Source organism: Peromyscus californicus, unplaced genomic scaffold (genome assembly GCF_007827085.1).
Source record: "Peromyscus californicus insignis strain IS unplaced genomic scaffold, ASM782708v3 Scaffold_3__1_contigs__length_106647218, whole genome shotgun sequence".
In the NCBI taxonomy this organism is placed as follows: domain Eukaryota; kingdom Metazoa; phylum Chordata; class Mammalia; order Rodentia; family Cricetidae; genus Peromyscus; species Peromyscus californicus.
The window spans coordinates 25642610-25703557 of NW_026294551.1; the positions used below are offsets into that span (position 1 = coordinate 25642610).

Sequence of the window (60948 nt, forward strand, 5' to 3'; positions counted from 1 at the left end):
GTGACTGTGGCCTTCATACTGCTTTAACAGAAGTAGTGGGGTTATAGGCATGAACTAACTTACACCCAATAATAACTGCCAAACTCAATTCACTGGGTGGGGCTGAGAGGATGCCTCTGTGTGTGTGTGTGTGTGTGTGTGTGTGTGTCTAAGGTTGACTTTCTTCCTACTTGAAGTTTAAGCCAAACCATCTCCACTTCTGCTCCATTTCCCCCCTGAGCCAGAAGCTTCTTGAAATGGTCTATGTGCCTGGTAGGCAGAAAGGCCCCAGGGTTGCTGAATAAGCAGCACATCTGAACTACCCCAGCCCTACCTGCTGATTCCGCACAGTGCAGCCCAGGCAGGAAACCTGTGAGGCCTGGGTTACCTTCCTTTCCCGGGTGCTCCTTGGCCACAAGTTCCCAACAGCTGAGCTGTCTTCTGAGTGAAATGGCATTTAAACTTACCATGCAGGCCTGAGGTCAGTATGCAGAGGGGTAACCTGTTACCATCCTGAGGATGATACAGTTGTGGACTGTCTGGTACATTCTCCATAGCAATGACAGTCACTGTTCTTTACAGAGTACTGCCCTCCAGCAATACAGTCAATTAACCCTTTTTAGCCCTCACTGTCCTCATTTGTAAAATGAATTCCAGTGAAAGATAGGGCATAGGAATTTCGTAGTACAAGGCTTGGGACATAAATTAGATAACCATTCAATCAAATAACTACCAGACATTGAAGGCACTGGAGATACAATAAGCTGAACTAAACACCAAACCCATTTCCTGTGGGGCTTTTATTCATGGGTAATGAATACAAGGTATTCAATAACTAATAAAACTTGTTTTCCCTACTTTTCCGTGATAGGGTTTCTCTGTGTAGCCTTACCTGTCCTGAACTCACTGTGTATACCAGCCTGGCCTCGAACTCACAGAGATCAACCTGCCTCTGCCTCCCAAGTGCTGGAATTAAAGGTATGAACTACCACTGCCTGACTTTAAACTTTCTTTTTAAAAAATTGAAGTATGGGGCTGGAGAGATGGCTCAGAAGTTAAGAAAGCTGGCTGTTCTTCCAGAGGCCCTGAGTTCAATTCCCAGCACCCACATGGTGGCTCACAACCATCTGTAATGAGATCTGGCTCCCTCTTCTGGCCTGCAGGGATACATGCAAACAGAACACTGTATACATAATAAATAAATAAATCAAAAAAAAAATTGAAGTATTTTTTATCTTAAATGTGTTCATGTTTTGCCTGCATGTATGCATGTGCACTACATCCTTTCCTGGTGCAAGGGAGCATCCGATTCCCTGGAACTGGAGTTACAGATGTTTGTGAGCCACTGGGTGGGTGCTACAAATCAAACCTGGGTCCTATGGAAGAGCAACAAATGCTCTTAACTACTGATCCATCTCTCCAGCCCTGCCTTTTATTTTTAAAGATTTCTTTTATTTTGTGCACTATATGTGTGGCTGGTGCTGGAAGAAGCCAGAAGAGGGTGTTGGATTCCCTGGAACTGAAGTTAGAGGCAGGTGTGAGCCACCATGTGGGTGTTCGAAACTGAGTCTGGTCCTCTGCAAGAACAGCCAGTCCTCTTAATGGATGAGCCAACTTCCAGCCCCTACCTTTGCCTTTAATTTTTTTTTTTTTTATTTAATAAGCTTGGACTCGTTGAAACTTGATGTGTAAACCAGGCAGGTTTTAAACTCTGTTCTTGCCTCCTGAGTGCTGGACTATAGATATAAGCTACTTCGCCCAGATTTAATTTTTTGCTGTTTCTGAGGTAGCAGGTCCAAGTTGCCCGGGTTGGGCTTGAATTCACAATGCTTCAGTCTTGGCCTCCCAATTAGCTGGGAGGTGGGTCAGTATCATTTTTGTAATTTTGTTTGCCAGCTGGGGATGTCCTCCGTGGTCAAGCAGTTGCCTAGCATGCACAAAACCCAGGCTTGTCCCCAACACCACCTACATAAATAATCTTGACTTTGGATAAAAATAAACACCCTTTTTGAGAAAATGAAACAGAATTGTAAAATAATACCATAACATATCCCATCTTCCCCAAGCCCTGCTCCCGGAGATCCTGGTTTCTCTGAGGTGCCTTGTGATCTCTGAAAGAATTGGGAAGTCAGGGCAGGGATGGCTTTACCCCACTGCCTTCTCCTCTGTCCACAGAGGAGACCACCCGCTCCCCGTGATAGCCCATGATGGTTCCGCAGTGCCCCTAACTTCCTGAGTTCTGGAAGTGAAGCATCGGAGGTGGCACAGGATCCTGTGCTGTCACATGGATCTAATCAATTTTGCCCGCCAGCTATTTGAGTCATCTGGTTTTGATTCAGCCTAATGCCACTTCCTCCTACTCTTTTTTCAGGCAAGAACGGGACAGGAAAGACCAAGTCTTTCTCTAGAGCGAGAGTCATGGGAGTGGGAGACAGGCTCTCCCTGGTGGCTTCCAGGAAGGATGCTCCCAGGCTCCTAGCTTTAGCACTCTTGCCTTGAGGACAGCAGTGGGTCCTCCCTCACCATACCTGGGAAGGTCAGTTAGGAACGTCAGTCTGACCAGCGCCCAGCACGTCTCCCTCATCTATCTAGCTTAGCTCCTTCCTCCGTTCCCCTTGCATTCCCCTGGTGTTCCCCTTCTGTCCCCTCCATGATAGGAGCCCAGGTGCTTTCAGGGTTCTTAGAAGGACTTACACCAAGCCCAGCTTTCTCAGTCATAGGGGTTTCATTCCCTTATTAACAATGCAGAACATGCCTTCTAATCCTCCAGAGTTTATCTCTAAGGCTGTGTCATCTGTCACTCTTCCTAGACAACCTGAAGCCACGCCTGCCTTCCTTCTCTGTGACTGCTACTACGGGTTCCTTCCTCCCCTGGGCCCCAGTCCTGGAGCAAGCCCAGCACCTTCCTTGCAGATACTAGGCAAGAGCTCTGCCACTGATTCCACGCCAGCCTATTGGGTAGATAGGAAGGCAGGCAGACTGGAACATAGTGGAACATAGGCCAGCCCATTCACAAGAACCAAGGGCACGGTAGTGTTCTTTTCCTGCAGGCTCCACAATTGCTCTTGTGAAGTAGGAGCCATGCAAAACTGGAGATTTTTTGAGACTTTACAACTAGCCCATGATGGTGTCCACATCCCAACCCTCCCTCTGCCTCTCAAGTATTGAACTTACAGATGGAGGCCATCATGCCCAACTTTTCTTCGTCTGGCTGCTTCTGCTTCCCAAGGGCCGGGACTAAAAGCTAGCACTACCATGCCCGGCTTCCAACTTTTTTTAAATTACCGATTCCTATTTTTATTTTTCTGACTCTTCTACCAGAATGTAAATTCCATGAGAGCAAAAAAGGCATACTTTTTACTGTATCCTCAGCATCCAGTGCATCATGGGTGTTTGAGATTTTTTTTGGGGGGGAGGGGGTAGGGGTTTTCAAGACAGGGTTTCTCTGTGTAGTTTTGGAGTCTGTCCTGGATCTCGCTCTGTAGACCAGGCTGGCCTTGAACTCACAGAGATCTGCCTGACTCTGCCTCCCAAGTGCTGGGATTAAAGGTTCGCGCCACCACCGCCCAGCAAGAAATTTTTCTGAAGTCAGGCATGTGGTTCGCTCCTGCAATCCTCTCCCTGAAGAGGTGTGCCGAAGCAGGAAGACTGCTTTGAGTTTGATGTCACAGGGGGAGACCATGTCTCAAAACAGCCCCCCAAATAATTTTTGAATATTTTTATTAAATAAATGTAATGACCATGGACTGAGGTGCGTTCTTGTCCTTAGAATTGTCTGACATGAAAAAGCTAGAAATAGAATGTACTGAAATCAGGGCCAAACTAAGGGGCAGGTTTTCAGGCATCTAAGTCTGTTGGGCTTTTGCCAAGAGCCACATAGAGCCCAGGATAGAACCACCTGGCTCTAGGGCACCAGGTGACTCACTTAGGCCTCCACTGTGAGCAGCCAGCAGCTGCAAGGCTGACTCATCCTGGAGAGTACTCAGAGGGTACCTCGACCCACTGTCTTTTCCAACAAGAGAGGGCCTGCTATGGCCAACTCTGCTCACTGAGGACCGTGGAAACAGCTGCTGTATGCCTGGCCTCCAGTCTTCCATACCTCCTACTTCACAAGAGACACTGTGGAGCCTGAAGGGGAAGGACACCTACCTTGCCCTTGGGTCTAGGGAGTGGGGTAACCCATGTTCCAGTCAGCTTGCCTTCTTATCTCCCGGATAGGTGGGTCAACTACATGCTCAGAGAAAGTTACTGCTTGCTTGGCCAGCAAGTAGCTGACCTGCCTTTGTGTTCTGAACTATAAAAGGGAGCAGGCCAGCAGGAGGAGGCCAAGCCAGTGAGAATCCCCTCCTTTGAAGAGAGTCCAAGACCGGGGCTGGCCATCCTGGGAGGAGCAACTGACCCTAGCCTAGCGTTTTTCTCTACAGTGGAGAAAAGGACAACTGCCCTTGTTTCTCAAAGCTCCGGCAGAACGAGAGACCTTTTCTTTCATCTTCCCCTCCTCAGAGGCACTTCTGCTAGAAGCCAGAAAGCTGGGCTCAGGTTCCAGGGAGTCTTCCTAGCTAAACACTGACCCCTTCCAAAAGCCCCCTTCCCTAGCCTTTGCCCTGCCTGCAGGGTTTGCCTCTATCCAGCTCAGAAGGCAAGGGCCCTCAGCTTTCCTCTGGCGATCCCCCAGCGGCAGTCAGGCTGGCTTTGCCTCTGTCCACGGTTCTTAATCCACCAGGGAACGAAAATGACTCATTAACATCTCCCAGGCATTCTCAGGGCACCTTGGCGTCTGATCCCTATTCTTTCCCCATTAGGGTAGCCTGTCGGGAATGATCTCCAGTGTAAGTCAGAGGTGAAGTAACTTGCCCAAGGTCACACAGTGGGAACGTAGCAAAAAGATTCGTCTTCTGCCTGGCAGTTTGGCAGATGCTCAAATCTTTGTGGAAAGGGTGAGATATGTTTCTACATCTCTCCAGCCTCTGGGAGCGTCTTTAATGAGGGTGGGAGGGCTGTCCGTCTTCCCAAACGAACATTTCATCTCCTTAGTTCACTCTCACTTTCAAAGTTAGATTTAACTCTAATGTCTCTGTGTTCAAGTGGAGAGATCAGACCGATGCCCCCTCCTCCGAGAGCACAAAGTACATAGCCCGGTGATCTTTCTTCTCCAAAGACCAATAAATAAACAAAAATATTTCCCCCCAAATAAACAGCTCTACTTCTTCGCAAAATGTGCAGCCCCAAGTCCAGCCCGAGGCGCCCCAGCACCCAGTCCGCAGACACTGCGCCGGTCGGCGGGGAGGGGAGGCCGCGCGGCGGGGAGCGGGTGGGCGCCAGGCGCGCTGCCAACCTCCGCCCGGCCGCACCGCGGGGGCCGCCGCCCCTCGCCACGTGGTGGTGGTGGCAGCCGCGGGGTCCCGGGCGCCGGCCCAGCTGGAGAGACCCGGAGCAGCCGGGGAGGAGGAGGCGGAGGAGACGGCGGCGGCGGCGGCGGCGGCGGCGGAGGAGGAGCGGGGCGGGCGAGCGGGAGGGAGGGGGCCGGGAGGGGAGGGGAGGGGGTGGGGAGAGACCCGGCGGCGGCGGCAGGGCGCGGAGCGGCGCGCGGTGCCAGGGGGTGGGGGCGCCGGGGCCGGGTCAGGGGAGGGAGCCGGCGGAGGGGTGCGCTGCGACTGCGAGCAGGAGCCCGCGGCGGCCGTGAGTGCGGGCCGGGCCGGGGGGGGGGGGAGGGGCGCGGCGGGCGCCGGGGGGGGGGGGGCGGGAGGCCGGGGCCCGGGGCGCAGGGGGGGGCGAGCGCCTGGGCCCCGGGGCGGCGCGGGGAGGGGTCGTGCGCCGCCGCCCGCCGCCTGCCGCCAGCCCGACCGCCGCCGCTCAGCAGCCCGCCCCGGGGCCCGGCCGCGGTGGGGGAGGGGGCTGCGCGGTCTCGGCCCCCGGGAGGGGAGGGGCGGCCGTTTCTGTCGGCCGATCCCGACGGCGGCAAAGAGCAGCTCTTTAAGGGGCCGCGGGAGGGGCCCGGCCGGTACGGGCGCCCCCTCCCCGGTCGCCTGCGCGGGCGCTGGGCGCGCGGCCCCAGGATGCGGAGGAAGGAAGGCAGCTTGGGTCTCACGGCAGGGGTGTGTGGGGACACCGAGTCCTCGAGTGGGGGCCGGCCCGAGGTCGTGGGCAGGGGTCGAGGGTGTGTGTGTGTGTGTGTGTGTGTGTGTGTGTGTGTGTGTGTGTGATGAGCGCGGGCCAGCGGAGTAGGGGGAGGGGGTGGCGTGGGCAAGAGAGGGTTAAAGGTGGGGCCAGCCCTACAAACCCGCGCACACGCTCCTTACTCAGACCTGTCACACGCGTCTCGCCCGCACTTAGCCCGGGCTGGGGGAGGGGACCGGGGCCTGCACGGTCGGAACCCGCGCCTCCGGGCCGAGCCCCCTGGCCGAGGCGCACACACGCTCCAGCGCGCGCACACACCTCGGACATTCCCATAGTGCCTCACGTGACACTCGGCCCGAACGTGCCCACCCTGCCCACACGCTCACGCACGCGTGCTCACACGCGCGCACACAACCTCTGGCCGCTTCCGAACTCCCGCACTGACCCCCGTCCTCCGCCCCGCAAAGGCGCTCATTGACGGCGGCACACCTCCACTCATTCACAGACACACACTACCCCCACATGCCAGCCACAGCCACACATTCATAAACAGGGCAGGGAGAAGTACACACGCACCCCCTCGCTGCCTACTCGTTTGGGAGCCCTGAGTCATTCCTGCCCCCTCTCAGGGCTCCCCATGTCCCTGAGTGCAGGCACGACGGGACAGGCTGGAGTCTCCTTTAGGGGTCCCCGTCCCCCTAGGCCCCCTTGCCCGGTTTGCTGCCCCTGACACTCAGCCAAGGACTTCCTGTAGGTCCCAGGTCAGGGGCTGGCTGCGCCTGGACGGTTGCCACAGCCCCGGTGCAGTTAGGGAGGCACTTCCTTTTCCTGAACTCTGGGATCCTGCGAGAGGAAGTTGGGCGGGGGCCGCAGAGGCCAGGCTGACCGGTGGGACTGGCCCTCCAGAAGCACTGGCCTTTCTTAGGAGCAAGCGACAGAGGCCTGGGATGGGAATCTTGGCGGCTGTCGAGGTATTTGGGAAAACAGAGGTCTGGGGAGGAGACCAAGCTGAGCCGTCCAGCCAGGTTCTAGGTTGTGCCAGTGTTGGGACAGCAGGCCTCCCATCTGGTCTCTCTGGGTTCTGGAAAGAGTCCTTCCCTGCCACTGTGGCTTCCTTGACCCTCTATCAGTTGTCCCCAGACTGCGCTCATGCGGTCCATCTGGTTCCATCTCCTTCCCCTACAAGCAGTGACAGCAGAGGACAGATGTAACCTTCTGAGGGAGAGTGTGTTGTGGAATCTGGTCTCCCAGCTACCACAGGGTCCTCAGCCCAGCATGGGGGAGCTGGGGACAAGCACCGGGTGTTCCTCTTCATGCTCTTCCTGCTCTCTCAGGAGGCCCAGTGTGGGCTGAAGCCCTTACCATGGAGTCCATGTTTGAAGATGACATCAGCATCCTGACCCAAGAAGCTTTAGGGCCCAGTGAGGTGTGGCTGGATGGTCCTGGAGACGCCTCGCTCGGAGGCGACATGTGTTCTGCCTCCCACTTTGCGCTCATCACAGCCTATGGAGATATCAAGGAGCGGCTAGGGGGCCTGGAGAGAGAGAATGCCACCCTCCGCCGGCGCCTCAAAGTCTACGAGATCAAGGTCAGAACCTGGATGGGCTGGGGAGTTGTATAGTAATGTTGCAAGGGCGGGAGGCATTCCACCAAGAGATTCCAAGGATGACAAAGAAGTCTTTAGAACTGGAGGCTCACCCTCGAAGAAGTGGCTACTCTGGTGTGTGAGCTCCACTAATCCTGCAGCCAACGGGGCGGGGGTGGGGAGCTCAGCTTTGGAGTGGCAGGTTCCACTGGAGAGGGCAGGGGTAGAAGTCTCTGAAGTGGGTTGTAGGGTTGGGGCAGAGTGGTGATTGGGTGGGAGCCAGGCTTCTCTGAGGACTGCCCTCCCACAGTACCCGCTGATCACTGACTTTGGAGAGGAGCATGGCTTCCCTCTGTATGAAATCAAGGATGGCTCCCTGCTGGAGGTAGAGAAGGTCAGTCTGCAGCAGCGGCTTAACCAGTTCCAACACGAGGTAAGCCCCTGGCCTTAGCTTCCCAGCCAGCCCAGCTCCCTAAGCTTCCTCCTTCCATCTGTTTCTGACTCCTGTCACCCTGCCTCATCCCCATCATGGCCTTGGATTAGAGGTGGCCCCTGCCCTCCCTAAATCAGATTCGGCTCTCCCTTATTCTATTGGGAATGGGGTTGGGGAGGTCCGTGGAGCCCCTCTGCTCCCTGTCAAGGGTGGCCCTGACCCTGGCACACCTCTCTGGGCCTACCCAGTTGCAGAAGAATAAGGAGCAGGAAGAACAGCTCGGGGAGATGATCCAGGCTTACGAGAAACTCTGTGTGGAGAAAAACGACTTGGAGACAGAGCTGGGGGAGATGGTGAGGCCCAGAGAGTGGGGGCGGGGTATTCCTGCACCTGATAGTGTGTGTATGAGCGTTCCAACCCTGTGACTGTGTGGTCCTGTGTGTCATACACACCCTGCTTGTGTGCATACCTCCTCTATCCACGTGTATCTATCTGGGAATGCCTGCTTTGCTTTGTGAGTGAGAGAGTGTCATCCAGGTCAGGGGTGGCTCTGTTCTTGGCTCTGCGGTGACCCTGTAGGATACTGGGCATTTGGCTCTCACACTGCATCGAACCTGTGCCTGGAGTGCTGTGCCTGGGAGAGGGTGTGAGTGACAGGAGGGGCCCAGAACTCTAGAGACAGATCTTGCCGTGAGTGTGGTGACAGTTAGCACGTGGCCATTTGTGTGAGTGTGTGGGCAGGTGGCAGGATCAGGAGACATGGCCTCTGTCAGCTCCTCACTGTGACCCTGGTCCAATTATTTGGCTTCCAGCCCTCATCTGAAAAGCAGGGTAAATGGTAACCCTCTCACTGAGCTGCTGTGAGGGTACTGGGACATTTGTGTAAAAGCGTTTTCCTTTTATAGTCGGAAGCATTTGTGAGGCACTTGCTGCATGCCAGGCACTGTTCTTATCCCTCTACGCACACTTACTCATTTTAGCTCTCACAACAATCAAAAGAGGTAGGCGTGGTACTGCTATCCCCATTTTATACATGAGGTAGACGAAGCCCAGAAGTGGTTAAGTACATATGCAAATGGAAGTTATGTTCGCAAGGGGGTGGGGTGGCTGGACCTAGAGCTGAATGTTTGTATAAATGTCCCTGTGTGATCGTGACAGAGAGGAGGCCTGGCGCTGACCTTGCCAGCCACAGTAGCCAGAAACATCTGCATTGCAGGTGCTGGGAGAGAAGGCCTCCCACCTGTGGCCACTTGGAGTGTGAGCGTGGGACACTCCAGCAGTCTCTGCTCTGGTTTGGGGAGTGCTGACTACCCAGCCTGGGGGACTCTTGGGTCTGGGAGTCCATGGGGCTCCCTGGTCCTGCATAGACTCTGAACCCTCCGTCTTTCCCTGCAGCGGGCCCTGGTAGAGACCCACTTGCGGCAGATCTGTGGTCTGGAGCAGCAGCTGCAGCAGCAGCAAGGTCTCCCGGATGCAGCCTTCCCCAGCCTGAGCCCCCCACCTGCCCCTGCCACACCCTGTCCTGACCTGGACCTGCACTATCTGGCTTTGAGAGGACCTGCCTTGGGTCATGGTGAGATCTCAGTGACCTCTGCCTTCCTGATCTCCAAATCTCCAGCTGTGACTCCCATTTCAGTATCACTGGGCACCTCTGCCTTGCCTAAAGTCTCAATACAATTTGTTTATTTGTTTGTTTGTTTGCTTGCTTGCTTGAGATAGGGTCTTACTGTATAGCCCTAGTTGGTCTGGAATTTACTATGTACACCAGGCTATCCTTGAACTTGGAATGATACTCCTTATTCTGCCTCCCTGGTGCTGAGATTACAATCATGTGACACTACACCTGACTCCTTCCAATAGCTTAAATCTGTTCAAAATTATTCCATTCTCCTCTCCAACTGTTCTTGCGCCTCAACCACCCCTTCACAAATTCTCCCACTGACATCCCTTTGCTATTCAGATCATACAGTTCTTGGGTGTGCCAGCAGAGGGCGTCCCCACTCAGCGTCCCCTTAGGCTGTGGTTAGAAGAGGCCCCTGAGGATGCTGGAGACTTCTGGTTCTAGCCTGAGCTACCTTCCAGAGGACATGTTCTCTGCCCCACCCCCAACCCCCTGGCCCACAGGAGGTCTGAATCTGCGTCTACCCTATCCTTATTTCTCTTGTAATGGTATCTCTCATCGTTGGGTGTTTGGCTTTCTGGCTCCTCTCAGTACCTGGGGCTGAGTCCCTACCCTACCTGTTTCACTTTGTGTGGGTCTGGGAGTCAACAGAGGCAGCCAGAGCCTACCTGACATGGTCTTGTCCCCTGACAGCAGGTTGGCCTGGCCCTACTAGCGTAAATGTGAGCGAGCTGGAGCGAAGGCAGCTGGAAGAGGCCTTGGAGGCTGCGCAGGGGGAGGCTCGGGGGGCTCAGCTTCGGGAAGAGCAGCTCCAGGCGGAATGTGAGAGGCTGCAGGGAGAGCTGAAGCAGCTGCAGGAGACGCGGGCCCAGGTAAAGGGGCTTTGGAGCTGCCCTTGGATGGGAAGAGCTAGACGAGCAGGGGAGGGGTGAGGCCGGAGGGGAGGCTGGGCTCTGACCGCTACTTTTCTCCTCAGGATCTGGCCTCCAACCAGTCGGAATGTGACATGGCTTGGGTAAAGAGAGTTGGGGACGATCAGTAAGTCATATCTGTAACCCTTGCCCTCTCAACCCCATACTCAGGGGACTGCCTCGGGTCCCCATCGTTTGCTTTCCATCCGTCCACATTATTTGAGTGGCCTCTTATCCTAGGTCTTGGGGTGTGGTGTCTGGGTTGCTTACACTTTAGCCCTGTTACAGGAAGTAGGGAGGGGCTCTGGAGTATTCAGGTTCTGGGACCAGGCCCATCTTTTCTCAAGGTTTGGGTTGGGGTGCACTCAGTAGCTCTGTCACCCTGTTCTGTGTTCCCTCGTGAGTTTTCTATACCAGAGACAAAACTCAGAGGTGAGTACGTCCACTGTCACCTGTGAGGAGGGAGATGGCCTCCCTCGTTTAGGATTTGACCTGCCTTGTCTGTTTATTTAAAGGGAGCGGTCGGTCCTTGAGATGGGTAGAGAGTAGAATCCCAAAGGAGAGAGGACCTAAAAAGTAGGGAAGAAGCTGTGTCGGGCGGGACAGGGGAGGTGCATGACAGGGGGGTCTTGGGATGTGCTGGGCAGCAAGGGTGGTGGGCAGTAGCAATGGAGGCCGGCGTCTTTCACAGCTTATCCTCACCCACTTCTGAGAAACAGTGCCTCAAGCTCCTTTTGCTTCATTCCTCTCTCATGTGAGATGAGGCTAGTTAGTGGTACAAGCTTTGTACATTCCTTACCAGAGAAGACGGGCCTGAGAGGGGCAGGAATTAACCTTCCCTCACAGGGCATACCCGGGTCCCAGGATCCCAGGGGTCCTCCCTCTCAACAGGTTTCCTTGGCATCCTACCCGCTTCTGGCCAGTTAGGGGTACCCCTTGCTTCCTTCCCCACCCCGGGGTGAGGGCCTGGGTGGAGCTGTGACAGCTGAGAGGGTGAGAACCTAGTTTGTGGGACTGATGGGGGAGACCCCTCCCTCAGCTAGGCTTCTGTGGGGGATGGGAGGGAGCTCTGCGGAAAGGGTCCACCCTAGCTTGTGGCTGGGGCTCTGGGACCACTGTAGCCATGTGTTCAAACCTGGAACGCACACATACCCACATAGAGTAGATCCTTGCTCAGTCCCGAAGGTCCCCTTAGGGGTCAGTGATTCCAACCTCTTCTGATAGCGAAAGTTCCTGCACTTAGTGTAGACTTCGGCAGGGCTGGATCCCAGAACTCTTCCTGTCCTGGGGAAAGGCCTTGCGTTCTTGACTTGGCCTTTGCCCCTCTGGACCCTGGGTTCCCCTCCTGGGCTCAGGAGTCAGTCACTGCTGCAGGATGAGAGGGAGGTGAGGAAAAACACGGGAAGGGGCAGAGAGAGTGGTAGATCCTCCAGGGCCAGGGCTGCAGGTGCCCAGTGACAGAGAAAACCATCTCAGAAAGCGTTTGGGAGGCTGTATCAGCCCTATCGCTTGTTCTGGCCAAACCAGCTCCTTCCCTCCCAACCGGAGGGAGCTGGCTGAGGAAATTCTCCCACGGTGCTACCCAAGTCTGTGACTTCTGGAGGCTTCCAGGATCTGTGTCAGCCTGCAGGCCTGCCTGCTCTTTCCTTTCTTGTAGCCAAAATGCTCCGGGACAGCCCCAGTGTGGCAGGATCAATTCTCAGAGGAAGTCCTCACTCCCCTGGTAGTTTTATTTTCTTATAAATTCAGCCTTTTTGGTAGTAGGCAATTCCCTGGGGCTTCCTCCCACCCCGCCCCCCACCTAAGGATGGCTCAGTCACCTCCTTTCATCTCCCAGGATCAACAACCCCCTCTTCTATCTACTTCTGCTGACTCCCTATCAAGTGGGAATTTTATTGATGGGCTTTCCCGGGAATGAAACACTGTCACTAAATGATCTGGGGGAAGAGGGCAGTTCCTGAACCCAGTCTGCCTCTAGGAATTAATCGTCTCATCTTGAAAGGTGCCTTCAGTCTCTCTTGTTCGCCGGGGCAGCCAATTGATCTCAGGGACCCTCCATTAAAGCATCTCCTTACCCCAGTCTCTCCTGTATGAACCCACCCTGGTACGATCTGTGCCTCGGAGCAGGCCTTGGAGGCTACAGTCCCTCGTTCTCAGCTCCGGGCCCACAAACTCTAGCCACCAGTGATTCACAGCAGCCAGGACTGACACCAAGCCAGACAGACTGGCTGCCATTCTCCGGGTCTGACCTGTGCTCGGGGTCTCTTGGGTAGCTTGCTTCCTGGTGGTCATAGCTCAGGGGCCAGCTGGCCCCAGAGGAAGAAGAATGGTGAGGGAGAGGAGGTTGGAGGTGGCAGTGGAGTTCACCGAGTTTGTGAGGAGGATGTTCAGGAAGGCCAGGACCCAGGAAGGTCCCAGCCAAGGCGACACGTGTAGGAACCCCACAGTCCCCTCCCCTGGCCTGTGGATTCCTGGGTGGGACAGTATGGCCAGTGCTGGGAGCCAGAGAAATCTTAGAGTCACTGCTTGAGGGAGAGAGGGTTCCAAGCAGATAGCGGCTCTGGAAGGTAGATGGGGTCTTATTGATGAGGGGATCCAGTGAAAAGATGGGGTACACATGGGTGGTGAGGGGGGAAACCATAAGTTATAGACCTTTCTTTTTTCCTAGTGTGGGGGGCTCAGGGTTGCAACCTGGGACCTTTTCCGCCCACCCCTCCCACCCCCTCTCTCCACCCACAAGCCTCTGCGTGGGCTGTGGTTAGTGGTGGGGAAGTGTGAACTCAGAAGAGAGAGGATGGAAACTCTGCACAGAGGTCAAGGGCAGTGTGGGGTGGGTCAGGACGGAAGTCGGAGACCCCCTGTACCCTGAGCCTAGCCTCCTGCCCCCAGAACCAGCAGGCCCGGGGCCTCCTCCTTCAGGCTTCTCACCCTCCCTACTTCCTTCCCTCAAGTCTCCTTCAGCCTGATACCCAGAGCACAAAAAAATTAACCCTGAGCACTTGTGGCTGCGGGGCGCCCTGAGGGTGGGCAGGGGTTCGGCTGGCCTCGGGGACCGCGGGTTTTGAAGGCATTTCCAGCCTTGTGCCTGCCGGTTGGGCCCAGAGCTAAGAACCGCTCTGGTTGTCATTCTCCCCACAGAAGACAAGCGCATCCCCCTCCCCCTCCTCACCGAGTGGTTTTTGTTGTTCTTTGTCTGAGCTTTGGTTTGGTTTTTGTTTTTTAAGACAGAGCACATAGCCCAGGCCGACTTGCTGTGTAGCCGAGGATGACTTTAAATCCCGTTCTGCCTCTCCCTCCATGTGCAGACATTCCAGCACGGGCCGCCAACTGGGTGTTTTTGCTTTTCTTTTTGAGACAGGGTCACACCATGTATCTCTGACTGTCCTGAAACTTGCTATGTAGACCAGGCTGGACTAGAACTCACAGAGTGCTATATAGCCCAGGCTGGCCTTTAATTTATGGTGGTCCTCCTGCCTCTCCTTCCCAAGTGCTAGGATTATAGACATGAGCCACCACATCCAGCATGCTAAATAAATCTTAAACCAGTATCTTTTTTTTCTTTTCTTATTTTATTTATTTCTCTTCTCTCTCTCTCTCTCTCTCTCTCTCTCTCTCTCTCTCTCTCTCTCTCTCTTTCTCTCTCTCTCTCTCTCTCTTTCTTTTTTTTTTCTTTTCCTGGAGCTGAGGACTGAACCCAGGGCCTTGCACTTGCTAGGCAAGCACTCTACCACTGAGCTAAATCCCCAACCCCATCTCTTCTCTCTTTTTATCTACAGGTCCTTTAATATATATTATGGCTTCCATTGTTGTGTCTTTATGCTTTATGGAACTTCTTAGTGTGTGAACAAGTAGTTCTCTGTTTCTTTTAAGCCAGTATTTAAAAAAAAAAAAAAAAAAAAAAAAGCCCCAAAGTGGGCTTTCTCATGATGTCCACTTCACTCTCATAAACATGAGGCATAAAAAGTTCAGGAACTAGGGAAGGGCAGTCCAGGCAGGTCCTAGCAAGCAGGGTGATGAGGCTCACTGTTTGCCTGTTCAGGTGGTTCTGCAGGTAGGAGGCCTTTTATACAAGGGTGACCATGTGATTTGTTGACCAAATTGCATCACTTTTGAAAGTGAAAGGGGACACTATTAATTATGCAACTCGTGTGAGCAAGGGCAGGCCTGGGCAGACAAGGGCCCCTGGTTCCTGTCCAACTGTGGGCTGCTCAGTCCCGCTGTGTCTGGGGAAGCTTCTGGACCCATAGCTGTCTGGTGCTGCCTGGTAGAGGCTGCCATGAAGAGCTCAGGTCTGGGGACCACAAGTCATAGCTGGTCGAGGAGCATGAAGGGCTCAAGGCTCCGGAAAGGAAGTGGTAGATCACTGGCTTGTTGCAAAGCGACTTCCTCCTCCGCCAGCCCGCAACCTCAAGTCCGCTCCACGGCCTGGTGCCTGTGGTCCCCTCCCTGAGGGTCTGGCAGGCGGGAAGACTGATGTTGGGTGTGCCCGTGGGTGGGTGGAAAGTTTGGCCCCTAAATTCCCCTGCTGGGTGGGGTGGCTGGGGCAGCTAGGGGCAGCCAGGGGTAAGGATGGACAGGCTGGGAATGCTGGGTTTCTGGTTTTTCCCCCGGTCTGCATCAGATGATGGCTCTGACCACAGGACAGCTATAGTCTTATTCTTTCCCCAGCCTTTACACTGCACAGGACCTGACTTTACCCCTGTCCCTAATCCTGACCCCCAACTGTGTCCATAATCATGGCCACAGAAGAACTACCAGCCCTGTACCTATCCCAGTTTTCATCCTGACTTGAAGCTAGTCTCCAAGTCTCACCCCGTCCCTCCGGGCTGGCCGGAGTCCTGAATTCTCCCTGCGCTAATGCAGCGGGGCCTGGGTTGGGGTGTGTGTGTGTGGGGGGGGTGTCTGTGTGGCTCCCAAGCTCCTTTGAGTCAGAAAGAGACTTTGGAGAGGATGTTCAGGTCTTTGACCTTCCTGGATTGCAGTTGCTTTATTAGTGACCGTGGGGACAGTTGCTTTTGGGAGGGACTTTGAGATTCCTGGATTACTGGTGGGAAGGATGAATGACAGGTTAAGTCAAGGAAGAGTAGAAGCCCTCTCCCCTGCCAGCTCTGCCATTTGTGCTCCGGCGTCTCCACAGATGCCAACCCAGTGGGCTGAGGCGCTGAGAGCAAGTGTGTTGAATCACTGCTCCACGCCGCCGCCGCCGCTCCACAGCCTCGCACCAGCTCTTAACTGCTCTGATCTTCCGCTCCCTTGCATGTCTGTCTCCCTCTTCACTCCCCCCGGGGCAGGAGTGGTGGCTCTCGAAACACCTGGGCTTCCTCAAAGACCCTCAGCCTCTTCTTCCTCCTCATTCTCTTCTGCTCTCCCACTGTATTTCTCCTGCTTTCTTGAGGTTTGGGGTGTGTGTGTGTGTGTGTGTGTGTGTGTGTGTGTGTGTGTGTGTGTGTAAAATGCTGTGTGTGTAATGCTTAGTAGCTGGAACTTTGGAATCTCGGAGGCTGGTGCTCTTCTCCAGCTTTAGGACATGGCCAAGTGGCTTTACCTCTGTGGACCCATCTTCTTACCTGTGAGGTAGATTGGCATAGGGCAGTCATGAAGCCAAATGAAGTTCGCAGCACTGTGCCTGACCCATGACCAGCATTCATATAGACCCAGGGCAGCATGTGCCGCTTGCTGCTCACTTGACCTGTTCCTCCTCAAGTCATGATGGTGGAAAAACCTCTCAGGTGTGGCCAGGAAGTCAGGAAGCAGGGTGTCTATTTAGATGCACATGTGAGGCTCTGGGTTGTGTTGTCAAGTTGAGATTTTTTTTTCCACTGAATTGGCAGTGTTTTCAGTGAGTCATTCTGATGGCGTAGCATCTTCAACCATCAGTGTGTGAGGAGAGAGATGCCCAGAGAAATGGCATGTCCCACAGGACTGTGAGGTGTCAGGAGGAGGTCAGAGCTCTTCATTCTGTCTAGGGTCTCAGAGGTCTTTGTGAGGGTGGCCTGGGGCTCTTGGAGGGCTGGAGCTTGCTGCAAGACCCCAGTGTCAGCTTGGAGAGAGGCTGAGCACGCTGAGGTAGGGGCTTCTTCCTTCTGTTTCTTGAAGCGCCGTCTTTTTCACTCCAAGGAGAGTGCCAGGCACTGGGCTGTGGAAACTAGGGTGGCTCCTGACAAGGGAGCCAGCAGGGGAGAAAGGGGCCCGGGGAACTGAACTGACAGGTGAGATCTCCCAGGCAGAGTGTGAAAGAGACGACCTGTATCTGTCACCTGAGATACAGCAGGGACAGTGGATGGGAAAAACAACTGTGCTCTGTGGACAGAGGTGACACTCCACAACTGCCCCTTCCAGAGTTCCTTCTGGCTCCCGCTGCTAAGTGGACAGCATGATCCCGTCCCCCAGAAGTCCCCATTCTGACTAGGAACACGCAGCTCCTACTCTCAGACGGCTTTCAGTCTAAAAGCTGAAGCCTCCCTGGAGAGTCCCCGGTTTGGTGTGGGACATTCCTGGACTTCCCACTCTCACAGGAAGATGCCATTTCTTCCCACAGACTTGTGGGATGAAGGTGGCGGGGCAGAGGATGCACTTCACAGACATGAGGCCTGAGATATGGTGGCATGGTAGCCATGGAGCCCAAGTCAGGGTTCCCTGGACGACTCCTGTCTTGGAAGATGGGTGATAAGGCCTGGCTATCCCTAAGAAGTAGGTTTAGCTCCCGGGTGCCTTATTGTAATTGGATTAGAAGTAGTGTTGCACCGTGACCCCAGATTGGTAAGAGTGCCAGCCCCTAAGCCAGAGTGGGGGGCACAGGCATTGCCTGTTCTCAGAAGCTCCGGCCTCCGTGCCTCTGCTCTCCTCAGAGACACACTCCCTGCCTCACACTCCTCACACTCGCCTCATGTATCTCCAGCCACCTGCCCTTACTGGTCCCTCTGGGTGCATCATTGCAGGAGCTCTCGCCCTGGGAGGAGATTCACCCTCCAAAGCGTCTGTTACTCTCCCACCACCCAGCTTCTGAAGTTTCAGGGCCCCTTCTGGAGTTGTAGAGGCGGGAGAGCTAAGGAGAGCCGCACCCTTGCCTTCAGAACATAGATGCTGGCAGGTCCAAAGGCCTTGGTAGAACTCCTGTGAGGTCAGAATTGCTCCTGGGACAGGGCAGCAGCTCACAGGGAGGAAGTGGGCAGTGCTAGGGTGAAAACTTTCACGGCTCTGTGTTTGGGGTGCCCAGAGGAAGAAAAGGGTCCTTTGCTGAACTTAGGAGTGAGTCTGCCCCAGCTCCATGGGAGTGGGTGTTGAAGAGGCTGCAGGAAGTGAACAGGAGAAAAGAACTGGATGGAAGCCGTTTCTGAACCTGTACCGAGTAACAAGCCTGAACAAAGAGCCGGGAATAGAAATACGACGATACGGTTCCCAATGAAAGCCCACAGCAAGGCAGCCTTTGAGAAATGCTCAGTTTGGGTGGCACACCCTGCCAGGTGGGCAGTGCCCAGCAGCTTCTCATAAGGATCTGAATGGAAAGGGCAGGATGAGTGTGTATAGTGAGGTCCTGAGAGGTCTGAGACTAGGAGCACCAGGCAGCTTTTAGGTAGAGACAAGAGCAGTGGGCCTGGAATGGGGACACCTTGGAGGGGAGCCGGGTGTTGCCTAAGGAATGGCTTCATCACAGACTGTGCAGAAGTGGTCCCCAGTGTTTTCAAGGTTGAGGGTATTTTTTTAACACTTTTTTTTTTGAGACAGGGTTTCTCTGTGTAGTTTTTGGTGCCTGTCCTGGATCTCACTCTGTAGACCAGGCTGGCCTCAAACTCACAGAGATCCGCCTGGCTCTGCTTCTCGAGTGCTGGGATTAAAGGCGTGTGCCACCACCGCCCGGCTGAGGGTGTTTTTTATGGGTCCCTCTCTCCCAACACACAGATCGTTTGTTTATGGTACTGGATATTGGGTATTACAATTTTGGGATTGTAGCCAGTATTGAACCCAGGACCTCCTGCTTGCTAGGCAAGTGTTCTACCATAGAGTTACATTTTGCTTTGTATTTTGAGACAGGCTCTCACCAGGCTAACCCCGAACCTGTTCTGAATCCCAGGCAGTCAGCTTCTGCATCAGCCTCCTGCGCAGCAGGGATTGTGGCCTTGGCACCGGGAGCCTGTGCTAGTGTGCACTCTGAGAAAACGTGCGCTGTCCATGTAGTACGTGGCTTTCTTAGGAATCTGTTCTGTCATGGCAGTTTCTGCACCTATTAGGAAAACATTCGCACACACCTGTATGAACTATGGTCAGCCCCTAAATGGAATTCAGGGACCCCTTGGAATCTTTCTATTCCACATCCTTGCCCTAGGCGGGGAACCTGGGCTCCAATGTGGGGAACGTCTCTGGAAGCAGAGGGAGGCTCCCCCAGAAGAGGTGGACCCTAAAGGCAGAGAGGAATCCTGCAGCTGGGGTAGGTGCTGAAGATGCAAGACAGAGCGCGTTCTTTTCTCCGGCTGGGGCAGAAGAACCACATCCCTTTTCTTCCCCACCCCTTGCCCTCTGACCTCAGGGTGAACTTGGCGCTGGCCTACACAGAACTGACGGAGGAGCTGGGTCGGCTTCGGGAGTTGAGTTCCCTGCAGGGGAGGATCTTGAGGACTTTGCTGCAAGAGCAGGCTCGAAACGCAGGTGAGACTGCCAGAGCCGGGCAGGCCCCCAGTGTGGGGAGCAGGGGCGCTGGGCCCAGGAGCCACCTCCCCATCCCTGGGTGGGCATTGTCCCCGCAAGCCCCTGGCTCGCCACTCCACCTCGCTATCTCTTTCCCAGGCCAAAGGCACTCGCCGCTGTCACAGCGCCACTCCCCGGCCCCCGCGTGCCCCTCGCCCTCCCCGCCTGCCAGACCGCCGCCCTGTGCCCCGTGCCAGTCCCCCGCCACGCAGCGCCGCTCGCCGGTGCCCCCGTGCCCTTCGCCCCAGCAGCGCCGCTCGCCCGCCTCGCCCTCCTGCCCGTCGCCGGTCCCACAGCGCCGCTCGCCGGTGCCGCCATCGTGCCAGTCACCCAGCCCGCAGCGCCGCTCGCCGGTGCCACCCAGCTGCCCGGCCCCGCAGCCCCGGCCGCCGCCGCCCCCGGGCGAGAGGACGCTGGCCGAGCGCGCCTACGCCAAGCCGCCCAGCCACCACGCCAAGGCCGGCTTCCAGGGCCGCCGCAGCTACTCGGAGCTGGCGGAGGGCGCGGCCTATGCCGGTGCCTCCCCCGCCTGGCTGCAGGCCGAGGCCGCCACGCTCCCCAAGCCCCGCGCCTACGGCGGCGAGCTCTACGGCCCCGGCAGGCCGCTCAGCCCGCGCCGCGCCTTCGAGGGCATCCGCCTGCGCTTTGAGAAGCAGCCGTCGGAGGAAGAGGAGTGGGCCATGCCCGCCAGCCCGCCCAGTCCCGAAGCGGGCACCATCCGCTGCGCCTCATTCTGTGCGGGCTTCCCCATCCCGGAGTCACCTGCGGCCACCGCCTATGCCCACGCTGAGCACGCACAGTCCTGGCCATCCATCAATGTGAGTAGTGTCCTGCTTCCCTTAGCCGGGCTACCTTGAGGTGCCCAGGTGACAGCCTGCTCTCCCTCTGGAGTCCCACCCTGTTGCTTATCTTCATGCATGGTAGGCAGGGGCGACCCGCAAACACCCCCTAGCTTAATATAGACCTCCCTTTCCCTCTCCCTCGGTTTCCAGTTGGTAAGAACAAGCCCCCACCGCCACCTGCACTATTAAAAGTATGGTCCTCAAAGTGACAGTCCTAGCTTTGATTCCGACTCCACTGCGTAGTATCTGAAGGACCTCTTTCAAATTCTATCAGTTTTCTCATCAGCAAAATGAGGACCATGATGCTATCACAACCTCAGTGAGTTTTTAGGAGGCAATGATCCTAAATCAGTTCTTGGATTGTGATGGGTGTCTCAAGCATACTATTATGTTGGGGCCAAAGGACGGGGATACTAAAAGGGGCAGAACATGGACCCACACGAGACAGGCCTGCCTATCAAGTTCAAGCCTCAGATCCTGGGCTCTTTTCTGCATGATAACCCGTTTCAGAGCCCCATCATTTCACTGAAGTAATGAGTTTCCTGAATGCCATAGCTACCCCTTGCCACCTGGAAGGACCCGAATATATTCCAAAGCCAGACAGGAAATTATTTGGGGGCTGTACCTTGTTTGCGGTTGTCCAGTGCTTTAAGTTAGCTGTGCCCCGGCGACTCTGGAGGCAGGTCAAGGTCTTGGTTTCCCTCTTTCCTGGTGTGCCCCAGCTAACTGAACAGTGACTCTCATTCACACTTTCTAAGACCTATGCCCTGGGCAAAGCACTAGGTGTTGGGCTGGTGGCTATAGTGTGTGTTGAGGATGGTGCTGGAGCAAGGATAGCCAGACCCCTTCTAAACGCTGTAACCCTCGCTGTTGCGAATCCTAGGAAAGAGCAGGCTGGGGTGTGAGGCAGACTCTAAGTGGTGTCATTCTCTTCCTGCAGCTACTGATGGAGACGGTGGGCTCTGACATCCGCAGTTGCCCCCTCTGCCAGCTGGGTTTCCCTGTTGGGTACCCAGATGATGCCCTCATCAAACACATTGACTCCCACCTGGAGAACAGCAAGATCTAGGGCGCCTCTCCCCCAGCTGGCTGTTTCTCTGCTCTCTCATCACCCCCCCCCAAACACTCACTTTGAATGCTGCATGAATCTCGTGGGGGGCCCCTGCCCCTTGCGGTCCCCAGATACCTCCACTAGCTACCGAGTCAATGTGTGTGTGCCGTCTTCCCTGGTCCAGGCACCACTCAGCTCTGGCTCTTTCCTGGAGGTTGACCAAGGCTCTCTCTATCTTCCTGGTTTCCTCTGGGGAGTGGGAATCTGGTCTGGGATGGGGAGGACAAACCCTCCACCTCTCTCTCTCTCTCTCTCTCTGCCTTTCTGTTTTTCAACAAAGTCGGATCCAAGAAGAAGTCTAGTGCTTGTGGGAGGGAGAGGAGGAGGGGTCAAGAGCTCTGGGAGCCCCTTCCCAGTATCCGTCTTTCCTGGGCAATGTTCTTCCAGGGAAGACCTCTCGAGAGGGTCTCAGAGCCTGCCCTGCACACTGATGCCGGCCCTCTCTCTCATGCTCAACCAGCCTGGGGCTCGTGGTATTGGGGAAGGAGGCATCTTTTTTTCTCACTAGTCCCTGCAGGCCAGCTCTGTTCTCCCCCTCTGCCCACCCTGGGGAACAGGGAAGGTGGCGGAGGGGTGGGAGGACCCTGCAGGCCTTCGATGATCCAGTCCAAAGGGACTGCCTTGAGGCTGGGACTCCTGGGCCATCACCCTCAGTCTGGGTGACCGTCTGGCAAGCCTCACAGGCCTGGGCCCTTCCAGAGTCCCTGGCACTAAGGTGCAGATCCTCAAGGCCGATGCCTCCATGCTCCCCCACTGCAGCTCCTGACACCATAGGTACCCTGGAGCCCAGGTGTGACTCAGCCTGTGTTTGCTGGGTGGGTGTGATCAGCCCCTCCCTCCCAGGCCAGAACCTGAGAATGGGCCCTGGGTGCTGTGGAGATCAACTTCAAAAGAGCTAATCCCCTTCCCATACCCACCCACCCACCCCTATATTCCCTCTGTGAAATCTACCTCAGAGCCGTCCCCTCAGAAAGACAGGGGAGCGGGAGGCTGGGGCCCCAGGCTGAGGTGGGAGCCTCCTGAGGGAGCCTGCTGCCCACTATGAATCCACCCCTCACGTTGAGCCTCCCTGGGGCCTTGGCCAGCCGGTGGCAGTGAAAACCACTGTCCACCGCATGTACCATTCTGATCCAAATCTTCCAGGCCCTCTCCCCACACCCCTCCTTCCTCTGTGCAGGGGGTGAGGGGTGTGTCAGCAGGGAAGGGGCCAAGGACTCCAGAGACACATCATTGTACCCTGAGTGTTCCCCAGGGAGGGGACATGGGGAAGGGGGCCTGTAGAGGGGAGAGAGGGCCCTGTGCTCTCTGAACAAGTTGAAAGTCCAAATAAAACTTACCTGTTCCATCTGCGCTCAGCCCGTGCTTCCGTGGGTGAGGGGCCTTGACCCTCACTTGGAAGGTCTTGAAAACTGTCTCGGGGACCGTAGCTACTGTGGAGCTGGCACTAGAAAGTGTGGGTGGCCCACATTCTATGATTCTGTTGATCGTACTGACAGCTGGTCACACATGGCTTCTGTCTTCATTTAGAACAGGTCTGAAGCACTGGGAAGAGGCCAGGCTCAGCTGCTGCTACCTCAAACACCCCAAACTTAGGAGGTCAGAGCAGGGTCATGAACTCACGACGTTTGCCTCAGCCTTGACTGTGCACTCTGGAGAAAAAAGAAAAAACACGTCTGAGTTATTCATTCATTGACTCTGGTTATCTTTCATTTCCACAAGACTTTTTTTTTTTTTTTTTTTTTTAGCTGAATGGTCACTTAAAAGCAGAAAAAGGGACTTGGGGAGGACTCTAAGTGTGGCTTAGTGGGAGGACTCTTGTCCAGCATACACAAAGGCCCTGGTCTGAACCCCTGGTACTGGAAAGAAAATACAGACACAGGGCATGGCAGCACACGCCTTTAATCCCAGCACTCAGGAGGCAGAGGCAGGCGGATCTCTGAGTTTGAGGCCAGCCTGGTGTACAGAGTTGTTCCAGGCCAGCCAGGGCTACACAGAGAAACCCTGTCTTGAAAACAAACAACAACAAAAGAATAAGAAAACTGCAGGACATGGAGGCCTTTGTTGGTCAGTGGTTGAGTTCAGCTCTAGAACATGGCAGCTGTCCCTCCACATGTTATAGCAAGGGCCAGCCTCCCCAACTCCTGTGTTGAAATAAGCAGCTGCTGTCTGCAGCCAAGACCTTCCTGAGGGCCAGGAAAGGTAGACCACCTTGCAGATGTGACTCATAGCCCTGAGAAAGAAGGATCCTAGAACATCTGGTATATGAGTGCTCAGTGGCCCCCATGGCTCTGGAAGCACCGACTAGTGTGACACAGAGACTAAGGGGTGTCCTGGGGACACAGAAGGCAAGGGAAACCCTGGGCCTTGAGAAGAGGCGAAGGAGGGCCTGAGTGAGCTGGCACACGGGCACAGGCAGACCGGGTAACCTGACCGTAGCCCTTGAGGGTGACCGAGGGTGGGAGGGAACCCAGGTATCCTGTCTGGACTTTCTCCCCTGTCATCAGGGTGAAGAGAACATGGGGACACAGGGAGCAGACTCTGGCAGCTTGTCTCCCTGATTTCTAGGGACCCGGGAAAGGCTCAGGTACAGGGCAGAACGTTGCTGGGGGCTGGAAGGGAAGGCGGAGGAGGGAAAGGCAGTGTGCGTCCATCTAGGTCCCCTCCACAGCTGCAGACTTCCGTCTGACACTCCTGAGAGGGCTGAGAGCAGAAGAGCTGGGGAACCTGCGACCCTCATCCCTCCCACCTCTCCAGCAGGACTGTGATCACACAGGACATTTGCTCTGAACTGTTCTCTGGAGCCCAGAGGGCAGCGGGAGGGGGGCTGAGAATTTCAGGGTTCAGAGACCAACGGGTTACCATTTCTAGGCTCCTGGGAACAAGGTGGAAGATTGGAGCAACTTCCACTTGAGTGAGGTAGAGGGGAGACCCCTGAGAGGCGAGAAGAGATCCTGTGGCCCCACTTGCTCTCCTCAGCACACACACAAAGACCACGACCACGTGTAGGGGTGAGGGCGAGAACTCAGCAGATACCAAGTTAGCCAGGGCATGTCTCTGTCCAACGTTCTCTCCAGTTCTGCCCTGCCCCACAGGATTTCCCCAACCGGAGGCCCCAGGTCGTGCAGACCCTTGCCTCTGTCCTAGGTCCGTGTATAGGCTGTGGCAGGTGATCTGCTGAGGGAGGTGACAGCTCTTTGTAAAACCTGGGGCCTCTGTTGAGAAGGAGCTGATTGATGATAAAAGGAGGGGTGTGTGCAGGAGTGAGCCATGTTAATGAGAAACACCTCACCCAGCTGATTAGGGCTGAGGAAGACAGGGGGTGGGGTTTTGACTCGGTGACATCTTTATAAGGCGCGCGCGGGGGGGGGGGGGGGGGGTGAGGGGGAGCAGGCCGTCTCTCCTTCAGCAAGAATATATAAACAGAGCAACTTTGGCCACCACAGAGAGAATTGAGATCGTGAAAGAGAAGCATTAAAGGGGAGGGAAAGGGGGGGTGCTCAATGGGAGGAGTGGGACAGGGTGACAAGCTAAGGACAGAGAGCAGGGAGATGTGAAACCCTCTGGCAATGTTCTCTTCTTGTCCTTCCTCTACATCCGTTCCTGTGACTTGGAGATTCTCACTGGTCCACAGAGCCCCCCACCCCATCCACAAGTTCCCATGAGATCTAATTCCATCCCCAGGGGTTTGCGAGCCCAGTGTTATAAAGTTGCTGGCCCTGCCCTGCCCAGGAGATGCCTGGGCAGGAAGCTCTGCTTTGAGGTCCTGGTCCACGGCACTCACCAGCATCTATGCCGTTACCAGGACACAACTCTATGTTCATGGCCTGAGGCCTGGTGGGACTGAGGGCAGGAGGGGCAGGTGCAGTGAAGGACTTGTAGACCCACCCCGTGCCTACCCTGTCCTTGAGACAAAAGCAGACGTCTCTGAGGATGCAGCCTCAACCTGCAGCTTTGGCCGCTCCAACTGCCGCCTTGGCCAAGGGCAGAGCTACTAGGCGCTTTTCATAGACGGTCCAGGCTCCTGTGTTAGTGTGGGCACAGGGGAGGACAGGGAGGAGCTGGGGGACAGGATGGGTGTCACCAGCACCTCCAGCACCCCCTCATTTGCATTGCCACCGACACCCTGCTTGACCAAGAAGATGGAGCCAGAAATAACAAGGGGAGCAAGTGGTTCCCTTGGGGGGATGACTTTGAGGGGGCTCCTTCCCTGCCTCCAACTCTCCCACGGTGCCAGGGACAGGAGGTCAGCCTCACAGCTGGCCTGGGGGAGAGGAAGTGTACCCACTGTTGCTCATCCACCCTCACACTAAGCAGATGACACCCATCCCAGCCTCTCGCTGCTCTCAACCCCACACACCCCAGCACGACTCCACATCCCTACCCCGTGAGCCCCTGTCTCTGAAACCCCTCTTGCTACTGGGAAATCCTCCCAGCTGGGAAGTGTCCCCTGTCCATGTTCCCCAGTCTGTGGCCTGTCTTCCCAGTCAGACTGAACCTTCCCCAGGTCCTGAGCCTGACTTCCGTTGGTCGGTCCGTGAGCGACGCCAGAGGACATTCCACACAGGAATCAGCTCAGCCAATATCAGCAGAGTGTATGGGTAGAGTCTACGGCCGGAGATGAATCCGAGCTCAATGTGAAGTCCCAGTCCCTAGAACTGGGTAGTCAGGGCCCAGAGCAGCCTTCCCTCCTGGGGCTCCCAGTTCTGATGGAGAGCGTCTTTATTTAAATAAGGTCTCCACATGTTGGGCCTTGCCTTCATGAGATCCTCAGAGGGACCACTCCTGTTGGCCTTGTATGTGGTAGGAAGAACTCTACCACTGGGCTGCCCGGCCATTTTTCTTTCCTTGACCAAAAGACTGTGGCTTATACCCTCACCGACACCTGTGATGTTCAATTTGTGTACATTAAATTCACTTCTTCCCCGGAGGAAGAGGGTAGAGCAAGAGGGTGGGGGCACAGGAGACAGTGGGCAGGGTGGGCCACGATCAGTAGGCTCTCTTCCTGGCAAGAGGTCCTGGGACCCAGGAGGATGAAAAGGTGGGGGTACAGGCAGAGCAGAAGGGCTGGGCAGGGAAACCAGGGCGCGAGAGACAGCAGGGAGAGCTGTGAACGCACTGTGGGAAGGAGTGAACAATGAGCTGAGAACCCCTTCGCTCCCCCTCTAGAGATGCTATTTTGGGGGGAGAGAATATATGCAGTGCAGGGCCAGTGGGGGAGGCTGCCAGCTTCCCCAGGGGTCAGCCAGCTGCTTGCTGCTTTACTCTCCCGAGCGAACGTCTTCCTTGGCCGCAGCAGTACCTTCTATTACCTCTTCCTCCCTTGGAAAAGCCTTTTTGTTCCTGAGTGAGATGCGGAGGAATGAGCCAGGAGGTTTGGAGCTGGCCTTGCCCGCCTCCCCTGATGGTCCCTGTGGCCTGATAGAGGGAAACATCTCTCGTGTCATTGAATCCTTGGTTGAAAATGTAGACGGTCCTGTGACTGGAGACAGAGCATAGCTCCTCAGGCTGCACACTCTGGGCTTCCTGAAGCTTTCCTTAGGCACTCCGGACCCTCACCCCCTCTTAGCATCAAACGTGGGCCTTGGGTGGGTGTTGAGGCAGGGCTGTGTCTAGAAAGCCTGAGGAAGCTCATCTTGCTCCTTGGCCTCCAGGGGGCCAGATGGAGTGTGCCAACAAGTAGAGCCATTGTTTGACACAAAGGGGGGCGTTCTTGCACCCCAGCTCAGCTCTCAAGGGCCCTGACTCATTTTAGGATGAAGGCTCTAATGCCCTGTGGGTTTCTGTGGTGGCTTGAGGCAGAAGGAGAAAAGGCAAGCAGAGCGTATGACTGGAGGCGAGTGGAGACTTTTATTTTCATTTTTGGAGCTTGGTCATCTGTCTCCCCAAAGGTGTGGATTCACCTGGAGAAGAAGGTTGCCTGGGGGGGGGGGGGGGAAGAAAGCCCACCTCCTAGCTCAGCACCAGTCGTAGCAGAAGGAGCTTCAGGAAGAACAAAGGACTACATAGCCCTAACCCTGCGCGGCCCGCGGTGCTCCCTTCCTCCCTCTAAGGCTAGGGAGTTTGGCCTGGCACCTGCACAATGGGGGACAGAGAGAGTCGAGTTGGGCACAGTGAGCCACGATGGGCAGGCCGTCAGAAGACTGTAGACAGGACGGTAGGTCCAGGTGTCAGAGCAGGGATGGGCCCCAAGCCATACCACACCAGGGACTTGACTTAGAAGGCCGTAGGACCAGACCTCCTGCCTTCTCAGGTCCTCCCGTGCTGGGTTCTTGTCTTCAGGCCTTTCCTCTTCCGCTTCACATACTAGGAGGGGTGGGGCAGAAAGAAAGCAGCACCCGGCCGGCCGGCGAAGGAGACAGTGGCTCCGTGGAGGGCCTGGAGCAAGAGGTCTGCAGGACTGCTTGGCAGCCAGATGCGGCCTCACAGCAGGAACTGATGATGATGATGGAGCCTAGTGGTCCAGGAGAGGAGCTGAAGGCTTCCTTTGTCAAGGCTCCCGCTCTAAGCCCACTGAGGGATAAGCACTCTCCTCCCCCTCCCTGAAGCCCTTGACCGTGGCGGGTGTGACAGAAGCCATCTCTCCTTCCCCCACAGATAGCAACTGTAGATGGGAGGTGAGGGGGAGGAGGAGATGGTGTGAAGGAGATAGCTTTCCTCAGCAAGGGTGAGGGGCAAGAGGGAGGCTCGTACCCCCTGTACTGGCCTTTGTGGCGCGTCCTGATGCATGCTCTTCCGATTCAGAGCACCCCTTGCCTGCCTCAGTACCCCATTGCCTCCCGGATGCAGAGACGAAACGCTGGTGCGTGCCACACCCCAGGAGTTCTTTGAGCTTAGAAAGTGTGTATGTCAGCTCTGTCCTTGTCCCTCATGATGGGCACAGATGGGTCTCCTCCCTTTGATGGCCGGGTAGATGCTCTAGACTCATCTGGTCACACTTCACCTGGAAGTACCCCTGAACAGACCCAGTCTCTCTCTCTCTCTCTCTCTCTCTCTCTCTCTCTCTCTCTCTCTCTCTCTCTCTCACACACACACACACACACACACACACACACACACACACACCTTCCTACTTAACAGCCTGCTAGGACAACCATATATGAGACACATTTCCTCTAGTGCATGTGGCATACACTTAGTCTCACCCCAACCAGATCACAGTGCCACATGGGTACATCTCAAGTGTCACAGGGACATCAGAAATAGTGCACACCAACGCATTTATGGCCCGCCTGGGTTTGAGGCTGCCCCCATCACCCAGTGGTGTCCTGATAAACATTTAGCAATCAGCTCTCCACTTGATCAGTGACTCGGACGGTGGGAAGAGTCACACATACCGGTTCTTGCTCTGTGTGAGAACCAGCTGCAGCTACCACCCTAGTAGCTTAATAGAAATCACGTGACTAAGGGAGATGGGAGCCCCTGGGAGGGCTGAACCCCAGCAGCAGTCACTCATGAGGTCAGCTGGGAGTTGGGGGTACCCTCTACTTCACTCATCCCCTACTCTTTTTTTTTTTTTTTTGGTTTTTTTTTTTTCTGAGACAGGGTTTCTCTATGTAGCTTTGCGCCTTTCCTGGAACTCGCTTTGGAGACCAGGCTGGCCTCGAACTCACAGAGATCCGCCTGGCTCTGCCTCCCGAGTGCTGGGATTAAAGGCGTGCGCCACCACCGCCCGGCTCATCCCCTACTCTTATGTACCTCACTTTCCTACCCTTTCCTTCTTCTCTTCCTGCATCCCTTAGGCCGTGAGGGATAGCTGACGTTCACACATACATCCTTTACCTTGCTTCCTCCTACTGTGGCACGGGCTGCCAGCAAAACCAGGCCGGCTTCCAGAGAGAAAGGCATTTTGCAGAACGGTCTGCAGCTGAGGATGAAGGCTGTACGTTCTGGAAGCCTGGCGTCACTTCTCAGGGCCCCCACTCCCAGCATGAAGCTAGGAAGAAACTGGACTAGGTGATTTCAGTCTATTTTCCGGAGCTGACATATTGGCATTACATACATATTCTGTATTACTAGATTCTTCCAAACTCTACTCAGTGAGACGTTTTCTTAGAACTCATGTGGGTTGGGAAAATTGATCATTTTTGACGAGGCGGCAGGAGAGCAGAATAAAGAGGAGACGAAAGTGAAAATGAATCAATTTGGAAGAAAAGAAGACAGGAGGAGAGGGGAGAGGAAAAGAAAGGAGAGAACGGGGAAATGTAAGGAGGAAGGAAAGGAAAATGAGAAGGGAAGGGGAAAGCGGAGAGGCAGTGGGAGTTGGCAGAGAGCTGGCCCTGCATTCAGAAGGCAAAGTTAGCAGAGGCATGGGGGAGGGGAGGAGAGGTCAGAAGTTTTGCTAGCTGTCACAACCCATCCTGTTTGTGTGATCTTGAGCTGGAGACATTCTTCCTTACTGTGCCTCAGTTGCACTAGGCCACTCCAGGTGGCCTGGTTCGGGACACAGCCCACTCCTCTGCCCAGGGCCAAGGCTTCGCTCTGCCTTCTGAAAACTGAAACCACAAAATTGGCTTGTGGTTGAGTGCATATCAGTCAACGCTATTTAGCTTGGCTTCCTAAGATGACTAAAGGGGTTAAGAACCCCTCTCCTTAGACCCCTAAACCCCCAGGTTTCCTCTGGGGGCATTTACTAGAGCCCAAGAGCGCCAATACCTCCCAGATGTTGGTAGCATCTTTCCTTTTCCTAGCTTCCTTATCCTGTGCTTGGAGTAGGGAGGGGTGTGTGGGCAGAAGATATCAGGGTCCCTGGAAGAGTTCATCTCCATCCGCCTCTCCCTGCTGGAAGAGTTCATCTCCATCCGCCTCTCCCTGCTCCACTTCCCAAGGATCAGTCCCTGATGAGGCAGGGTGGGTTCTCTGTCTAGGGCCTAAGTACCAGCCAAGTCTCTGGCATAGTGCTGGAGCTAAGGACCGACCCTTAGGGCAGAATCCCCCCTATGCCTCCGTGTGACCTGGATAGACCCTCTCTCGGAAAGTTCTGCTGATGGTCTTTCAGGCAAGAATGGTGCAGGAGACAGTAGCCAGGTTCCACATGCCCAGTCCCCACCCTGGGTTGGAGGCCTAGGAGAGGTCCTAAGCTCTGGTTTTCCAGGGTCGCCTGTCTGTCAGGTGATCCTAAGTTCAGGGGAGGTGGGCGGAGAGAGAGAGACGCTTTCTTTTTTCTCCTGGGATTCTTGGCCTCTTTTCTGGCCTCCTTGGGGTGCAATGATGGGAACATGGAGGGAGGAAGTAGCATTTCCCTTAGTATTCCGTAAAGGCATCCTTTAGCGAGTTTGCCATTTCCATTGAGCAAACGCAGCCGGAAGGCTGGTCGGGACCCCAGCCGGGATCAGGAGGCGGCTCTCCAGGCCCCGCCCACACAGTGCCTGCCTGCCCCGCCCCTGCCGAGGCTCCCTGCAGCAATTGATTCCCGCCACCGACCAGAAGCACGCGCCTGGAAGTGGGCTCCACCCAGACTCCGGGGTCCTCTTCTGGGGACTCTGAGCCAGCCTAGTTCCCATTAAGCGCTCTATATACTCTTTTTGACATGAAAAGCTTGGACTCTTACACGCGCTGAACTTTGGTGTGCCTGTCCTGCTAAGGGAGGAGAGGTGCCTGCTTTTCCCTGGCACCTAACTCCGCGGTCCCCTCCGGTGCCCCGGTGCTGCTCTCTTTCTGACTGTCCACCAATCTTTAGTTTCCCCCTCTCACTCCTCTTTCCTGTTTTCATTCTCTCTCCATCTCTCTTTCTGTTTCAGCCTCCTCACTCTAAACCTCAGGCCACTCTCTCTGCAAGACCCTGCTTCCCTTAGGAGTGGGACCCTCCAGACTCCCGTGCCCTCATCCAGGGCCCGAGGTCTGCTTCTGATGACTGGGGGTGATGTCTGGAGCCTTGGAAAGTGGAGGGTCCGCAGGACGTAGCCTGCGACTTGAATCCTTCCAATTAAGTGCTGGTGCCCCGCTTCCCGTGGCAAAGAAGAGGTAGTATTCTGATGTGGAAAGTACCCACCCCTCATAAACCTCTGAAGCCTGGCACCCGGGAGGCAGGAGAATCTGGCGTCAAGGCCAGCCTCTGCTACACAGCAAGTTCGAGGCCCGTTTGGACTACATGAGATTTGTCTCAACAAACAAAACACCTTCGGAGTGCCTCCCTCCGAAGCCAGTGGACGGACCTTTTCCCTGCAGGGGTGGAGGACATTGAACTCCCCCATACAAAGGGCAGGGGCACTCGCCGTACCGAGAGGAACTGATGGACATGGGAAGGGACCAGGAACCTATGTGTATGGACACTGGTCTTGCGTCATTCAGTGACACTCGAAGTGTGATCGCTCCCTCTTCCGCTCCGCCCTCCCTGACGGGAGCCCCTCCCCCACAGCCCAACGTGTGTTCACGGCGCAAAAGCACCCGGCTCTCTGAAGGGGGTGGGGAGCTGCGCTGAGGAGGGGGCAGGAGAGGAACAGGAAGGCAGGTAGGCCCACCCCCGCCAGTGCCCGTGCCCCCCGAGTCCCGCCTCCCCGTGGTTGACTTTTCCCAGCTTCGAGGAAACACCTCCTTTTAGCGGAAAGCGAGATGGTGTGGGGAAGCACTGACTCTCGGGCACAGGCGTGAGCCTGATTTTCCAGTTTGGGCGGGGCGGAGAGAGATGGCACTGGGGACGCCCGGGACAGGGGGCTGACTCAAAGCCAGAACCACAGGGCTCCTTCACTGCACTGTCGTCGGAGAACAAGAAGCCACCAGGTTTATAAGAAACTGCGATTCATCTCTGTCCTCTTCCACCCGTCTCTAAAGGGATTGAGGCTAGACTCGAGGAAGAACCTGTAGTCCGTGGGCATGGAAAGGACTCTGTCTCAGAAGATCTTTCTCGGAGTCTTGTTTGTTGAAGGAGAACGGCATGTTAAGGGTGCAGATCTTGAGAAGTATCTGGAGCCAGAGGGTGGGCCCCTGACCTCCCAAAATGTTGTCAAGCCCCCTGCTTATCCCCAACCCTAATAATAGTCTTTAAGTTCCAGTTTGTCCCCAGGCTACTTCTGCTGCTTCAGTGAGGACATTCAGGCCCCCCAGAATGGCAGCCAGTCCTTGGGCATGGAGAGAGACAGAGCAGCTGGTAGCTGGTTCTGCTTCCCACTTCTTCACTCCCAGGTCCCAGGATGAGAAGCAAGAGGAAGAAAGCAGTTTGGCCCGCAGGACAGGCTCAGGTGTCCCAGCCTTAGGGAGTGCAGCGCCACCCACAGGGCCCATGGGAACCACCCATTCCTAAGGGCTGCCCAGGCCTGCCCAGGACCTTTCCACTCTGATGCAAGCACATGCCTGCCCAGACGTCCGTCCGGGAGTGGGCTCAGCAGCCAACAACAGGTATCTCAGAGGGACCAGGAGCATCTCTGCTTCCCACTCCTGCTCAGGATTCCAGGGCCTTTCCCATCTGGACCTATATTCCCACGTTCTCTTCCTGTCCAGCCTGCTCTCAGCTGCACGACTGTGCCCATCTCTGACCCTTGCTGTCCCTCAGTTCATAAAGGTGATGGAGTTACTGAGTAACGGGGTCCAGTTCTGCAGGGTCAGCAGACAGAAGAGGATTGCGGGAGTGGCGGAGGAGTGGAGATGATACTCGGTGATCTAAGGAGGGTTTCCAGGCTTCCTTTCTGCAGGACTCCCGAGCCAAGGCTGAATTGGAAAAGGCTCCCGGAAACGGCTCCAGTCTCAGGACCTGGTGCCACTACGCTCCTCCCTCCTCTCTTCTCCTAACGCCTTGCTCTGTAGCCCAAAATGGCCCAGAAATCAAGGCCATCCTCCTGCCTCAGCTTCCTCAGTGCTGGGATTCCAAGCCTGTGCCACCCCCTCAGCCTGAACTTCAGTGTCTCATCTGTAGCATGGAAATAGCAGCAATGTCCCCTTCACACAGAAGAGGGAGGCCCCAGTGACAGGGTCCAGAGTCCCAGAGAGGCATATCACTGCGTCACCCACTCTGTGACCTTGAGAATCTATTAACTTCTCTGTGCCTCTGTTTCCTTTCCTCCATCTGTGAAATGGGCAGCATGGTCCCTGCCCAGTGCAGATAGAATGATATCAAGGGGTGTCAGTTGCCTGCCGCGTTCCTCTCTCATCCCTTCTCGTACACCCCAGCAGCAGTTCAAGGGTGGTGGGGGCAAGCAGAAGAACTGGGGTTTTGTTTCCGAATCCACTGAGGAAGGGAGTAAGAGGAAGCAGAAGTCAGCTGTGGTGAGACGTCCAGAGCAGCAGGTGTTCTGGAACACAAGCCATTCCAAGGCCTCAGAGCCTGGGTCAGTGTCCACATGCCCCTGAAGGGCAAGGAAATGGGTTGGCATTTCAACTGCCTCAGTTGCTAAGGACTTGCCTGACCCTGAGGCTAACCTCCGCTCCCTGGCCCACAGTGTCAGAATCCGCTGCCAGTGACAGAGAAGAAACAGACGGGCGGTGGGGGGGGGGGGGGGGGAGGCAAGAAGAAGGGGCACTGATGGGCCGCCAAGCCAGGCGCCTCCCGGCCCCCCCCCCCCCACCCTCCCGCCACCAGAGATGCCGTCCAGGCCATTTCTAGGTCCTGCACAGAGTGCCAGCTGCCCATGCCCTAGCGGGAGGAGGTTGCCAGGACTCCTTGTGACACTTGCTGGGTCGCTGAGAGGGGTGAACAGTAGACATCAGGCCCCGGGGAGATGGCAGACTTGTGTGTCAGAGCGGATCTACATCTGGGGTGGTAAGTGGGGTTAATCTCAAGGTCAGATCCAGCCAATCCATTTTCATGCCAACATGGCCCTGGGTGTCCTGCATGGTGGCAGCTGAGACTCAGGTGTCCCCTTGACTAGAGATGGCACCATGCCTGGCTTATCCCTCCACTATAATTATCTATTTTCTATCATTATCTTTAGGCCGGAACCTAGAGTTCCAAGGACCCTGGACAGCCCTTTCTGTTCCCCATTTCAGAGAGCTCAAAAAGAGAGATGGGATTGAGAGTGAAGGCTTGTGGGAAGATGGCTCAAAGGATGCCCAGCCTCAGGGAAGGGTAGAGACCTGAACTACCAGGTACTCGGCCCCTGTTTGCTCTGTTCCTGGAGATCACCCTGTGCTCCCAGGACGCAACTCATGCTCTGCCTTTCCCAGGCTACTACTGTTATGATGTTCACAGGAAGGAGGGGAACAAGGAAGCTCTCAGAATAAGCCGGAGTGCCAAGGTGAACCCCAAACAGAACGCAGAGTTGGTAAGGGATAGCGGGGAGGCAGTTTGGAGAAGCAAGAAACAGGGTGAGTCGGCTGTCTTTGCAGCAATCAACCAGAAGCTGGCCCGTGAGAAGGACTTCCACATGGGGTCTCTGGTGTTGGTGTGCAGGGAGGGTGCCGTGGATGGAGGAAGAGCTGTGGAGCCCTGCCTTTAAGAGGAAAGTAGCCAGAGGGGCCTGAAAGCAGAATTCCAACCCACCCATGAACAGAGCTGGAGAGGCAGAGGCCTGCCGGGCCAGCAGTCTTGTTGTCCGCTGCTCAGCTCCCCCCGCCCCTGGAAGTCCTCCTCGGCACCCCCGCCCCACGAAAGCCCACAGCCCTGGGGAAGCTGTGTGGCCTTCTCACCACGGACCCAGTGCCGGCTGTGGCTTCTTCCTTCTGACCTATTTTTTAATCATTTGATAAGATCCCCCCCGCCTCCCAAACCAAACCCTGGCCCCCTGGGCCCGTCAGCTCCACCGCGTGTCAAAACCGCCCCTGTCACTTTGTGTTGCTTTCTTGGTCCAGCAGCCCCTCCCCTCAGGGCCTGAGAGCGAAGGCTAATTACCCAGCTGCTGAGTGGCCCCCCCACCCCTACCACTCTACCCCCAGCCCCAAGAGAGGGGGCCCTGGAGGCCTGCTGCTGGGAGAAGCTAGGACCTCCTTACTCTCCTAGTGCAGGGCAGGACAGGGCAGGAAGTCCTTCCTGCTGTCTAACCTCCATTCTTTCCTCTGTCCTGCCCCTAGTGGTGCTGAACGGCAGATGCAAGGGCTGATGGTCTAGACTAGAAGGGACTTTGGGGCATCTCCTCTAGGGACAGGAAAGGTACCAGACTTCTGACCTGAATTTAGAGATGTCCCTCTGGCTCTCACGGGATTGTAGAGGACGGTCTCTGCCAAGTGTCTCATTTTACAGGGCAGAAAACTGAGGTACAGGGAAAGAAAGGGACAGGTCCAAGGTCATGTTGGGCTGGTGGGGGAGCTAGGATCAGAACCCAGAGCTTCCTGTCTGTCTTTCTGTCTGTTTCAGTTTCCCCCCGTGTGTGCCACAGGTCCTGTCTTCCTCGACTGTGTCTCCACATATATTTATTTGAAGATTTTATTTTGTAATGTGTGCCGGTGTTAGCCTGCATGTATGTGTGTGTACCACATGAGTGCCCGGTGCCCTTGGAGGCCAAAAGAGGGTGTCAGTTCCCCTGGAACTGGAGTTACTGATGGCTGTGAGCCGCCATGTGGGTGATGGGAACCAAACTTCCGTCCTTTGCGAGAGCAGCCAGTGCTCTTAACTGCTGAGCCGTGTCTCCAGACCCCCACTACACACACACACACACACACACACACACACACACACACACACACACACACACACTTTGATTTTTGGAGACAGGGTCTCTCACTGAATCTGGACTTTGCCAATTTGGCTACACCGCCTGGTGGTCATTGGGCCCCAGGAATTCTCCTTTCTGTCTCCTTCCCGTGCTGGGACCACAAGTGTGTGCAGCAGGGGTGAAGATTTACTCAGGTCCAACAGTCCATTTTTCATTGTTTTGATTTTTTTTGTTTGTTTGTTTTCCGTTTTTATTTTTGAGATGTAGCCCAGGCTGGCCTGGGACTCAGAATCTTTCTATCCGAGCCTCCTGAGTACTGGGATTTCAGGCATGTGACACCATACTTCCACCTTAGTTTCTATGTAACTCAGTCCTTACCCGCTGAGCCAGGCACCACCCTGTGTCCCCTGTGAGCTCCATCCTCAGGCCCTGGGGCTATGCAGCTTGTTCCACACACTGTTAGAAACTGATTGAGCAGTTTCTCGATCTCTCACCCAACTTGTACCTGCTGTCCCCTCTTCCCTCCTTCCCTGGCAGGTCACCAAATGCCCCATATCACCTTATCCTGTCATGTTAGCAAGAAGGACAAAGCCAAGGGTCTCAAAGGAGGCACCATCCCAGATGCACAGATGTGCAGTAGGGCCCTGAGAGTTGGACTGACCTTGAGACTCTGACAGAGTTGGAGATGCAGGGACAGACAGACAGGAACCCAAGACAGACAAATAGAGACCCTATGTTCAGTCCGGCAGGTGTTTTTGTTGTTTTGGTTTTAGTTATTTTTCAGATAGGGTATCATGTAGTCCAGGCTAGCCTTCTACTTGACATGTAGTTGAGGATGACCTTGATTCCTCATCATCCTGCCTCTGCCTCTCAAGTGCTGACATTATAGACAAGTACCATCAAGGCTGGCAAGATGGAGCAGTTGGATAGATCCAGAAATAGAGGTAGATGTGGCCAAGACACGCTAGGACACAAGGTCCTAGAGACATGTACAGGCTACAACCAACAAGGCGGAGAAGCACCAACTCAAAAAGCTTCAGGCATGGTGGCACACAACTTTAATCCCAGCGCTCAATAGGCAGAGGCCAGCAGATCTCTGTGAGTTCGAGGCCAGCCTGGTCTACCTAGTTCTAAGTCAACCAGTACTTCATAGTGAGACCTTGTCTCAAAAAAGAAAGGAAGGAAGGAAGAGAGGGAGGGAGGGAGGGAGGGAGGGAGGAAGGAAGGAAGGAAGGAAGGGAGGAAGGAAGGAAGGATACAGAGAAAAATACAAAGACAGCTACAGGCAGATAGGCTGTAGGGAAGCTCAGGGGCCTGGAGAAATCAGGGTCCAAGCAGGAGATGTCTGTGGCCAGAGCCCTGAAGTTAGCCCATAGGAAGCATAAGGTGGCATAGCCAGACTGTTCCAGAAGCTATGTGTAAGATGGGATAGGGACAGAGGAGCCCAGCTACACAGGAGTTAAGGCCACCTCTCCAGCCTTTGCCCTGGCTCCTCTCTCCCTCCCGGGCTCAGCTCCCTTTACCCAAGGCCCTGGCATTCCCCCACCCCCACCCCTGGTAACCAGACCCTGCTTCCTGCTGAGATTAAGGCCTGCCTGCCAGATTCCCTGGGGGGGAAGAGGCACCATCTCCCCCAGGGCCTTCCAAAGCTTGTACTTGCCCTCAGTACCCTAGCAATCCTTGTGATTACAGGCTGCTCCTGTGGTAATGTTAAGGGGACCTTCATCCCTAAGGTTGGGGTGCCGGTGGAAAGCAATGGGAAACTTAGGTGAGGGGGCACAGCAGCACAGGACTGGGGTGGTGTCTAGGACCAGAGGGTAAAAGTTACCCATCTTGAGAGGTATTCAGAGTGGCAAAGAGCGACCCCAACCCAGGAGTGAGAGCCTGGAGTCCTTGACCTTGGAGTAAGCCCTGGGTACTGGGTGCTGGGGATCCCCACCTCCTGCAGCTGTCACTGTTGGGGGTGGGGTGTGCTCTCCAGGTGCTTGTCAGGGCCCTGCCCCCTCCCTGCTAATCCGATGGTTCCGGCCATAGCGATGCTCTCTGAAGGACTGGCAGTCTGGAGGACCCAGAGCAGGGAGGGCTCCAGGGTGGGCGGATAACAGAGTGAGATGCCCAGGGAACTCTGGTAGGCTGGGTAGGTGTGGGGGTAGAGCTGGAGGTGGGGCCTGGCTTGCGGGCTGATCTTGAGTGAGACTGCATGGCATGTCCGTGCACATGGGAGTAACCGGTCCATGCAAAGCTGATGCCAGTCTGCTTCCGGGGGCCGAAGTGGGCTGAAGTGCTGGACAAGTCTGGGGCCCATGGTCATCTACCTATCTAGGAGCCTTTGGGGTCGGGGACTGATCCTGAATTGAGTCCCCAGAGTTCCCAGGGCCTAGTTTATCACAGCCCTTGGGGAATGGGGGTGGGGGGTGGGGGGGGGGTGGGAACCGGTGTATGGGGTCGGGAGGGAGGCAAGCCTATCCGTCCTGAGACCAGTCTTCTGACAGAGGAGTTCTCTTCTGGCCCAAGGCTCTAGAGGGACTGGGATGACTGTGAGGGGCCCTTTGTGGAGTGGAGCAACCACCTAAGCTAGAGGGTGGGGAAGGGAAGCAAAGGATAGGCGGACAGTTCACCACAGCCTGGGCCTCCACTCTGCTCCTGCCTTAGGCCAAGGCTCTTAGCCTTTATAGTCTAAGAGAGTCTTTTTCTCTGACAAGGAAACCAATAGATCACCTGGCTAGTGAGGTTGAAGTTGGGGGGTTCCCACCAAGCCACCTGTGGAAGATACCATTTTCCTCTGTTGGGCTTTTGGTACCCCCCAAAGCCTTTTAGCCTCTGAGGTCTTCGCTCTCAGGCCACCTCTTCCTTGCTTCCCCCCTCTGGGGCCTGAGACTTTCTCACTGAGTCACAGTTAAGTCTCTGACTTCATGGTTTCTTGACTCTGAATCTTTCATGAGCATATCCTCAGCCTGGCATTGCCTTCCTCTGCCGGCCTCACACACTGTTCTAGCCTCTGTGGTTCCAAAGGCAGAGACTTGGCTCCTGGTGCCCTGAGCTCTGAGCCACTGGCTGTACCCAACTCCCCCCTCAATCTGTTTCTTCCCTTCGCTGAACCCCTGGGATGGAGGGGTTGGCCCTGCACATGTTCAGGAGAGGACAAGGCCCGCTGGTGCATCTGAGGAGAGGAGCCATCTGGCTTCCAACGTCCTCCATCCCTTAGTCCCTGGCACTGGTACATCTGAGTTGGAGATAGCAGAGACGAAGAGGAGGGGGCCGGGAAGTGGGGTGTGAGGCATCCCTGAAGGCCATTGTCACCTCAACCCAACACGTTGACTAGTCTGTCGGGCCCCAGAATCGGCATGTCTAGGAGCAAGTCCCAGAAACCCACATGACAGCTAGCTGGACTAGGCGGTGGCCTAGAGGGATGATGGGGCTGTGTGGCCTTGCAGGAGGCCCTGGAACTCTATGTCTCAGACTGGAAAGAAGTCTTGAACACCTGGAGAACACCACAGGGTGCGGAGAGCCAGTGTCAAGTTTAGCAGCAGCCTCTCCCTGGTCCCCGATTTTCAGATCTTTTCTAGAGGACTATCAGACTTTTCCTTGTCTGTGGTGCTGGGGATGGACCTGAGGCTCTTACACATGTCCGGTACGTCGGGAATGTGCTTCGCTACTAAGTCACACCCCAGCCCTTGGTAGTTCTAGGAAGAACACTGGACTGGGAGTCTGTACCTGACCCTCAGCCCTAGCTCAGTGGCAAAGAGGCTGTGTGACTCTTGAAGCATTCTGTCTCCCATGTTACCCATCCATACTGACTTCTGCAATGGGATGCTGGCTGGATCCACCCTGGGTATCCGTCCTGTGTTTCTTCACTCCTTCCCCATCAGGGCCAGCCTGTGGGTAGCATGTGCTGGCAGAATGGGAGAGGGGCTGGGAGCAGCAGCCACAGGGAAGACAGGGGATCCCATGGGGCCTCCTCTCTTCCAGCCTCTCTTCCCACCTCTCTAACCCTGGGGACTGGGAAGGGGGTGAGGTGGCGGCAGGAAGAGGAGGTGTCACTGCTAGGGCTCTTCTTCTCACCCAAGCTGGCAGAGGGGCGGGACTGGCAGTGGTGACACCAGGGCCACTCAGCCCCCGCTTTTCACAAGCACTTTCTTTTTTGGGTGGAAGAAATTAGAGGGAGTTGGGGGGGGTGAGGATGGTGAGGAATCTAAGGCTAATAAGGCAGGTTCTATGAACCCACCGGATTATGGGGAGACCATGCTTAGGCCCCCTTTCTTCCAGCGACATGTTCCCAGGACCACCCAGCTATGACAATCATAGTCCCTTCTGTTCTGCACAGCTTTTTGGGGAGCTTAGAACATTCTGTTCTGAAGCAGGGGGATGGATCACTTGACTTGAGGATCAGCGTGGAAGAGGGGCAGGACTGAGGAATGAGACCCCATTTGGCCTTTCACTATGGGACACTTAGTAAAAATGTTCCCCCAAGGAGTGCTTGGTGTTCAAAATCTTTCCTTCCTGGGGAAATCAGTCTTTCTGATGAATCTTAGAAGCCAAATTTTCACAACAGGTAGCCAAGGGTCCCAGAGTCACTCCACCTTCTCAGGCATGGGGAGCAGGGGGAAGGGGGTGAGGAGGATGCCAGACCTCAATTCCTGGTGCTATCATGTATCCAGGCCCATTCTCAGGAGATGCGCTGGTTGTCTCTCCTCACCCTCCCTGGGTCATGTCCGTCTCCTGGGGTCCCTCGCTTCACCTTCACCTGCCAGCTTGCCTCTTGGTTCAGCTCTAGTTGAGAGGAGAGTGTCCCTCTGGGCCCCTATGGGTGAAGCCCTATTGGGCTGGGACAGAAATGTAGTGATGAGGTCACCCCCCCACCCCCAGGGAGAAGTGGGGTGGAGCAGAGGTGAGGGAAAGAAGTCACCCTTTTAACCAAATAAAACTATGTGGAAGTATTTTTCTGGATCATTCTTTAAAACGTAAATCTTTATATATATTTGACGTGTAAAGAATCCATTACACCTTGCTGATAAAAAAAAAAGAATCCATGTGACAAAACAGACTTCAATATTTATGTGAAATTAGATGATGTGTGTGTGTGTGTGTGTGTGTGTGTGTGTGTGTGTGTGTGTGTGTGCATGTGCGTGTGCAAAGACAGAAACACAGGGAGGGTCTATACAGGAGGGATATCTGGAAGGGTGGTCTTCAAAAATGTTGATACTGGCTGTTTGGGAGCTAGAACTGGGGGTAATCTGTATAACCTTGCTTTTCTGCATTGCCAGATTTCCTATACAAAGATGGCTTAGTGTTGGGGCCAGCAAGATGGCTCAGCAGGTCAAGGCACTTGCTGTCTAAGCCTGATGACCTGAGTTCGAGATCCAGCACCCACAAAAGGACAGAAGGAGAGCACTGACTGCACACTGTTGTTCTCTGAACTCCAAATATGCACACATGCACACACGCCCACACACGCCCACACATGCACACACACGCCCACACATCCACACAATAAATACATAACTTTTAAATGATGCTTTATTTTTATTTACTTATTTTTGAGATAGGATCCCACGTGACCCAGGCTGGCCCAAATTGTGGAGAATGACCTTAAACTTTTGGTCCTCTACCTCCCCTCTCAAGTGCTGGGATTACAGGGTTTGGCCCCACGCCCCATCTGTTCAATGCTGGGGATGGAACCAAAGCTTGGTGTATGCTAGGCAAGTACTCCTTCAACCGAACTACAGCCTCAGCCCCCAAGGATGTTTTTTCTTTCCTAAGAAAACTCCCAATGGGGTTCATTTTCAACTGGGAGAAGAGAGATACTTCTCAAAACGTGTGGCTTACCTTAGCAGAATAGAACAGTGGAGGAAGGACACTCCTCCATCAGAGCGTGTGCTGGGCTATCAACCAACTCTGAGTGCCTGCTAGCTTCCTCTCTCAAGAATGGAAAATGCAGCACACAGAGCCGCTGGTGTTAGGTTCACAGCCCCCCGCCCCCAATACGAATGTTTATTTCCCCCAGCCTACCCCATCAGGCCTGAGGGACTGACTTTCAGGCAAAGGAAGTGACTTACCCGGGTCCCACACACCCGAATCACAGGCAGAGTCAGCCCCGGGACTCTGAACACTGACAGCCAGAAGCGCTACTTCCCGTGTCTTTAACTGGCTGCTTCGCCACGTGAACGAGCTTTTGTGGGAGCATTTCAGCCAGCCCAGCCCACGGTGGCTGCTTTGGGTGCAATGCTTTTGGGAGCTTGTTGTCCAACAGCTTCCAAATCACCTCTTGGGCTAGAGGGACAAACATCATCGCTCCGGCTGGGGTGGTGGTGGTGGTGGTGGTGATGAGGGGGCTTTAGCCAAAAGAAAGCAGGCAAACATTTCGTGCAAAGTCACAGAGCCTGGGCATACAGGAGGCAGCAACAAATATCTGCTGAATATGTGAAGTCTAAGTAGCTCCGAGCCTGCCAGAGCGGTGAGAATGCTCAGATGGTCCCATCTGGGGAAAGGGCCTTTGCTGTACCTTCCAGGATGGGCGGAATTTCCTGGGGAGAGAACCCGCTCGAGTTTCAGGTGGCAGGTTGACTCTCCCAGATTCGGGGCGCACAGAGACTTACTGGTCTCCACTGGGGGGGGGGGCTTCAGTCCTCACCAAAAGCGAATTCGCGCTGTATTAGCCACGAGGGGGCGGGGCGAGGCGGGGCGGGGCCGAGGTGGCGGGGTGAGGGGACCCAAAGAGCTTCATAAAGCCACAGCGAAGGCCGCCGCGCCGCTAGTAACAGCGGTCCGCTGGAGAGGGAACCCCGGAGCCGCTGCGCGTCTCCCCAACGCGCGCTCGGGGGCCAGGCGTCCCAGCCCGGGTTCGAGGGGCGTTCCTCTCCTCCCCCGGACTCCACCCCCGACACCCCCCGCCCCGTCTCCCCTGCCCCCACACCCTCTGGCCTCCTCGACGGCTGCGGGAAGGCGCCCAGCCCGCCGCGGATGGGCATCGTGGAGCCGGGCTGCGGAGACATGCTGACCGGCACCGAGGCGATGCCGAGTGACGAGGGCCGGGGGCCCGGAGCGGACCAGCAGCATCGCTTCTTCTATCCGGAGCCGGGCGCACAGGACCCGACCGATCGCCGTGCAGGTGGCAGCCTGGGGACGCCCTATTCTGGGGGCGCCCTGGTGCCTGCCGCCCCGGGCCGCTTCCTCGGCGCCTACGCCTACCCGCCCCGGGCCCAGGCGGCCGGCTTCCCTGGACCGGGCGAACCCTTCCCGCCGCCCGCGGGTGCCGAGGGCTACCCGCCTGGGGATGGCTACGCGGCCCCGGACCCGCGTGCCGGGCTCTACCCAGGGCCGCGAGAGGACTACGCACTGCCCGCGGGGCTGGAGGTGTCGGGGAAGCTGAGAGTCGCGCTCAGCAACCACCTGTTGTGGTCCAAGTTCAACCAGCACCAGACAGAGATGATCATCACTAAGCAAGGACGGTGAGTGTGCGGCGCGCGCAGAGCGCGGCGAGCTCGCAGGGCGGAGCAGGCGGGGGTCTGGCCTCCGGGGCCCGCCGGAACAAGGACTTTCCTCCCCCCCCCCCCAAATTCTGAAGCTGCACGTTTCTGAGTCTTCGTGTTCGCTGTCTGAGCTTCAGTCTTAGGAGACGAGAAAGCAGGATAGCAGTGAAGACGCCGCAAGCTCTGAAGAGCCGCGGAGGCTGAGGGTATCACACCAACAGTCAGATCAAAAAAGGACAGAGCTGACGGTGTGGGCGCAATTAGAAGTTACTTTGGTGCAGAGGAAAGGGTGACTCTTGCTTCACCAAGAGTTGGCCGGAGGGTCCCAGACTTGCTCTTTGCCTGTGGTCGCAGAGGGCAGCGGGGAAGAGAGTATTCTGGGCCTGACAGATCCTGGTCACCTCTCAGTCCCTGTGTATGGGAAACCGAAGTGTTGGGGGCAGGATCTTTTGGGATCTCGGTGTCTTCTTTGCGCTGCTGTGCTCAGGGTAGCTTTGGTGTATGGGGGGTGGCGGGACAGACTGGGATTTGGTGACATGGAGAAACGGTCGCCAAGTTTCTTTTCCGGTCTTACTTTGATATCATATGTCTGGAGAGAGAGAGAGAGAGAGAGAGAGAGAGAGAGAGAGAGAGAGAGAGAGAGAGAGAGAGAGAGAGAGAGAGAGAGAGAGAGAGAGAGAGAGAGAGAGAGAGAGAGAGAGAGAGGGAGGAGTGTGTGTGTTGTGTAGAGGCAGGGACAGTAAAACTTATGAAGGCACTGAACAGGCCAAACTCAGAACCAGTGCCAGCTGGTGTCCAGTCCCGAACTGTGCCCTTTGAAGCTGGTCCCTAAAAATGTGCCCCGGTCCTAACCCAGCTATTCATCAGTCCAGCCTGGAAGAAGATGGAGGGTTCCCCTGGGCTGTTGCCTCAGCAGTCAGGTTTGCAGCTCAGACTGCTGCTTCCGGATGGAGTCTCTTTGCTGCAGAAAGAAAGAGAAACTTGAGTTTGTGAGGGGTCATTTAGCATGCAATACCTGAGTGGACCCTCTGTGTCTTCTGGGAAGAGGCAGTGGGGACCAGCCAGGGCTCTAAATGTTCTTTGCCATTAGTGGGTTAGGATGTGGGGTGTCGGGATGGAGACTCAGGAAGTAATTGAGAGATTGAAAGGGTGGGGTTCTTGCTCAGTCCCAAAGTGGCATTACTAGAGTATATTCCCTCCAGATGATGTCTGTAGCGGGTGGAGGGACCTAGCTGCTAACTTCGACTGGTTTCAAGCTGCTGACTTGTTCTTTCTCACTGGGATGAACCGAGGATAAACCATGTGTTTGTTTATGGCCCACCCTTCGTCTCCAAAGTCTTCTGATAATTCTTCTCTGCTCCCCAGACCTGTCTCTGGGTGTCACCAGCACTGGCCGGGTTTCTAGTCCTAGAGTGTCTGAACTGGAAGGATGCAGACACTCCTGCCTCTCACTGCACAGACAGGGAAACAGGCCCAGAGACAGCAAGGGACTCTTCTGAGGTTCCGCAGCTGGTAAAGCTGGGACTAGGGCTCAGATGGTACCTGTCTACTCCTCTTTCTCCAGTCTCCCCAGCCATGAGTGGAAACAGCCACCTACGCCGTCTGAAGGCCTTTTGTGGCGCACCCAGCGTGCTTTCATTATTTCACAGAGGGTCAGGCAGGCCAGGCATTCTCCCCATTTCACAGTTACGAACACTGAGAGACGCAGGATAACCAGTGGCTTACACTCTCACACAGCAGGCTAGGTGGGGCCTCCAACTCTGTGCTTTGCGGTGTGTCAGGAGCAGGAGCCTTCTGGTCCTGGGGCCTGGCCAGGTCTTCTCAATGCACTGTCAGGCCTCAGCTTCTCCAGTCTGATGGGATGGGGTGGTCAGCATCAGCCAGAACTTAGTGATGGCTGGGCTGGGCTGGGGCCTGTCTGTCTGTGAGCTGTTAGGGGAGGCATTAGGAGAGGCGCACTCTGACTGTCACTGTCTAGACTCCCATGGCCTCCTCCCCTGTGTGTTCCTACTGCAGAATTTTCACTGGACCACTTGGGATTTCTTCCTTTCCTTTTCCCTTTTTGTTTTAGGGCTGTGATTGGAACCCAGGGCCTAGTGTACACTAGACATATTTTTTAGGACAGCTGTGGTAATAATGCACAGAGGGGTGATACCCATAACTGGAAACTAGCCTGTGCTACATAGTGAGGTTTTTTTTTTCTTCTCTTTCTTTCTCTCTGCTGTGTAGCAAAGGCTTCCTTTGAACTCCAGATCTTTTTATCTCTGCCTCCCCAGTGCTAGGATTATAGGTACATGCCATCATGCCTGGTTGACATGCTGTCTCAAAGAACCAACATTAATTTACTTTTCTTTTCAATGCTAAAAATTTAGCCCAGGGCCTTGTGCAGGCTGTGCAGACACAGACACTCCAGTACTGAGCCACAACCTTAACCAGCGGTTTAACATGACAAATCCCATTATAAAAAAGTAGAAAGCCGGGCATGGTGGAACATGCTTTTGATCCTAGCACTCGGGAAGCAGAGGCAGTCTGATCTCTGTGAGTTCAGGCCAGCCTGGTCTACAGAGTGAGATCCAGGACAGGTACCAAAACTACAGAGAAACCCTGTCTTGAAAAACAAAAAAAAAAAAAAAAGGGAATGGGGTGGGGATTTAGCTCAGTGGTAGAGCGATTACCTAGCAAGTGAAAGGCCCTGGGTTTGGTCCTCAGCTCCGAAAAAAGAAAAAAAAAAGAAAAAGAAAAAGAAAAACAGCAACAACAACAACCCCCCAAAAAGACCAAAAACAAACAAACAAACCCCCAAAGCAAAAACAAAATTAAAATTAAAAGTAGAAAAATGTAGCAGTCTTAGCTTAAAAAATGTTCAGTATTGGTCTGTTTATCCCCCTGTGGTTACTTTGTTTGTTTGATTGGTTTTTGTTTGGTTTTTGAGAGAGGGTCTCACTATTCAGGCTCAGCTGTCCTGGAACTCACTTTGTAGACCAGACTGGCCTCAGTCTCACAGAGATCTGCCTGCCCTGCCCGAGTGTTGCCATTAAAGGCATTCACCATGTTGTGGTTATCTTGAGATAGGATTTTGCCATGCAATCAAAATTAGCCTGAAATTGGTGATCTTCCTGCCTTGAATCTGTATGTTCCTCTGAAAGCGGATTTTTGTTGTTTGATTTAGTTGAGACGAGGTCTTACTTCATGTCACCCAGGCTGGCCTGGAATTCTCATTTCACCTGCTTCAGCCTCCCAAATGCTGGGATTACAAGTGTGCACTGCAACCATGCTTGGCTTGAAAATGGAACTTAAAAAACTAATGGGCTGGCACAATGGCTCAGTGGGTAGAGACACTTACTGCCAAGCTTGACATTTACTGACCTGAGCTTGATTCCCAGGACCTACATGGTTGAAAGCTAGAACTCCCTCTCACAAATTGTCCTCTGACCTCCAAACATGCACCATGGTACACGGGTACTGTGCCACCACCATCTGCAAAAGGAAAAAAGAAAAATAAAGAAAGAACAAAAAAACCAAGTCTGGAGAGACTGTTTAGTGAGTGAAGTGTTTGCTTTATAAATATGGAAACCGGAGTTTGAGCCCCAGAACCCATGCTAAGAAAACATCAGTTAGGCGTTGTGGCACAGGCCTTTAATCCCAGCACTCGGGAGGCAGAGGCAGGCAGATCTCTATGAGTTCAAGGCCAGCCTGGTCTACAGAGTGAGTTCCAGGATAGTGTGGGGTACATGGAGAAACCCTGTTTTGAAAACAAAAACCAGCCAATTAGCCAGGTGTAGTGGTGTTTGTAATCCCCAGGGCTTGCTGGCTGGGCAGCCAAACTAATCAGGGAGCTCTAGGCCAGTGAAAAACCTTGTATTGAGATAAATAAGCAGGAGCCAAGTGTGGCGGCATTTTTAATCCCAGCACTCAGGAGGCAGAGGCAGGTGGATCTCTGTGAGTTCGACGCCAACCTGGTCTACAGAGTGAGTTCCAGGACAGCCAGGGCTGTTAAACAGAGAAGCTGTCTTGAAAAACCAACCAACCAACCAACCAACTAACCAACCAACCAACCAAACAAACAAACAGAGAAACCCTGTCTTGAAAAACCAAATAAGTAAATAAATAAATAAATGATAGTGCCTGAGAAATGACACCCCAGGCTGTCCTCTGGCTCTGGCTTCTACATGGACATGCACATACATGCATACATGTACACACACACACACAAACACACACACCAATAAATAAATAAACAAACAAATGAATAAATAAACAGACAAACAAACAAACGAATAAATAATAAAATACCATCATCAAAACTGAAAAAGAAATCCCTAAATGCCTTCTGAGTGTTTCCTAAGAGTCTGCTTGCATCATGTGTGTGGCGGTCCTCACACTTTAGATCCGGGTTCCTGGTGGTTGGGGGCAGTGGCTGTTCTCCTTTGATGCCTCCCCTCGGATCAGGTTCCCAGGGGCTCCATCCTGGGAAGAAGACAGGACACACCACCATGAAAACTCAGCCCTCCCAAGCCCCACGGCCTCTGCTGTCTTCTCAGCTTGAGCTTCGGTGAGCGGGCCAGCCCATGGCTGTTTCCTTTTGCTGTAGAGTTTGGGGCTCAGGGCAGCTTCCTTTCTGTCCTCCTCCTTTGGCAGGCTGGCCTGTCCCTCTGTGGTTCCAATGACCTGCGAGTCACCACCACATCACCCACAGACCTTCTTTCTTTTTGAAAAATTCTTCCATCCCAGACCCACCCACAGCCCCTCAGCCTTTCCTCCTGGCTGACTCACCGGGTCCCTGGTCCCTCCTCTCCCACCCACCCTGGACCCACCTACTGGTGTGGCTCAGTAGCATTGTGGCATTAGATTATGAGTGGGGAGAGGTGGATGATGCCTGGTGTGATGAAGATGCAGGCACTCAAGTGGGGGCTCAGAGAGGGAAATGGACTCGCAAGCATTTGGGGCGGGCTAGAGAGACAGCTCAGCAGTAAAGGAGCTTCCTGACCATCCTGATGGCCTGAGTTCAGACCCCTGGACCAACACGGAAGGAGAGCACCGGCTCTTGCAGGTTGCCCTCTGATCTCTCCGTGCCCATGTGCACCCACAGACGAACACACACCTACAAAATAAAGATAGTAGAATGTAAGGCTTTTCTTTTTTCTTTGTTTCTTTCTTTTTGTTTGTTTTTTCAAGACAGGGTTTCTCTGTGTAGCCCTGGCTGTCCTGGAACTCACTCTGTAGACCAGGCTGGCTTGAACTCAAAGATCCACCTGCTTCTGCCTCCTGAGTGCTGGGATTAAAGGCATGTGCCACCACTGCTAAAGGCAGTATTTTAAAAAGACAAAAGAAGCCTGGTGGCTGTGGCGCACGCCTTTAATCCCAGCAGTTGGGAGGCAGAGCCAGGTGCATCTCTGTGAATTCAAGGCCAGCCTGGTCTACAGAGTGAGATCCAGGACAGGCACCAAAACTACATTGAGAAACCCTGTCTCGAAAACAAAACAAAACAAAACAAAAAAAAAAGAAAAAGAAAAAAAAGGAGACTCTGGGGTCCCTTTTGTGTATTTTTGGAGATGGAGCAACCTGGGAGTGCTGCCTACAGGCCGGGCCAGTGTTTCTGTGTGCAGTGTTGTTGTGAATGGGGTGGTAAATACAAACAGCTGATAGCAGATATTCTAGTAAGGGAGAGAGGCCGGGTCTCCGTGGGCGTGTGGGTGGGTATTAATTGCCGGTAATCCCCGCTTTCTCTGAGTGTGATTGGTTGATTATTATAATTAAGATCACTTTGGGGAGAGTTGTTGTTAAGCATCTCAGTTTGCCGTAATGTGAAGCCAGGGCGGGAAAGCAATTTCGGCTTCGTGTTCGGCTTCGCGTGAGGTCACGCCACAGCCACCGTTATTTTCCTTGCTCCGTATTCCCAACCCTCAACTTGTAATTAATGTTTTAACTTAATATTTTAATTTTTAAATATCTATATAATTTTTTTCTTTTTTCTTTTTCTTTTTTTTTTTTTTCCGGAGCTGAGGACCGAACCTAGGGCCTTGTGCTTGCTAGGCAAGCACTCTACCACTGAGCTAAATCCCCAACCCCAACATCTTATGTAATTTTTATGGGTGTATGTATGTGTGTGTGTGTGTATGTGAGTGAGTGTGTATGTGTGTGTGTGTGTGTGTATGTGAGTGAGTGTATGCATATATACTAACTACGTGTGTGAGGGAACCTATGGAGGTTGGAGGTCAGAGCTCCTGGAACTGGAATTACAGGCCGTTATGAACTCATATAGAATCAAACCCAGGTCCCCTGCAAGAGCAGAAAGTATCCTTAACCACTGAGTCATCTCTCTAGCCTTTTACTTTTATTATTATTATTTAATGATTATTTTGGGAGGGGGCTTGAGACAGGGTTTCTCTGTGTAATAGCCTTAGCTGTCCTGGACCTCAGTCTGTAGACCAGGCTGGGCTTGAACTCGCAGATCCAACTGATTCTGCCTCTGGAGTGCTGGGAATAAGGACCAGTACCACCACCAGCCAGCCGGCTTTATTTTATTTTTGAGACAGAGGCTCACTCTGTAGCTAGCCGGGAGCTCCCTGTGTCCAGGCTGCCCTGCCCTGGGACAGGCACAGTTTCTTCCTCAGCCTCCTAAGTGCTGGGATTATAGGTGGGAGCCATTATATCCCACTAACCTTTTAGATTGTTTTCATTTAGATTTATTTTATTTATGTGCATGAGTGTTTTCTTCACATGTATGTATGTCTATGAGTCGTGTGCATGGCTGGTACCCTCAGACGTCAGAAAGAGGATATTGGAATGCTTGTGAGCCACCATGTGGGTGCTAGGAATTGAACCCTGGTCCTCTGTAAGAACAAGTGTTTTTTGTTTTTATTTATTTATTTATTTATTTATTTATCTATTTAATTATTTATTTATTTATTATGTATACAGTTTTCTGCCTGCATGTGTCCCTGCAGGCCAGAAGAGGGCACCAGATTTCATTACAAGTGGTTGTGAGCCACCATGTGGTTGCTGGGAATTGAACTCAGGACCTCTGGAAGAGCAGTTGGTGCTCTTAACCACTGAGCCATCTCTCCAGCCCAGAACAAGTGTTTTTAACTGCTGAGCCACCTCTCCAGTTCCTAAATTTTTATTGTTGGTGGTGCGATATTGAACCCAGGGTCTCATGGGTGCTAGGCAAGCACTCTTATGCTGAGTTACATTCCTAGTTCAACTTTTCAGATCTAAAAAAAAAAACAAAAAACAAACAAAACAAAACAAAACAAAACCACACCACTTATTTTAAAATCTGGGCACACCCATGGTGTGTGTATGTGATCACAGCACTCAGACATAGGAAAATTGTTAAGTTCAAAGCTAACCTGGCCAGGCGGTGGTGGTGCACGCCTTTAATCCCAGCACTCGGGAGGCAGAGGCAGGCAGATCTTTGTGAGTTCGAGGCCAGTCTGGGCTACCAAGTGAGTTCCAGGAAAGGCGCAAAGCTACACAGAGAAACCCTGTCTCGAAAAACCAAAAAAAAAAAAAAAAAAAAGCTAACCTGGGCTTCATATTGAGACCCTTTCTTAAAAAAATAAGCAAAATAGGCCTGGCAATGGTGGTGCACACCTCTAATCCCAGCACTCAGGAGGCAGAGGCAGGCGGATCTTTGTGAGTTTGAGGCCAGCCTGGTCTACAGAGGGAGTTCCAGGAAAGGCTCCAAAACTACACAGAGAAATCCTGTCTCGAAAAACAAAAAACAAACAAACAAAAAAAAAAAAAGCAGAATAGTTTGTTGTTGTTGTTGTAACAAAATGTTCACAAAATGGATGATATCGAGCTAGCAAAATGATTCGGTGAATAAAGCTGCTTGCTCCCAAGGCTGATAACCCGAGTTCTAAACCTGAAACCCCCAGATGGTAGAAGGAGAGGACCAACTTCCACAAGTCATCTTCCCCAAGAGTGTCACGCCCTCTCCAGTAAATAAGTAAAAAAAAAAAGTATTTTTAACTGTGTACCATCCAATGCTGAGGCAGCTATTGAAAAATTATCCTCTCAGAGACAACTACTGTTGTGACCTCAGAAAATATTTGGGCAATGTCTTATACTTACAGAATGCAAAATGTTCTCAGGCATCCAGAGACCTCTTCCCCCCTCCTCCCAAGTCTGGACTCATGGACTAGGAATCACACAGTCACTTGCAAATGGCTACACAGAAATGCAGAGCTGTTCTTTACCTGCTCCGAGGAAGACATAGCCAGTCAGCCCTACAGAAAGTTGGTCGATGTCTGAAAGGGGTCACTGTTTTGTTTTAGGAAGCAAGGTCTCACTGTGTAGCCCTGACTGGCTTGGAACTCACTCTGTCCCCAGCCATGTCCTACAACCCTTCAAATCATCTCTAGATGAGTTAGCCCTTGGAGCAGCAGAGAGTTATGGGGTCATGACTCTGTCCCCTGAAGGTGGTGTGACAAGTAATTTTACAGAGGTGGATATGGTACCACATCCAGTCCCACTACTGCTTCCTTCCCAGCAAAGGGATATGTAATCAGGGAGTTATTTTGGGATTCTACTGTAGTGTTAGCCGTGTGTGTGTGTGTGTGTGTGTGTGTGTGTGTGTGTGTGTTTACATGTACAGGTGTGTACACGTGTGTGGAGGCCATTGGTTAACCTAGCAGGTCATTCCTCAGTCATCATCCTCTCTGTTTCCTTTCCGTCCTTCCTTCCTCCCTTCCTTCCTTGAAACAGAATCTCTCTATGTAGCCCTCGCTGTCCTGGAACTCTTTATGTAGCCCAGGCTGGCCTCAAACTCACAATGATCCATCTGCCTCTGCCTCCCAAGTTCTGCGATTAAAGGCGTGCGCCACCACGTTTGGCTTATTATTTTTTTGAGACAGGGTCCTTCACTAGCCTAGAGTTCATCAAGTAGGCTAGACTGGCTGGCAGACCCCAAGAATCTAAATGTCTCTGCCTCCCCAGTCCTTGGATTATAGGCTTATGCCACCATGTAAGGCTTCTCTTCCTCCTCTTGTAATGTGGATAGTGAGAACTCAGGTCCTCATGATTGCGCAACATCTCACCATCTTTTTAAGTGGAACTAAGACTTCCCATCTCCTTGGCTTCACCCACAATCTTCCTGTGTCTCTTGTCACTCACTAGGAGGATAAGAACAGGACAGAGGGACAGAGGGACAGTTACATGGGACTGTCATCAACATCTATCTACAAGCCTCAGTGTCTTCCAGTTTAAAGTTTTGAGGAACATTTTATATCTCAAAGGACTGCTTGATGAACTGGCTAGTGTATAAATAGAGGATTGCTAAACATGTTCTGAGGCTGGGGATGTGGCTTAGTGGTAGAGCATTTACCTAGCATGCACAGGGCCCCAGATTCTATACTTAGCACTACCAAAAAAGATATACCTTTCTATTTCTTTAGAATAGGAAGTTGGAATGAGAACTGGTCACAATATGAGAAGCACTCCTTGAGTGCTGAGGTTAAAGTTGTGCGCCACCCATGCCTGGAATATATAGAATGGATGTTATGTCAGCATATATGAACGTGAACCATATGTATATGGATGTTATGTGCGCCACATGCATGCCTAATACCTGAGAGAGTATTGGACCCCCTGGAACTGGTCTTACAGGTGGCTGTGGGTCATCACATGGGTGCTGAGAATTAAATCCAGGTCGTCTAGAGAAGCAGTTAGTGCTCTTTTTTGATGAGCCATCTCTCCAGCGCCCCCCCCTCCCCTTTTAAGACAAGGTCTTTCTATTATGTAGCTCTGGCTGTCCTGAAACTTGATATGTAGACTAGGCTGGCCTCAGACTCACAGAGATCCACTTGCCTCTGCCTTCAAAGCACTGAGATTAAAGTCGAGTGCCAAGCCAGGTGTGGCAGGTGGATCTTTGTGTGTCTGAGGCCAGCCCAGTCTGCATAGCGAGTTCCAAGACAGCCAGAGCTACATAGTGAAACCCTGTTTCAAAAATAAAGTAAAATAAAATAAAGATATGAGCCACCGCACCCTGCTCCCTATTTTTTAAAATTAATTAATTAATTTTTTGTTTTGTCTTTTGAGACAGGGTTTCTCTGTGTACCGTCCTGGCTATCCTAGAACTCACTCTGTAGAACAGGCTAGCCTCGAACTCATTTATTGTTATTTACGTGTATGTGTGCTTTTGTGAGTTTATGTGCCACATGCATGTAGGCCATGGACTGGTGAATGCCCCGGAACTGGGATGGCAAACACTTGCGAGCTGCCTGATGTGGTGCTGGGAACCAAGTCTGCATCCGCTGGAAGAGCAGGTGCTCTTAACCACTCTGAGCCATCTCTCCGGCTTTAGAGACTGTGATCTGAGTGACCTTACAATGAGTTAGTGAGAGAAATGGATTGAAAATATTTCCCCCCCCCCCCCCCCCCCCGCAGTTTTTTTTCTTTTTTCTTTCTTTCTTTTTTTTTTTTTTGGTTTTTCGAGACAGGGTTTCTCCGTGTAGTTTTGGTGCCTGTCCTGGATCTCACTCTGTAGACCAGGCTAGCCCGAACTCACAGAGATCCACCTACCTCTGCCTCCTGAGTGCTAGGATTAAAGGCGTGCGCCGCCGCCGCCACCTGGCCTCCCACAGTTTTTCAATACTTACTTCTTGGGCTAGATTTGTAGCTAAGTTGGTAGGATTCTTGTCTCGAATTCCTTAAGTCTTGGGTGGATTCCTAGCACTACACAAGCTGGGTATAGTGGTGCACACCTGTAATCCAAGCATTTTGGAAGTTGAAACAGGTAGACCAGAAGTTCAAAGTCATCCTTCTCTATAATGTGAGTTCAAGGCTAGTCTAGTGTGTAGGTTTCTTGATTGAGAGACCAGTGCTTTCCTATCCTATATGGCCCCCTGGGAGGAGGGATGTGGGAGTGAAAGGACATCCAATGACGATTTGCCACTGCTGTTCTGACAACCCTGCTCTATCTGCTGGGGCGTGAAGAAGGAGCTCAGCCATTGGAACTGGTGATGGCTCTGAGCCGGCCGCTTAAAGTGGATGGAAGAGACGGTGGTGGTATGGTTGGAGATTGGATGGTGGTGGTGACGGAAGGCCAGTGGTAGTGATGGCAGTGATGAAAGTCGTGACGCTGTGACGGCAGACAAGAAGGCAGTGGCCATAGCTATGATGGAGACAGTGGGTGTGGTGCTTAGAGCGATGGTGGCGATGATCGCTGAGTGATGGTGGCTTTGATGGAGGTGGTGGCTTGAGAGTCAGAAGATATGGTGAAATTGTTGGATGGTTAAGATTGTGGCTGGAGTGATGGCGGCGATGGCGGAGGTGGTGGAGATAGGTGATGGCTGGAGAGAGAGCGGTTGTCATCGTGGAGAGGTAATGGTGACGATGCTGATTGTGGAAGTGGTGATGTAGCAGCGCTGGAGGTTGCGATGGTGGAGACGGTGTAAGGTGATGGTGGAGATAGCGGTGAGGGTGATGGCGGTCATGATAGTGGGGGTGGTGGTTGTAATGATCGCGATAGTAGGGGCAGTGCTGGTGGAAGTGGTGGGGAGGCCATTGCAAGAGAGGGCTTCCTTTTCCGACTCTTACTCCAGAGCGGTGGGGACGGTGCAGGATCCAACGCACTAACTTTTCTTTTGCTGGGACCCAAGACTTTAAGCACAAGGATAATTAGAGCCTTCTGGACTCCTGGGGTGTTGCTGAGTTTCTGAAGACCCAGGCTTGGGGCGGGCCGTTCTGTAGATGTGGGGGGCAGGGAGGGCCGGTCAGTGATTACGGCGTCAGTGCACTGCACAGAGTGGAAGCGTCACCGTGGAGACGTGGAGCTGAGGCCTAGCCCTTCTGGGAACCATCTCTGGAGAGCTGGCTGGTGCCTTTGGCCCACACAGGAAGCATCTTAATGTTAGAGATGGTGGTTTCCAGATAAATATCTAGTCACTGATCTTTTGAGAGGAAAGCATTCTCAAGAGTCTACAGGGTGGGATGTAGCTCAGTGTTTGACAGGCACACATCAACAGTCACCAGCCCTACAAAAAGACAGGCACTGATTTATAGTGTCTGCCGATTCCCAGGGTGTAAATGCGCTCACTGTGGTTGATTCCAAGCTACCAACATGACAGGGCTGAACACAGAGCAGGGGAAGATGCACAGCTGTCTTTCCTCTGCTACCTCATACAACAGACACAAATAACCTCAAGCTCAGGCCACAGTACAGCAAAGGCAGAGGACGGAAGGAGACTTGAGGAGTGAACGCCGTGGCTTTGTAAAATGTACGTAATTGTTAAGTTTGTACACTTTAATTTTTGTTTTGTGTTTTTTGAGACAAGGTTTTTCTGTGCAGCCCTGGCTGTCCTGGAACTCACTCTGTAGACCAAGCTGGCCTCCAACTCAGAGATCCTCCTGCCTCTGCTTCCTAAGTACTGGGATTAAAGGTGTGTGCCACCATACTCAGCTAGTACAATTTAATTTTTTTTTTTTTTTTTTTTCGAGACAGGGTTTCTCTGTGTAGCTTTGCGCCTTTCCTGGGACTCACTTGATAGCCCAGGCTGGCCTCGAACTCACAGAGATCCGCCTGGCTCTGCCTCCCGAGTGCTGGGATTAAAGGCGTGCGCCACCACCACCCGGCAATTTTTAAAAAGATTTATTTTTAATAATTTCTGTGTGTGCCTATGTGTGTGTGCCTCTGTGTGTGTGTGTGTGTGTGTGTGTGTGTGTATGCCTGCATGTGCCTCTGTGTGCCTGTGTGTGCTTCTATGTGCGTCTATGTGTGTCTGTGCATGCAGGCGTCTGTGGAGGCCAGAGGCATTGGATCACCTTGGAGCTGGAGTTATAGGCCCTTGTGAGCCGCCTGATGTGGACGCTGAGAACTGAGGTCGGACCAATATGTGCTCTTACCCGCTGAGTCATCTCTCTAGCCCTACAAACTAATTTTTGGTTCTATCTGCATTTAACAACTGACAAGCTAACTTGGGGTTCGCTTGCCAGTTGGCTCTTGGACAGGTGGAGGCTGGCGGCAGCACACCGCGTGCACACCGGTGACTGGCCACGGGGCTGATGGACCCTGGGGCTTCTCTGTTCCCCACAGGCGCATGTTCCCATTCCTCTCTTTTACTGTGGCTGGACTGGAGCCCACAAGCCATTACAGGATGTTTGTGGATGTGGTCTTGGTGGACCAGCACCACTGGCGGTACCAGAGTGGCAAGTGGGTGCAGTGTGGCAAGGCGGAAGGAAGCATGCCAGGTACGACCCCCTTTCGGAGCGGTGGGCATGCTTTTCCTCCCGGGCTGGGCGCCCCCTGGTGGATTGCTCAAGCTCTTGCCCCTGAGGCGAAAGATTGAGTTCTATAGCCTATGCCCACCTCAACCTTCCTTCGGCTCGTCAACTCTTCTCTAACTTAGCAGAGGACAGTCTGCTCAGTCCTCTGCTCTCAGTGGCCCTCCCCTGCATCCTTCTCACCTTCCTCTCAGCACAAGCAAAATCCCCCATCTCCAGGGGCTGTTCAAGGGCTGCTTGGCAATAAGGTTAACTGTCCACAGGAAACCGTTTATACGTCCACCCAGACTCCCCCAACACCGGAGCCCACTGGATGCGCCAGGAAGTTTCGTTTGGAAAACTAAAGCTCACCAACAACAAGGGGGCTTCCAACAACGTGACCCAGGTAGGACTGTCAGCCCCACCTGCCCCTGAATCTGAGACCCTCTCCTCTGACACTTCCTACGACCCCTCTGCACTGTTGGAGTCCCCTCTCCTCCTCTCCTCTCTCCTCCCCTCCCCTCTCCTCCCCTCTCCTCTCCTCTCTCCTCCCCTCTCCTCCCCTCCCCTCTCCTCCCCTCCCCTCCCCCTCTCTCCTCCCCTCTCCTCCCCTCCCCTCTCCTCCCCTCCCCTCCCCTCTCCTCTGCTCCCCTCTCCTCTCCTCTCCTCCCTACACAGCCAAGGATGACCTTGAACTTCTGATCCTTCTGCCACTAGCTCCTGAGTGCTGAGATTTCGGGCATGTACCACCATGCCTGGTTTATGTGGTTCTGGATATGCATCCGGGGACTGGTGCGTGCTAGACAAGCATCCTATTAGTTGAGCTACTCTCCGCCCCATACCTTTGCTTCCTCTCCGAACTCTGGCTCTTTCCTATTCACCTTGGGAAGACAGTGAGAAGGGAGGACACTGGATCTTTGGCAGGGCTTACTCTCGGGTCAGCACAGGCCAAACCAGCCTGGGGGGCTTTTTCATCAGATCATGATTTGTAACCTTGGTGGGTCCCAGTGTCCCAGCTAGTGGATACAAAGTATCCTCACATTGAACAATCGAGGTTTTTTGTTTTGTTTTGTTTTGAACAGATTTATTGATTTTGTTGTGGGGGTGCACCAGTGCTATGCTGTGTTTGTGGAGGTCGGAGGACAACTTGCTGGGGTTGTCTGTTCTTCCATCATGTGGCTCCCAGGGGTCAAAGTCAGGTTGCCGAGGTTGGCAGCAAGTGCCTTGGCCGCCCGAGCCACCCCTACAGCCTCAATCCTGGTTTTGTTGTTACAGTCTTTTCCCCGAGGCAGGCTTTCTCTGTGTGCTTCTGACTGTCCTGGAACTCAGCTCTGTAGACCAGGCTGGCCTCAGACTCACAGATCCTCCTGCCTCTGCCTCCTGAGTGCTGGGATTAAAGGCATGCTCCACCACTGCCCGACACCCAATCCTGTTTTTTTTTTTAAATCTTGAGCTGGAGAGAGAGTTCAGTTGGTAAAGCATTTGCCTTGCAAAGACAAGGACCTGAGTCTCATCCCTAGCCCCCGTTCGTGTTAAACAAAGGAAAGAAAAGCTGGCTGTAATGGCATGAACCGGTAACGTTAGCCCTGGGGAGGCAGAGACAGGTGGATCCCTAGGGCTCACTGGCCAGCCAGCCTCCTTGGTGAGTTCCAAGCCTGTGTGAGAGACCCTGTCTTTAAAAAAGTGGGTGGTGACTGAGGTTGTCCCCCGGCCTCCATCTGTACTTGCTTACACACGAGCACCCAGAGGCACGCATGTGCACATATGGCCTCTAGCGCTAGCACCTTGGTCTCACCGACATGAAGGATCAAGAAAGTCACAAGAGGCTGGAATAGGTGCCCCTAAGAGAAGTTGCATGGTGCAGGGTGGGTGAAGGGCACAAGATGTCCTCAAGCATTCTTTCTAGTCCCACTGTAGGGCTAGTAGTCACCGGTGGGTGAATGGATCCAGTCATGAGACCACAATGGGGTCAGGAGGAAACTTCCAGCTCCTTCCACGACCCTGACATCACCTCACTCCCTCTCCAGATGATTGTCCTGCAGTCCCTCCATAAGTACCAGCCCCGGCTGCACATCGTGGAGGTCAATGAGGGAGAGCCGGAGGCCGTCTGCAATGCTTCTAACACACACATCTTTACTTTCCAAGAGACCCAGTTCATTGCAGTGACTGCTTACCAGAATGCCGAGGTGAGGGCTGGGGCAACAGGGGCCTGGGGACAGGCATTTGCTAGGGGACCATCTCAGCCTTCTTGTCGGGGGCGGGAGTCCCTGAGCCTCAGACTCAAGCAACTCTGTTTCCCCTCTCTAGATCACTCAGCTGAAAATCGACAACAACCCCTTTGCCAAAGGATTCCGGGAGAACTTTGAGTCGTAAGTACACTGGATTCGACTCGCCTTTGGGCTCTCTGAGATGGGACTGTAGATCAGTGGCCAGCATGTCCTGTCTCTGCTTTGGGGGTCTGGGGCGCAGGCAGGCCAGGGAGGGAGGAACAGGGAAGGAAGAGATATGTCTGTGACTTGTGTTCTCATTTTCTGTTTGGTTTTGTTGTTGTTGTTGTTTTGTTTTTAGCATGTACGCATCTGTTGACACCAGTGTCCCCTCTCCACCTGGACCCAACTGTCAACTGCTTGGGGGAGACCCCTACTCGCCTCTTCTATCCAACCAGTATCCGGTTCCCAGCCGTTTCTATCCCGACCTTCCCGGCCAGCCCAAGGATATGGTCTCACAGCCTTACTGGCTGGGGACACCTCGGGAACACAGTTATGAAGCCGAGTTCCGAGCAGTGAGCATGAAGCCCACATTCCTGCCCTCTGCCCCTGGACCCACTGTGCCCTACTACCGCGGCCAAGAAGTCCTGGCACACGGAGCTGGCTGGCCTGTGGCCCCCCAGTACCCTCCCAAGATGAGCCCAGCGGGCTGGTTCCGCCCCATGCGAACTCTGCCCATGGACCCTGGCCTGGGATCCTCAGACGGCCGGGGGCCAGAGGAACAGGGCTCCCCCTCGCTGTGGACTGAGGTCACCCCTCTCCGGCAGGAGCCCAGCGACTCAGGACTAGGCGAAGGAGAGTCTAAGAGGAGACGGATATCCCCCTATCCTTCCAGTGGTGACAGCCCCTCTCCTGCTGGGGCCCCTTCTCCTTTTGATAAGGAAACCGATGGCCACTTTTATAACTATTTTCCCAACTGAGAAGATACCACTGGGTTGGAGGGCGCCAACTAACTTAGAAAACAGACACGGGGCCGAGAAGCCCCCAACCATCCCTTCCCCATGTAGTGATTGGTTGGGGAAGGGCAGGTGCAAGAAGGATTCTGGGCTTCACGTGTTGCTTCCTGGCCCACAAGGAAATGTAACAGGAATGTCCCCTGCCCTTTCCTCTGCCCGAACTACAGTCACGTACCTGGTGCTGCTTCTGACCGATGGTTCCATGGAGGATGGAAAATGGACTCCAGAAAGTTTTGGCCCCAGAGGGACTTCATGGCTTCTGGCGGGAGGGTGGGGAGAGGCCAGGACTGGAGACATTACCCCGTCCCCTGCAGAGCAACTTCGAACTGTTAGTTTCTCTCGTCTGTGTTCCGTGGATTTTTATAACAGCCAGCCAAGCAGGAACCGAGAGAGGACTCAGGTGACTTTGGGTGGACTGGGTCCACCTGCAAGGAGACAAGAGATTGGGTGCAGAGGAAGGGGTTGGAAGGGTGCACATTTCACCGAGAGAGGTCACTTTGAACTGGTGTGTACACACGCTTTTTCCTTTTTTATTTCTTTGGGATGGGGAGGCTATTTATTGTAGAGAGAGTGATGTCTGGATGTATTTCTTTTGTTTTCATCACTTTCTGAAAATAAACATGAAACTGGTGAGTCTGTCCTGCTTCTGTGGCTGGTGGGAGTGGGTGTGTGGATGGAGGTTTGCTGGTCCCTCGCTCTTGTTTTGGGGGATAACTGTTAGGAACCGAACATGACCTCACTTAGGGTTAAACTAAGTTAGAGTATGTCTGCTCCTCAGCACTCTGGCTGATGGTTCATGCTGCCACGTGTGACCAAAGGTGTCTTGTGACCAAAGAGTCCATCAGCCTGTGTTGCTCAGCACCTGGGGGAAGGGAGGGTGAGATCGAGGCCGAGGCTGGGCTGGGTGGGCTGGGAGCCCAGGAGAGAGAGGACTCTTGATATATCTTTGCATTTTCACACTCCCCATTTCTAGGTTTGTTCAAGTGTTAAAGGCATAAGTAGGAGCTAGTATGTGACGTTGCCATTCTTTCCAGGTCAAGATCAGCCAAACACTAGCAATTTCATATGAATCAACCTGGTACATGGGGAGGGCTTAGGCTGAGCGCTTGACAAGGTCCTCCGCGTGAGAGCCGCCATCATGGGCTGGTGCCCACGCACACACCCGCTCTCTTCCCCCTTTACTTACTTACTTATGACAGGTTCTCACATTGCAACCCAGGATGGCTTCGAAGAGCTCACGGTGATCCTCCTGT

General features: G+C 53.9%; 2 protein-coding genes across 5 annotated transcripts; both read left to right on the forward strand.

Annotated features, from left to right (window-relative positions):
* The first annotated feature begins 5547 nt into the window (after positions 1–5547).
* On the forward strand, positions 5548–22630 carry Tbkbp1 (TBK1 binding protein 1). 4 transcript variants are annotated; one of them, XM_052756928.1, is made up of 10 exons: positions 5548–5658; positions 7431–7684; positions 7992–8114; positions 8363–8467; positions 9510–9687; positions 10429–10607; positions 10712–10773; positions 19171–19289; positions 19428–20146; positions 21111–22630. In XM_052756928.1, exons 2-10 carry the CDS (start codon positions 7460–7462, stop codon positions 21237–21239), a joined length of 1839 nt encoding a protein of 612 aa, XP_052612888.1. In that variant the 5' UTR covers positions 5548–5658; positions 7431–7459; the 3' UTR covers positions 21240–22630. The 4 variants fall into 4 exon arrangements, with proteins under 4 accessions (XP_052612888.1, XP_052612889.1, XP_052612891.1 ...); XM_052756929.1 differs by lacking the exon at positions 5548–5658 and adding an exon at positions 5868–6074; XM_052756930.1 differs by lacking the exon at positions 5548–5658 and adding an exon at positions 6206–7067.
* A 19938-nt stretch (positions 22631–42568) lies between these two features.
* Positions 42569–60328, forward strand: Tbx21 (T-box transcription factor 21). Its single transcript, XM_052757505.1, has 6 exons — positions 42569–43245; positions 56306–56460; positions 56757–56878; positions 58500–58658; positions 58780–58841; positions 59041–60328. The coding sequence occupies exons 1-6, from the start codon at positions 42758–42760 to the stop codon at positions 59657–59659; spliced, it is 1605 nt and encodes a 534-aa protein (XP_052613465.1). The 5' UTR covers positions 42569–42757; the 3' UTR covers positions 59660–60328.
* The last annotated feature ends 620 nt before the right edge of the window (positions 60329–60948 follow it).

Coding starts and splice junctions, on each gene's coding strand:
- Tbkbp1 (XM_052756928.1), top strand. CDS start 7,460: ATGGAGTCCATGTTTGAAGATGACATCAGCATCCTGACCCAAGAAGCT. Junction 8,115..8,362: donor TTAACCAGTTCCAACACGAG/GTAAGCCCCTGG, acceptor GGGCCTACCCAG/TTGCAGAAGAATAAGGAGCA. Junction 8,468..9,509: donor AGACAGAGCTGGGGGAGATG/GTGAGGCCCAGA, acceptor CTTTCCCTGCAG/CGGGCCCTGGTAGAGACCCA.
- Tbx21 (XM_052757505.1), top strand. CDS start 42,758: ATGGGCATCGTGGAGCCGGGCTGCGGAGACATGCTGACCGGCACCGAG. Junction 43,246..56,305: donor ATCATCACTAAGCAAGGACG/GTGAGTGTGCGG, acceptor TGTTCCCCACAG/GCGCATGTTCCCATTCCTCT. Junction 56,461..56,756: donor GGCGGAAGGAAGCATGCCAG/GTACGACCCCCT, acceptor AACTGTCCACAG/GAAACCGTTTATACGTCCAC.